The sequence below is a fragment of the Nomascus leucogenys genome, unplaced genomic scaffold (genome assembly GCF_006542625.1).
Source record: "Nomascus leucogenys isolate Asia unplaced genomic scaffold, Asia_NLE_v1 000680F_127822_qpd_obj, whole genome shotgun sequence".
NCBI lineage: Eukaryota > Metazoa > Chordata > Mammalia > Primates > Hylobatidae > Nomascus > Nomascus leucogenys.
Window position 1 is genome coordinate 67,350 of NW_022096122.1, and position 59,521 is coordinate 126,870.

A 59,521-nucleotide genomic window follows, 5' to 3' on the forward strand; every position below is an offset into this window, starting at 1 on the left:
ATAGATAGATAGATAGATAGATAGATAGATAGATAGATAGATAGATAGATAGATAGATAGATAGATAGATGATAGATAGATAGATAGATAGATAGATAGATAGATAGATAAAGATAAGATAGATAATAGATAGATAGATAATAAATAGATAGATAGATAGATAGATAGATAAAAAAAAAAAAAAAAATAAAAATAGATAGATAAAAAAAAAGATAGATAGATAATAGATAGATAGATGATAGATAGATTAGATAGAAATAGATAGATAGATAGATGAAATAGATAGATAGATAGATAGATAGATATGATAGATAGATAGATAGATGATAGATAGATAGATATAGATAGATAGATAGATAGATGATAGATAGATAGATAATAGATAGATAGATAGATAGATAAAAAAAAAAAAATAATAGATAGATAGATGATAGATAGAAGATAGATAGATAGATAAGATAGATAGATAGATAAAAAAAAAAAAAAAAAATAGATAGATACATAGATAGATGGTACATACATACATACATACATACAGATGGATAGATACATAGCTGATAGACAGATACGTACATATATGGATGGATAGATAGATGATAGATACCTACATAGATGGATAGATAGATGATAGACAGATACATACATACATACATAGATGGATACATAGATGATAGATACATACATACATGGATAGATACATGATAGATAGACACATACATAGATAGATGGGTAGATAGATGATAGACAGACACATACATACATAGATCAATGGATAGATAGATGATAGATAGACACATACATAGATGGATGGATAGATAGATGATAGATACATACATACATACATAGATGGACAGATGATAGACAGACAGATACATACATACATACATAGATGGATAGATAGATGATAAACAGATACATACATACATAGATGGATAGATACATAGATTGATAGATGATAGATACATACATACATAGATGGATAGATAGACACATACATACATAGATACATGGATGGATAGAGAGATACATAGATATTATGGCTAAATAGATGAAAGGGTGATAGATACATAGACAAGACAGACGGATACATGATAGATGAATAGCTGGATAAATGATGGATAACATAGATACATAGATAGATGATAGATAGACAAACCCTCTCATGCTAACTCAGGGTTCCTCCACCTCAGCGCAGCTGACATTTGGGGCTGGAGGACTGTCTGTGGTGAGGCCGTCCTGGGCACTGTAGGGTGTTGAGCAGAGACCCTGGGCTCCACCCACCAGACGGGAGCAGCACCCCTGCACTGCAGGCACACCCCCAGACGTGAGAGCCAAAAATATCTTCAGACATTGCCAGCTGTTTCCTGGAAGGTAGGATCTCTCCTCAGTTGGTGACAAGTGAATTACAGAAAACCCAAACACATGCACACATTTGAGAATCTTTGAACCTCCAACCATGCGATGCTGGCTCAATGCAAAACAGAACATTAAGGAAGGAAGCCCGGCCTGGTGGGACGGGGTGGATGAGTTTGCTGGGGTTGCCATAGCAAAGTCCTGTACGCTGTACAGCTTAGACAACAGACGTTGATTCTTCCACGTTCCTGGAGGCTGGAGGTCTGAGGTCAAGGTGTGGGCAGGGCTGGCTCCTCCTGAGGCCTCTCTCCTGGGCTTGGAGACGCCGTCTTCTCCCTGTGTCCTCACAGGGTCGTCCCTCCATGTGTGTCTGTGTCTTCAGCTCCTCTTCTCCTCTTCCTATGAGATGTCTTAGTCCATTGCAGGCTGCTATCACAGAATACTATAGACTGGGTTGCTTATTAACAACAGGCATTGGCCGGGCACGGTGGCTCACGCCTGTAATCCCAGCACTTTGGGAGGCCGAGGTGGGCAGATCACAACGTCAGGAGATCGAGACCATCCTGGCTAACATGCTGAAACCCTGTCTCTACTAAAAAATACAAAAAAAAATTAGCCGGGTGTGGTGGTGGGTGCCTGTAGTCCCAGCTACTCAGGAGGCTGAGGCAGGAGAATGGCGTGAACCCGGGAGGCGGAGCTTGCAGTGAGCCCAGGTCACACCTCTGCACTCCAGCCTGGGTGACAGAGCAAGACTCCGTCTCAAAAACAAAGAAAACAAAACAAAACAAACAAACAGGCATCGGCCGGGCACAGTGGCTCATGCCTGTAATTCCAGCACTTTGGGAGGCTGAAGTGGGCGGATCACCTGAGGTCGGGAGTTCAAGACCAGCCTGGGCAACATGGAGAAACCCCATCTCTACTAAAAAAGACAAAAAATTAGCTGGGCGTGGTGGCAGTCCCAGATACTTGGGAGGCTGAGGCAGGAGAGTCACTTGAACCTGAGAGGTGGAGGTTGCAGTGAGCCGAGATCGTGCCACTGCACTCCAGTCTGGGCAACAGAGCAAGAGTCAGTCTCAAAAAAGAAAAAAAAAAAAGGCCAAGAAAAATCTGAAAGTCACTGAAGGGCACATTGAGGAGGCTGCAGTAGTCAGGGCTTCAGAGCAGTTAAAGCTCTGCCTGCTGGGGTTGCAATGATGTGGCCGTAATGGAGAACTTACAGGGATAAATACAGGCGTGTTAAAGGCTGCTGGACCCCAACTCTGGTTAGCACTCCTTCTGGAATGCTGGTATGGGGGACCGGGTTGATTCGTGCCTCCCCATAGATATGTCCACCTGGTGAATGGCACCTTATTTGGAAATAGGGTCCTTACATGTGCAATTAGTTCATGATTTCAAGATATCATCCTGGATTAAGGTGGACCCTAAGTCCAATGACAGGTGTCCTTGTAAGAGACAGAAGAGGAGACACAGACACGGAGGAGAAGGCCACGTGAAGACGGATGCAGAGACTGGAGTGATGCGGCCACAAGCCCAGGGATGCCTGGAGCCCCCAGGAGCTGGGAGAGGCAGGAAGCTTCCTCCCCTAGAGCCTTCGGAGGGAGCGTGGCCCTGCGTATTCCTTGATTTCAGATGTCTGGCCTCCAGAGCTGTAATACAATTAATTTTTGCTGTTTTAAGCCCCAGGGTTTTGAGTGACAGTTACCAGCAACCCCCACTTTAGGTCACTAAACCCTCCAGCTTTGCCTGTACCCGTGTAGGAAGTGGCAGGCTTCACTTCATTTTCTATAGAGAATTACTGTAATTTCCTTTGTTATTTTTCTTTATAATTTAATATCTCACCCGCAGCTGGGCCCGGTGGCTCACACCTGTAATCCCAGCACTTTGGGAGGCTGAGTCGGGTGGATCACCTGAGGTCAGAAGTTCGAGACCAGCCTGGCCAACACAGTGAAACCCCATCTCTACTAAAAATACAAAAATTAGCCGGGTGTGATGGCAGGTGCCTGTAATCCTAGCTACTCAGGAGGCTGAGGCAGGAGAATCGCTTGAACCTGGGAGGCGGAGGTTGCAGTGAGCTGAGATTACACAATTGCACTCCAGCCTGGGTGACACGGTGAGACTCAGTCTCAAAAAACAAAGAAAGAAAGAAACAAACAAACAACAAAAAAACAAAAAAACCCTTCACCTGCATGGAGTTTAAGTTCTATGCAGTACACTTTGTAAACTTGTGATTCCTTCTGTTGCTTCAAAACGAAGGAAGTTACTTCTCCAAAATTCTGAAATGTGAATCTATGTGCTGCTTTTTAAACAATTTTTTTCAAAAACTCACAATATTGAATATCAGACATCACATGGTTTAGATGTTTTTTTTTCCTCTCTTTTCTTTGACTCTTCTGTAACTTCTCTGAATACAGTTTTTCGTTTTCTGCATAACGTGTTGGACACCCTCGGATGTCATTGCACGGTTAACAAAATTAACTGTAGGATTCCATTTTCTGTATCTACACATCACTGGCATATGCTCTGAGTATATTATTATTTTTGACATTTTATTTTAAAATCTTTTGAGTCACAAAGGCTGAGGAAACAGTGCCGGAGTCTCCACGCCCCGGTGGGATTGTACGAAGCAGGTGCAGCTGGGCTCTGGGGTTTAAGAAAAATCCTCGCGCAGCTCACGCGCGCCCCCTGCAGCCTGCGGCACGCCAGGGACCCGCTGCCCTGGAGGTGGGGTCCATTTACGGAGGGAAGGCACATCTGGTCCCATCCCTGCGCCCCCCGCACTGCGCCCACAGGGGGTCCCCACGCCGCGCCCATCACCACGCCCGTGCGGATCCCCAATGTCCACGCCCCTCTCACCAGGCCCGCGGGGACCCCCATCTCCTTGCCCTTCCCACCTGGCCCGCGAGAACCCCCATATCCATACCCCTCCCGGCATTCTCACGGGGACCCTCATCTCCACGCCCCTCCCACCATCCCCGCGGGGATCCCCATCTCCACGCGCCTCCCACCAGGCCCGTGGACACCCCCATCTCCACGCGCCTCCCAGCATCCCCCCGGGGAATCCCATCTCCACGCCCCTCCCACCAGGCCCGTGGACACCCCCATCTCCACGCCCCTCCCACCAGGCCCGTGGACACCCCCATCTCCACGCCCCTCCCACCAGGCCCGTGGGCACCCCATCTCCACGCCCCTCCCACCAGGCCCGTGGGCACCCCCATCTCCACGCCACTCCCACCAGGCCCGTGGACACCCCCATCTCCACGCCCCTCCCACCAGGCCCGTGGACACCCCCATCTCCACGCCCCTCCCACCAGGCCCGTGGACACCCCCATCTCCACGCCCCTCCCACCAGGCCCGTGGACACCCCCATCTCCACGCCACTCCCACCAGGCCCGTGGACACCCCCATCTCCACGCCACTCGCACCGGGTCCGCGGGGAACCCCCCATCTCTACGTTCCCCGACACGGCGCCCACAAGACCCCCACCTCTGAGCCTGGTCCCCCATGTGCGGGTAAGAACTCCCCATCCCCACGGCTGCCCACAACCGCAGCCGCAGGAACCCCAGCATTTCCACTCCCCGTGCCGCGCCTGCAAGGAACCCCAAGTATCCACGCCAGCCTTTCCTCCCTGGGACCCCCCCAGCTGCCTGCGCTTTCGGCGGGATTGTCCGTCTCGGCGCCGCAGGCGGGGCGGGGAGGGGCGGGGCGAGCTCCCGGGGCGAGGACGGGGCCCGGGAGGCGGAGCTGGGGGCGGTGCTTCACCGAGCGGCCGGGGCGGGGCCCGAGGGGAGGTGGGCGGGGGTGTGGCCTGGGCGTGGCCTCGCGGGGAGGCCAATGAAGGCGTGGACTGGGCGTGGCCTCGCGGAGACCTCAATGGAGGCGTGACATGGGCGTGGCCTTGGGGGGAGAGGTCAATGGAGGCGTGGCCTGGACGTGGCCTCGCGGGGAGGCCAATGAAGGCGTGGACTCGGCGTGGCCTCGCGGAGGCGGGCGGGGGCGTGGCCTCGGGGAGCGGGACTCTGGACGCAGCTTTTTGCAGCCGCGCTGCGCGCACCGCGGGCTCCGGGCTCAGATTTGCGGACGCCCGGCTCGTGGCGTGGACGCCATGGTGCTGTGCCCGGTGATTGGGAAGCTGCTGCACAAGCGCGTGGTGCTGGCCAGCGCCTCCCCACGCCGTCAGGAGATCCTCAGCAACGCGGTGCGGCCTGGGCCTGGGCGGCGCAGGGGACCGGGGACGGAGGGGCTGAACCGAGGAGGGCCCAGCGACTCAGGAACCCTAGGGATAGGGATGGGAGAGTGACCTGAGACCCTTAGGGATGGGGGAGGGTAGAGTGTCCCGGGACCTCCAGGGATAGGGTTGGGGCGAGTGACCCGGAACCTCTAGGGATGGGGGAGGGGAGCGTAACCCGGAACCCCCTAGGGATGGGGGTGGGGAGTGACCTGGGACCCCTTAAGGATGGGGGAGGGGAGCGTAACCCGGGACCCCAAAGAATGGGGAGGATAGAGTGACCCAGGACCGCTAGGGGTGGGGACAGCAGAGTGACCCCAGAGCCCCACGGATGGGGATGAGGAGAGTAACCCGGGACCCCCAGGCATGGGGATGGGGATGGGGAGACTAACCCGGGACCTCCAGGCGTGGGGATGGGGAGACAAATCCGGGACCCCCAGGTATGGGGATGGGGAGAGTGAGCCGAGACCTCCAGGCATGGGGATGGGGAGACTAACCCGGGACCCCTAGGAATGGGGAGGGCAGAGTGACCCAGAACCCCTAGGCATGAGGTTGGGGAGAGTGATCCAGAACCCCCTAGGAATGGGGAGGGCAGAGTAACCCAGGACCCCCTTAGGAATGGGGGAGGGGAGAGTGGCCCGGGACCCCTAGGGATGGGGGTGGGGAGAGTAACCCGGAATCCCCTAGGGACGGGGGAGGGGAGAGTGGCCTGGGATGCCTAGGGATGGGGGAGAGTAGAGTGACCCGGGACCCCTAGGCATGGGGGAGGGGAGAGTGACCCAGAACCCCCTAGGAATGGGGAGGGCAGAGTAACCCAGGACCCCCCTAGGAATGGGGGAGGGGAGAGTAGACTGGGACCCCTAGGGATGGGGATGGGGAGAGTAACCCAGAACCCCCGAGGGATGGGGGAGGGTAGAGTGGCCCGGGACCCCTAGGGATGGGGGAGAGTAGAGTGACCCGCGACCCCTAGGGATGGGGCAGGGTAGAGTAACCCGGGATCCCTAGGGATGGGGGAGGGTAGAATGACCCAGAACCCCCTAGGCATGGGGGAGGGGAGAGTGACCCAGGACCCCCTAGGAATGGGGAGGGCAGAGTGACCCACGACCCCCTAGGGATGGGGGAGGGTAGAGTAACCCAGGATCCCTAGGCATGGGGTTGGGGAGAGTGACCCGGAATCCCTTAGGAATGGGGGAGGGGAGAGTGGCCTGGTACCCCTAGGGATGGGGGTGGGGAGAATAACCCGGGACCCCCTAGGGATGGGGGAGGGGAGAGTAACCCAGAAGCCCTGAGGGATGGGGGAGGGGAGAGTGACCCAGGACCCCTAGGGATGGGGGAGGGGAGTGACCTGGGACCCCTAGGGATTGAGGAGGTGAGTGACTCAGGACTTTTAGGGATGGAGTGGGCCCTGTGACTGAAGGTTGGACTTTGTAGCTGGGGTATGGGAAGTGTTTCCTGGTGCCCCCGTGAGGATCTTATTGCGGGTGGCAGGACGCCTAGGCAGTGGGTGTCTGCCTCTCTCTGGAGCCCTAATCACATGGAGGAGAGGGTCTAGTGATGAAGGGATAGTTACTCATGATGGGGGGTAGTTACTGGTGACAGGGGGATAGTTATAGGTGATGTGGGATAGTTACTGGTGATGGGAGATAGTTACTGTTGACGGAAGGATAGTTACTGGTGATGGGAGATAGTTACTGTTGATGGAAGGATAGTTACTGGTGATGGGGGATAGTTACTGGTGATGGGGGGTAGTTAACTGGTGATGAGGGATAGTTATTGGTGGTGGGGGGTAGTTACTGGTGATGGGAGGATAGTTACTGGTGATGGGGGTTAGTTACTGGTGATGGTGGGATAGTTACTGGGTTTGATAATGGGGCATAGTTACTGGTGATGTGAGGTAGTTACTGGTGATGTGGGGTAGTTACTGCTGATGAGGGATAGTTACTGGTGATGGGAGATAGTTACTGGTGATGGTGGGATAGTTACTGGGTTTGATGATGGGGCATAGTTACTGGTGATGGGGAGTAGTTACTGGTGATGAGGGATAGTTACTGGTGATGGGAGATAGTTACTGGTGATGGGAGATAGTTACTGGTGATGGGAGATAGTTACTGGTGATGAGGGATAGTTACTGGTGGTGGGGGGTAGTTACTCGTGATGATGGGGCATAGTTACTGGTGATGGGGGTAGTTACTGGTGATGTGAGGTAGTTACTGGTGATGGGAGATAGTTACTGGTGATGGGAGATAGTTACTGGTGATGAGGGATAGTTACTGGTGATGGGAGATAGTTACTGGTGATGAGGGATAGTTAGTGGTGGTAGGGAGTAGTTACTGGTGGTGGGGGGTAGTTACTCGTGATGATGGGGCATAGTTACTGGTGATGGGGGGTAGTTACTGGTGATGTGAGGTAGTTACTGGTGATGGCAGAAAAGTTACTGGTGATGGTAGGGTAGTTACTGGTGGCCTATGGATAGTGCAGTGGGGCAGGAGTCTACTCTTGGGGACTAAGGACTGGAAGTCAGGTGGCCTGGGAGGGGGGACACCACGTGCCTGGTCCTAGTGAGGGGATGAGAGTGGTCGGGGTGCCTTACAGAAGGCAAGGGTCTCCATGACTGGGGGTGACGGGGCATAGGGCAGGGGTCTGTGTGATCTGGGGTTGAGATCTGCAGGGCAGGTCCGGGCTTGGTGACTACTGCCCTGAAGACCAGGATGGGCATCAGGGCCAGGATCTGGGGTCACCTTCAAGAGGTGAGAAGGGCTGAGGAGGGTATAAGAGTTGAAGAAAGATGAAAGAAGAAAAGCAGCTTCACAGTCAAAGACGGGTTTATTTTGGAGAACAAGCCTGAGCAGGGCTTCTGGCTGAGTTAGGTCAGGAGCAGAACGTTCTCTCTTACAGACTAAGGGCATTTAAGGGTTTAGGAAGGGGAATCTTATCGCAGGCTCGGTATGTTTCTGTGTGAGGCAAAGTTGACTGAAGGGTTGGAATGTCTCTGGTCTGAGGGGAGGTTATCTTGGGCTTGGGATGTTTCTGGTCAGAGGCGGTTTATTTCAGGGTTTGACTGTTTTTGATCATGCTGACATTAGCCATTAGGCTGATGTTTTGGGGCTGGTTGTAGGCAGTTTTTAATCAAGGGAACTTAAAATGGCGGTGCTTGTCCAAGATGGTGGTGTGTGTCCAAGATGGTGGTGTGTGTCAAAGATGGCCATGCATGTCCAAGATGGCAGTGCTGTCCAAGATGTGTGTGTCCAAGATGGCGTGCTTATCCAAGATGCTGTGTGTTATCCAAGATGGTGGTGTGTGTCCAAGATGGTGTGTCTCCAAGATGGTGGTGCTTATCCAAGATAGTGGTGTGTGTCCAAGATGGCGGTGTGTGTCCAAGATGGTGGTGCTTATCCAAGATGGTGGTGTGTGTCCAAGATGGTGTGTGTCCAAGATGGTGGTGCTTATCCAAGATGGCAGTGTGTGTCCAAGATGGTGTGTGTCCAAGACGGTGGTGCTTATCGAAGATGGCGGTGTGTGTCCAAGATGGCGGTGCTTGTCCAAGATGGTGGTGTGTGTCCAGATGGTGCTGTGTGTCAAAGATGGCCATGCATGTCCAGGATGGCAGTGCTTCTCCAAGATGTGTGTGTCCAAGACGGTGGTGTGTGTCCAAGATGGTGTGTCTCCAAGATGGTGGTGCTTATCCAAGATGGCGGTGTGTGTCCAAGATGGCGGTGTGTGTCCAAGATGGTGGTGCTTATCCAAGATGGCAGTGTGTGTCCAAGATGGTGTGTCTCCAAGATGGTGGTGCTTACCCAAGATGGCGGTGTGTGTCCAAGATGGTGTGTCTCCAAGACGGTGGTGCTTATCCAAGGTGGCGGTGTGTGTCCAAGATGGCGGTGTGTGTCCAAGACGGTGGTGCTTATCCAAGATGGTGGTGTGTGTCCAAGATGGTGGTGTGTGTCCAAGATGGTGTGTCTCCAAGATGGTGGTGCTTACCCAAGATGGCGGTGTGTGTCCAAGATGGTGTGTGTCCAAGATGGTGGTGCTTATCCAAGATGGCGGTGTGTGTCCAAGATGGTGTGTGTCCAAGACGGTGGTGCTTACCCAAGATGGCGATGTGTGTCCAAGATGGGTATGGTCCAGATGGCGTGGTGTCCAAGATGATGGTGTGTGTCCAAGATGGTGTGTGTCCAAGATGGTGTGTCCAAGATGGTGGTGCTTATCCAAGATGGCGTGTGTGTCCAAGATGGGGTGTGGTGTCCAAGATGGGTGTGTGTCCAAGATGGTGGTGCTTTCCAAGATGGCGGTGTGTGTCCAAGATGGTGTGTTCCAAGATGGTGGTGCTTCCAAGATGGCGGTGTGTCCAAGATGGTGTGTGGTGTTCCAAGATGGCGGTGTGTGTCCAAGATGGTGTGTCTCCAAGATGGTGGTGCTTATCCAAGATGGCGGTGTGTGTCCAAGATGGGGTGTCCAAATGGTGGTGTGTCCAAGATGGTGTGTCTCCAAGATGGTGGTGCTTACCCAAGATGCGGTGTGTGTCCAAGATGGTGTGTGTCCAAGACGGTGGTGCTTACCAAGATGGCGGTGTGTGTCCAAGATGGCGTATGGGTCCAAGATGGCAGTGTGTGTCCAAGATGATGGTGTGTGTCCAAGATGGTGGTGTGTGTCCAAGATGGTGTGTCTCCAAGATGGTGGTGCTTATCCAAGATGGCGATGTGTGTCCAAGATGGTGTGTGTCCAAGATGGTGGTGCTTACCCAAGATGGCGGTGTGTGTCCAAGATGGTGTGTCTCCAAGATGGTGGTGCTTATCCAAGATGGCGGTGTGTGTCCAAGATGGTGTGTCTCCAAGATGGTGGTGCTTATCCAAGATGGCGGTGTGTGTCCAAGATGGCGGTGTGTGTCCAACATGGTGGTGTGTGTCCAAGATGGTGTGTCTCCAAGATGGTGTGCTTACCCAAGATGGCGGTGTGTGTCCAAGATGGTGTGTGTCCAAGACGGTGGTGCTTACCCAAGATGGCGGTGTGTGTCCAAGATGGCGTTATGGGTCCAAGATGGCAGTGTGTGTCCAAGATGATGGTGTGTGTCCAAGATGGTGGTGCTTATCGAAGATGGCAGTGTGTATCCAAGATGGTGTGTGTCCAAGATGGTGCTGCTTATCCAAGATGGTGGTGTGTGTCCAAGATGGTGTGTGTCCAAGATGGTGGTGCTTATCGAAGATGGCGGTGTGTATCCAAGATGGCGGTGTGTGTCCATGATCGCGGTGCTTGTCCGAGATGGTGGTGCTTGTCCAAGATGGCGGTGTGTGCTCGATGGCCAAGATGGCGGTGTGTGCTCGATGGCCAAGATGGTGGTGTGTGTCCATGATGGTAGTGTGTGTCCATGATGGTGGTGTGTGTCCATGATGGCGGTGTGTGTCCTCGATGCCAAGATGGTGGTGTGTGTCCACGATGGCAGTGTTTGTCCACAATGGCGGTGTCTGTCCATGATGGCAGTGTGTGTCCACGATGGCGGTGTCTGTCCAGATGGTGGTGCATGTCCACAATGGTGGTGTGTCCAGATGGCAGTGTTGTCCAAGATGGCGGTGTGTGTCCAAGATGGCGGTGTCTGTCCAAGATGGCGGTGTCTGTCCAAGATGGGTGTGTGTCCACGATGGCGGTGTGTGTCCACGATGCGGTGTGTCCATGATGGCGGTGTGTGTCCACGATGGCGGTGTGTCCAAGATGGAGTGTCTGTCCAAGATGGCGGTGTGTCCAAGGCATGTGTGTCCACGATGGCCAGATGGCAGTATGTGTCCAAGATGGGCATGTGTCCCGATGGCGGTGTGTGTCCAAGATGGGGTGTCTGTCCAAGATGGCGGTGTGTGTCCAAGATGGGGTGTCTGTCCAAGATGGAGGTGTGTGTCCACGATGGTGGTGTGTGTCCCAGATGGCGGTGTGTGTCCCAGATGGCGATGCTTCTGCTCTGTCAGAGGGGAGATGCGGAGTTCCCTGGGCCCTGGCAGGGTGTGGCAGCCAGGGGCAACCCCACTGGGGGCATTTACCACCATCATTCCTGACCCCACAGTCTCTGCGGGGGTCACTACCTCTAGGCCAGGCCTCCCCAGGGACGGTGTCATCTCTTCCTAGGTACCAGGGATTGATTTAGAGCCGTCATTGCTTCCCTTCCCACAGCCATCATTGCTGGCATTTTTCCGGAATTTCCTGTGGGCAGGATGGTTTTAGTACTCTGCCCCAACCTTCAGGTCTCTGGGAACCCTCTGACACTGTTGGCTCGTGGGTTCAGGGCCCAAGTCAATACTTCTCTGCTGGCCTATTTGTTCCTGGCTTCTTCCTTTGCCAGTCTCTTCTGTTGAGAGCCAAGAAGGCCACTGGTCAGTCCCCAAAGGCCCCTGGTGAGTCCCCAGCTCCCAGCCACACTTAGGGAAAGCTCTGCAGATGGATGAGCTCACCCAGGAGAGGGTCAGGGAGTATAGCAAACGTCTCCTGCAAACCTTGCACGTCCCACTCACTTTTCTTAGGGTCTTTTGTCGACCCTCCTGACCCCTTTCTCCTGTTGCAGGGTCTCAGGTTTGAGGTGTTCCCCTCCAAGTTTAAAGAGAAGCTGGACAAAGCCTCCTTCGTCACTCCATATGCGTACGCCATGGAGACCGCCAAGCAGAAGGCCCTGGAGGTGGCCACCCGGATGCACCAGGCAAGGGGCCCCTGCCCTTCGGCCCTCATGAAAATTCCTTTGCTACGATGAGGGGATTTGCAGGTGGTAAATATACATGATACAAATAAACGTCATTCAGAAGATGCAATTGGTGCCACAGTTTAGCTATTACTATGTTATAATATAATGCAGTATTGCAAGGAACCTAATAGTATCATTTACGATATAGAATTAATGTAGCTTATATGTTACTATGTGTTATGATATTCTCTCACAATTGATAGCATAGTATCATTTATGATATAGAATTAATGTAGTTTATCTGTTACTATGCGTTATGGTATTCTCTTGCAATTGATAGCATAGTATCATTTATGATATAGAATTAATGTAGTTTATCTGTTACTAAGCGTTATAATATTCTCTTGCAATTGGTAGCATAGTATCATTTATGATATAGAATTAATGTAGCTTATCTATTACTATGTATTATAATCTCTTGTGACCAGGCGCGGTGGCTCATACCTATAATCCTAGCACTTTGGGAGGCCGAGGCGGGTGGATCACCTGAGGTCAGGAATTCAAGACCAGCCTGACCAACATGGTGAAACCCCGTCTCTACTAAAAATACAAAAATTAGCTGGGCGTGGTGGTGCATGCCTGTAATCCCAGCTACTCGGGAGGCTGAGGCAGGACAATGGCGTGAACCCGGGAGATGGAAGTTGCAGTGAGCCGAGAGCATACCACTGCACTCCAACCTGGGCGACAGAGCAAGACTTTGTCTCCAAAAAATAAAAAATTAAAACAAAAATTGTCTTGCAATTAATATAATAGTCTCGTTGATGATACAGAATTAATGTAGCTTATCTATTACTGTGTATTATGATATTCTCTTGCAATTAATATTATAGTATCATTTATGGTATACAATTAATGTACTGTATTACTATGTGTTGCAATATTCTACAATTAATATAATAGTATTATTTATGATATAGAATTATGTAGCTTATTACTGTGCCACTAATATCAGATTGCAATTAATTAATATAACATCTTTTTTTTTTTTTTTTTTTTGAGACGGAGTCTCGCTCTGTCACCCAGGCTGGGTTTATCTGTTGGCTATATACTACAGTGCAATATACAATTATAATTAATATACTAGTATCATTTAGGATTTAAGATTCATGTAGCTTATCTGTTACTATGTTTGAATATTGCAATTAATACAGTAATATCGGTTCTGACATAGAATTAACATCTATTACTATGTGTTACTGTGTGACAGTATGGAATATACTGTGACAATTAATATAATTGTATCATACCGTAGAATTATGTCATTTATCTGTTACTATATGCTCCTGTGTAATACACTATTATTTTAGTAGAGATGGGGCTTTACCATGTTGGCCAGGCTGGTCTGCAACTCCTGACCTCAGGTGATCCACCTGCCTCAGCCTCCCAAAGTGTTGGGATTACAGGCGTGAGCCACCGCGCCCCGCTGTAATACACTGTTATAATTAATACACTACTGTCATTTAGGATATAGAATTAATGTAGCTTATCAATTACTATATGTTATATAATATATGACTAACATAACATCAGTCACAATATATAAAATTAACATAGCTATTACTGTGTGTTGTAACGTGCTGTTACAATGAATATAATACCATCATTTAGGATACAGAGTTAACGTAGCTTCCCTGTTGCTGTGTGTTACCATGCAATACACCATTGCCATTAATATAAGAAATACATTAGAGGGCCAGGCGCAGTGGCTCACGCCTGTCATCCTAGCACTTTGGGAGGCCGAGGTGGGCGGATCACGAGGTCAGGAGTTCAAGACCATCCTGGCTCACACGGTGAAACCCCGTCTCTACTAAAAACACAAAAAATTAGCCGGGCGTGGTGGCAGGTGCCTGTAGTCCCAGCTACTCCAGAGGCTGAGGCAGGAGAATGGCGTGAACCCGGGAGGCGGAGCTTGCAGTGAGCCGAGGTCACGCCACTGCCCTCCAGCCTGGGTGACAGAGTGAGACTCCGTCTCAAAAAAAAAAAAAAAGAAAGAAATACATTAGCAGTAAGGCTGTTGTGAGTAGTGCTGTGAAGAGAAGAGTATTGATTGTGGGTTTTGGCAGTGCAGAGTTTAGGGAGACCAGTGCTGGGGGGGGTCTAAGGTCAAAGCTGCACGCAGATATCCTGTGACTGCCTGTTGCTCTGAGGCTGCATTTTCAACCTGGATTTCCTTTATCGTCCTAAGTACCTTTTTCTTTTTCTTTCTTTCCTTTTTTTTTGGAGACTGAATCTCACTCTGTCACCCAGGGTGGAGTGCAATGGTGCAACCTTGGCTCACTGCAACTCCGCTTCCCGGGTTCAAGAGATTCTGCTGCCTCAGCCTCCTGAGTAGCTGAGATTACAGGTGCCCGACTAATATTTTGTATTTTTAGTAGAGACGGGGTTTCACCATCTTGGCCAGGCTGGTCTCGAACTCCTGATCTCAGGTGATCCACCCGCCTCCGCCTCCCAGAGTGCTGGGATGACAGCTGTGAGCCACTGCACCTAAGTACCTTTTTCTGAAATTACATTGAACGGATCAAAAACCTTTTGGCCTTAATTCTGGGTAACTCAGGGAGGTTTGGGGCCCCTGAATCAAACCGTACGTGCCCCTCTGGAAGAGCAAAAGCTTACAGAACAGGCATTGTGTTTCCTGTACTGCCCGTGAGATGCTCCGTGAGTGCCTGACCCCTGATCACGCAGCCCCTGTGGGCCCTGGCCTCACCCACGTTCCAGCCCCTGCCGGGCGACCACCTGGGGGACCCACTGGTGTCCTTGCTCATGACCTTGAGCACCCCCAGCTTTACCTTCCAAAGTGGGCCTGGCTTTGCCCCTGCGATGCTGTTTCACGCCCGTACCAGCGGGAAAACTTCTCTGTGCGACCCACGGCATATCACCGCTAAACCAGAATCTGGCTTTCTTGCAGAAGGACCTGCGGACCCCCGACGTGGTCATTGGAGCGGACACAATCGTGGTGAGTGCAGCCAGTGTCGCTCCTTTCTAACGTCCGATTAGGTTTTCATCTGCCTGTTCTGGATGTTCCGGATTGCTCTGAAGACAGCAGTGGACTCGCTTCCGGAAACTCCCATCACAACCTACCAGCAGACGAGGGGCCTAAAGGCACGGGAAGGGGCCAGGGGCCGTGGCTCATCCCTGTCATCTCAGCATTTTGGGAGGCTGAGGCGGGCAGATCACCTTAGGTCATGAGTTCGAGATCAGCCTGACCAACATGGTAAAACCCCATCTCTACTGAAAATACAAAAATTAGCTAGACGTGGTGGCTAATTGATAGTATCATAAATGATACTATGCTATCAATTGCAAGAGAATATTATAACACATAGTAACAGATAAGCTACATTAATTCTGTCTAATATCGGATTGCAATTAATATAACATCATTTATAATATAGAATTATGTAGTTTATCTGTTGCTATATGCTACAATGCAATATTCAATTACAATTAATATACTACTATCATTTAAGATTTAAGATTCATGTAGCTTATCTGTTATTATGTTTGAATATGATATTGCAATTAATATAGTAATATCAGTGCATATCATAAATGATACAGAATACAGACTGCACCTGTACTCCCAGGTACTCAGGAGGCTGAGGCAGGGGAATCGCTTGAACCCAGGAGGCGGAGGTTGCAGTGAGCCGAGATGGTGCCACTGCACTCCAGCCTGGGCGACAGAGCGAGACTCCGCCTCAAAATAAAAAGACACAGGAAGGTACACAGTTCTGGAGGCTAGAAGCCACAAATCAGGGTGTCTGTAGGGTTTGTTCCTTCCAGAGGTACTGAGGAGAAGTTGGTCTTGGTCTGTCTCCAGCTCCTGGAGGCTGTTGGCAACCCAATGTATCCTTTGGCTCATGGCCCTGTGGTTCCTATCTGTGCCTCCATCTCCATGTGGCCTTCTCCCCTCTGGGTGTCTGTGTCCAAATTTTCCCTCTTCTTCTTTTTTTTCTTTTTCTTTTTTTTGAGACAGAGTCTCACTGTGTTGCCCAGGCTGGAGGACAGTGGTATGATCTTGGCTCACCGTGACCTCTGCCTCCCTGGTTCAAGCGATTCTCCTGCCTCCTGAGTAGCTGGGATGACAGGCACCCGCCACCACGCCCGGCTAATTTTTGTATTTTTAGTAGAGACGGGGTTTCACCATGTTGGCCAGGCTGGTCTCAAACTCCTGACCTCAAGTGATCCACCCGCCTCAGCCTCCCAAAGTGCTGGGATTATAGGCGTGAGCCACAGCGCCCGGCTGAAATTTTCCCCTTCTTATAACAACACCACTCATAAACTGCCCACCCTAATTCTGTCCAACCGCATCTTAATTACATTGGCAAAGATCCATTTCTCTTTTCTTTTTGAGACAGAGTCTCACTCTGTCGCCGCAGCTGGAGTACAGCGGCATGATCTCAGCTCTTGGCAACCTCCACCTCCCGAGTTTAAATGATTCTCCTGCCTCAGCCTCCCGAGTAGCAGGGACTACAGGTGTGCGCCACCACGCGTGGCTAATTTTTTTGTATTTTTAGTAGAGACGGGGTTTCACCATGTTGGACAGGATGGTCTCGAACTGTTGACCTCGTGATCCGCCCACCTCGGCCTCCCAAAGTGCTGGGATTACAGGCATGAGCCACCACGCCCAGCCCATGTCTGTTGTTTATAAGCCACCCAGTCTATGGTGTTCTGTGATAGCAGCCTGAAATGGACTAAGACATCCCATAAGAAGAGGAGATGAGGACACAGGCACACACAGAGGGACAATCACGTGAGGACAGAGAAAAGATGGCGTCTACAAGCCCGAGAGAGAGGCCTCAGGAGGAACCAGCCCTGCCCACACCTTGATCTCGCCCTTCCAATCTCCACGACCGTAGGAGAATAAATTTCTGTAGTTTAAGCCACCCGGGTTATAGGACTTCGCTATGGTGGCCCGGTCAGACTAATACATCTACTTTTAAGTACATACCCAAAAGGATTTAAAACAGGTGTTCCACCAAAAACTTCTACATGAACGTTCACAGCAGCACTATTCACAACAGCTAAAGGGGAGAAACAGCTTAAGTGTCCGTCAGTGGATAAATGGGTAATTACATAGTCCATCCACACACAGTGGAATACTACGCAGCCATGAACAGGAACGAGGCTGGCTGGGCACGGTGGCTCACGCCTGTAATCCCAGCACTTTGGGAGGCTGAGGTGGGCGAATCACCTGAGGTCAGGAGTTTGAGAGCACCCTGGCCCAACGAGGCGAAACCCCGTCTGTACTAAAAATACAAAAATTAGCTGGGCGTGGTGGTGGGCACCTGTCATCCCAGCACTTTGGGAGGCCGAGGCAGGTGGATCACGAGGTCCAGAGATCAAGACTATCGTAGCTACCATGGTGAAACCCCGTCTCTACTAAAAATACAAAAAATTAGCCGGGCGTGGTGGCGGGCGCCTATAGTCCCAGCTACTGGGGAGGCTGACGCAGGAGAATGGCGTGAACCCAGGAGCAGAGCTTGCAGTGAGCCGAGATTGCGCCACTGCACTCCAGCCTGGGCGACAGAGCGAGACTCTGTCTCAAAAAATAAATAAATAAATAAATAATAATGAAAATTAGCCGGGCATGGTGGTGGCGCATGCCTGTAATCCCAGCTACTAGGGAGGCTGAGGCAGGAGAATCACTTGAACCCTGGAGGCGGAGGTTGCAGTGAGCCGAGACTGCGCCACTGCACTCCATCCTGGGCGACAGAGTGAGACTCCATCTCAAAAAAAAAAAAAAAAAAGAAAAGGAACAAGTCTGCGAAACAGGCTGCAACATGGATGAACGTTGAGGACGTCACACTCAGTGACAGAATCCAGCCACGGAGGACCACACATTGCCGGATTCCATTACTACGCCATGTCTGCCACAGGCAAACGCACAGTGAAAGAAAGAGGATGGGTGGTTACCAGGATCTGGGGAGGGCCCTTGGGGAGGGACAGCTGCATGGGGACAGGGTCTCCTTCTGGAGTGAACAGAACATTCTGGAACCAGAACATTCTGGAACCAGGCAGGTAGGGGTGGTACAACATGATAACTCCGGTTAGTTGTTTGAAACGGCGACTCTCAGGACGTGTCAACTTCATTTCCATAAAACAAGTGACTTCTGTGAATGGGACTGTGGGGCTTGCACAGGCCTGACTTAGGCAGGGGAACCAACTCCCTCCGTTCCCTTCCTCTCGCAGACGGTCGGGGGGCTGATTCTGGAGAAGCCGGTGGACAAGCAGGACGCCCACAGGATGCTGTCCCTGTAAGCACCGTGTTGGCCTCAGAGCCGTCTGGGGTTCTGGGCCACAGAGTAGCTGTGATATCCGGCCGGGTGTCCTGGGGAGCAGGGTGGATCTGTCTCAGCTCTGCCGTCCGAGCTTTTTGGTCTGTGCTCGTCTGTCTGAGCTGTGCTGTCTCGGGTGCGCTGTGTGAGCTCATCTGTCTGATCTGTGCTGTGTGAGCTCTGCTGTGTGAGTTGTGCTGTCTGAGCTGTGCTCCGTGAGCTGTGCTGTCTGAGCCGTGCTGTGTGAGCTGTGTTGTCTGAGCTCTGCTCTCTGAGCTATGTAGGGAGGCAGGCACTATCCCTCCATGCTCATCCTTCTCTAGGATTCTGCAGCACTGATCCCAGAGTGTCTCATGCCCACTGCAGACTGTTGGGGTCACGAGAAGTTGGCAGTGCCCTGTCCTTCCCACTGGGCGTCCTGCATCTGATCCCATAGGCTGGCACCTCATTGCCATCCCAGGACATGGAAGAGACGCACCCCCCGCCTGCCATAGGCCCAGCTGAGAGCTGCCTGGCCTGGGGCCTCCCGTCAGGACCACTGCTGGTGGGATTTGTGACCCCTTCCCCGGCCTCTCCGTAAAGGTTTCCCTGGAGACCCCACAGCGGGACGATCGGGGAGAAGAGGTTGGGGACGGAGCCAGGACCAAGGATGCCTTGCTGCCTCCCTGGTTTTGAGAAACTCGTTTTGTAGCTCCCACGGGTCACAGCACGGTCACGTGGTCACCGCTTGTGTCTTGCAGGTTGAGCGGGAGAGAACACAGCGTGTTCACAGGCGTCGCGATTGTCCAGTGCTCCAGCAAAGGTAACCGCAGCCCGGGGATCGGGTTCCCCCAGAGGCCGCAACAAGAACCTGGGACATTCTCGGGACCCTGGGCTTGAGGGGGGAGGAGGACAGTCGCCCACCCCCATCCCCAGAGGGGTTTGTGCCTATGTCCTGCTTGAGAAAGTTGTCGGCGGATTTGGAAGAGTGTGTAGGACGAAGGAAGATGTGTGGTTTGTCTTTTTCTTCTTTTTTTTTTTTTTTGAGATGGAGTCTCGCTGTCTTACCCAGGCTGGAGTGCAGTGGCACAATCTCAGCTCAGTGCAACCTCTGCCTCCCAAGTTCGAGTGAGATCCTTCTGCCTCAGTAGCTGGGATTACAGGCACCCGCCACCATGGCCGGCTAATTTTTGTATTTTTAGTAGAGACGGGGTTTCTCCATGTTGGTCAGGCTGGTCTCGAACTCCTGACCTCAGGTGATCCACCTGCCTCAGTGTCCCAAAGTGTTGGGATTACAGGTGTGAGCCACCACGCCCAGGCTATTTTGCCGTTTTCTTTTTTCTTTTTTTTTTTTTTTTGAGACGGAGTCTCACTCTGTCACCCAGGCTGGAGTGCAGAGGTGCAATCTGAGCTCACTGCAACCCCCGCCTCCTGGGTTCAAGCAGTTCTCCTGCCTCAGCCTTCTGAGTAGCTGGGATTATAGGTGCCTGCCACCGTGCCTGGTTAACTTCTGTATTTTTAATAGAGACAGGTTTCACCACATTGGTCAGGCTGGTCTCGAACTCTTGACCTCAGGTGATCCATCGGCCTCAGCCTCCCAAAGTGCTGGGATTACAGGCGTGAACTACTGTGCCCGGCCTTTCTTTTTCTTTTTTTTTTTTTTTTTTTTTTTTTTGAGACAGGGTCTCCCTCTGTCACCCATGGCTGGAGTGCAGTGGTGTGATCATAGCTCACTGCAGCCTCAACCTCCTGGGCTCCAGCAATCCTCCTGCCTCAGCCTCTAGAGTCACAGAGACTACAGGCACACGCCACCACACCTGGCTCATAGGTGGGGTCTTGCTATGTTGCCCAGACTGGTCTGGAACTCCTGGGCTGAAGAAATCCTTCCATCTCAGCCTCCCAAAGTGCTGGGACTGCAGGTGTGCACCATGGCGCCCGGCCCAGGCAGTTCTCTCACCATATTGCTGGGACTGCAGGTGTGCACCAACCCATTCCCAGCTTGTTGGCGGACACCAGGAGGCCTCGTAGAATTCAGTCAGTTCTGACACTAGCCGTCGCAGTTAGCGCAGACCCCACAGGTGAAGGGCGGGGTTCCATGGGACCTCCCCGCGAAGACGCCAGCCCCATATCCCTGGGCACACCTGTACTTTTCTGACCTACCTGCTGCTCACTGGGGGGTTCCTCCAAGCACCTGCTCAGGTTGGGTCATTTGCTCGAGGGGCTCACAGAACTCAGGGCAGCACTTTCCTTCCCAGGTTGCGCGTTTGTGACGAAGGAGCAGGTCAGGGAGTGTCAGACAGAAGCCAGGCACAGTGCGGGGTGCCGGGTGCAGGAAGTATGCAGCCTCCATGCCCACCGTGGCACAGCTCCCCCCACACCCTTACGTGTTCACCCACCAGAAGCTCCCTGAACCCTGTCCTTCTGGGTTTCTCTTTTGAGACGGAGTCTCGCTGTGTCGCCCAGGCTAGAGCACACTGGTGCCATCTCGGCTCACTGCAAGCTCCGCCTCCCAGGTTCACGCCATTCTCCTGCCTCAGCCTCCCGAGTAGCTGGGACTGCAGGCACCTGTCACCACACCTGGCTGATTTTTTCTATTTTTTTTTTTTTAGCAGAGACAGGGTTTCACCGTGTCAGCCACGATGCTCTCGATCTCCTGACCTCATGATCCGCCCACCTCGGCCTCCCAAAGTGCTGGGATAACAGGCGTGAGCCACCGCGCCCGGCCCCTTCTCGGTCTCTTAAAAGGCCAAGATTAATCACATCAGCCGCTACTGGGGAGCAAACTCCATCTGCCAAACCTCCCACCCGCAAATCCCTGGCAGGTTCCCATGAGAACCAGAGCCTGCCCTTTCCCAAAGTCCCCTCATTAACATAAGCTCCCCTGTGGATGAAGGGGTTTGTCACCACACAGCAAAACGCCTGCTTTCGCTCCTGTCACTCAACAGATTTCCCGGGATTCGGGGGCGCTGTGTCCGGACCCTGAGGCAGAGACCAAACATCTGTTTATTTTTTATTTATTTATTTATTTAGAGACAGAGTCTCGCTCTGTCACCCAGGCTGCAGTACAGTGGCGCCATCTCTGCTCACTGCAACCTCCACCTTCCGGGTTCAAGCGATTCTCCTGCCTCAGCCTCCCAAGTAGCTGGGATGACAGGCACGCGCCACCACACCCAGCTGATTTTTGTATTTTCAGTAGAGATGGGGTTTGGCCAGGCTGGTCTTGAACCCCTGGCCTCTGGTGATCCACACCCGCCTCGGCCTCCCAAAGTGCTGTTTGTTTGTTTTTTTTTTTTTTAGAGGTGGAGTCTCGCTCTGTTGCCCAGGCTGGAGTGCAGTGGGGCGATCTCGGCTCACTGCAAGCTCTGCCTCCTGGGTTCACCTCCACCTCACCTGGAGGTTCACCATTCTCCTACCTCAGCCTCCTGAGTAGCTGGGACTACAGGCACCCGCCACCACGCCCGGCTAATTTTTTTGTATTTTTAGTAGAGACGGGGTTTCACCACGTTAGCCAGACTGGTCTCAAACTCCTGACCTCGTGATCCGCCCACCTCGGCCTCCCAAAGTGCTGGGATTACAGGCATGAGCCACCGCGCCTGGCCCCTTTCTCTCTTTTCTTGTCTGAAATGAACCTTATTCCCCCATGAACCATCCATATCTGAACTGTGTGCTACGCTCGAGTACACACCTCCACAGCACAGCCATGCAGCTGTCAGGGCACGGAGGTGACAAGCTGGCGTCCACACTCATCCCCAGGGCTCTGTCCTTGCAGACCATCAGCTGGACACCAGGGTCTCGGAATTCTACGAGGAAACGAAGGTGAAGTTCTCGGAGCTGTCTGAGGAGCTTCTCTGGGAATACATCCACAGTGGGGAGCCCATGTGAGTCTCGGGGGCGGTGGGGGGACGGGGGACACGTATGGAAGCCTGGCCACCCTCACACATGGGGTGTCCCACCCAGCCTTTGGGAAAGAAGGAGGCCCTGCTGCTGAGGCCGTGTGGCAGACGGAGAGTCGCCCGCCTCAGAAGCACAAACCCTTCACCCCCACACTGATCCATGGAGGCTCAAAGAGCCAAACTCGCAGGACAGAGAGGGGCAGGGTGGGAGCCAACGCTGGGCTGCGGTGGGGACTGGGGAGGTGCTGGGCAGGGGTACAGAAGTTCACGCGGTGGGAGGAGGAGACCCCAGTGGTCTGTGCCCAGGACGCTGGCTGCAATTAGCACGAATAAACTGTGTGATGCAAAGTCACCCTAAGAGGTGATCCCGTCATCCCTTCCAAAGATCGGTGAGTGTGGGAGCTATGCCTGCACCCATCAGCTTCACTTCATCATCCACCATTTGCATTTATATGTATTATATTTATCTACATCATATATAATGTCTACATAATTATACATTATATCATGTAACATGATATAATTATATTTATAATTATATATAATTTATGTATTCCACATTATATATTCTATTAATTATATATAATTATACATTATACAAATTATACATTATATATTTTATATACTGTAATAGATTATACTGTAATATATATAACCATATTACATCCAGATTATAATATAGATTATATATTAATAATTTTGATTGATATTTAATGATTAATTTTTAATGATTAATTTTAATATTAAGTAATGATTAATATTAATGTAATATGATTATATACCATTATAATACTGTTATAATAGATTATATGATAGGTTATATAACTGTTAGATTATATAATAGGTAGTTATAATAGATATATATAATCAATTATATAATAATTATATATAATTATAAAATAATCGATTATGTATTATAATAAAATAATTATATGTTATATAATTATATATTATATGATTTATATATTGTATAATTATATAATTATATATTATATAATTATTATATATTATATGATTATATTTTATTTATATAATATAGAATTATATATGAATATGATATGGATAATATATAATATGTATTAAGTATGATTAATATGTAACTGCATATTAATACATATTACATAATTAGTATAAAGTGTGTGATTATATGTAAATTATATATTAATTAAATATATGTAACTATACATATTAATTATATATAACATAATACATTATGTTATATAAGTATATAATTATATAAAATATATTTTCATATTATAAACATATATAAAATATATAAATATATGTATATAAATACATTTGTATAAAATGTTTATTTCATATATTTATATAAATAGTTTTGTTATTTTTTTCTGAGACAGGGTCTCACTCTGTCACCCGGGCTGGAGTGCAGCGGCACAGTCATAGCTCACTGCAGCATCAACCTCTCGAGTCAAAATGATCCTCTCACCTCAGCCCCTCTAGTGGCTGGGTGTACAGACGCATACCACCACACCTGGCTAATTGTTTTTGTTTGTTTGTTTGTTTGTTTTTGAGACAGAGTCTCGCTCTGTCGCCCAGGCTGGAGTGCAGTGGCGCGATCTCGGCTCACTGCAAGCTCCGCCCCTCGGGGTTCACGCCATTCTCCTGCCTCAGCCTCCCGAGTAGCTGGGACTACAGGTACCCACCGCCACGCCTGGTGAATTTTTTATTTTTAGTAGAGAAGGGGTTTTGCCATGTTGGCCAGGCTGGTCTCGAACTCCTGACCTCAGGTGATCTGCCTGTCTCAGCCTCCCGAAGCGCTGGGAGCCACCACGCCCAGCCCAACACCTGAACTTTCATACATACTTTAAATGTTTATATACATTTAAAGAAAGACAGGCCGGGCACAGTAGCTCAAGCCAAGACGGGAGGATCACTTGAGCCCAGGAGTTCGAGACCAGCCTGGGCAACATGGCGAAACCCCATCTTTACAAAAAATGATAAAACTAGCTGAGAGTGTTGACACACATCTACGTGTGTCCCTGCTACGTGGGAGGCTGAGGTTAGAGCATTTGAGCCCAGAATTTTGAGGGAGCAGTGAAGCAAGAATGTACCACTGCACTTCAGCCTGAACAACAGAGTGAGACCCTGTCTTGAAAAAAAATAAATAGATAAGAAAAAGAGGGCCAGACACGGTGGTTCATGCCTGTAATCCCAGCACTTTGGGAGGCCGAGGCAGGCGGATCACCTGAGGTCCGGAGTTCGAGACCATCGTGGCCAACATGGTGAAACCCCCATCTCCACTAAAAATAGAAAAATTAGCCAGGTGTGGTGGCAGGTGCCTGTAATGCCAGCTACGCAGCAGGCCGAGACAAGAGAATCGCTTGAACCCAGCAGGCGGAGGTTGCAGTGAGCCGAGATTGTGTCACTGCACTCCAGACTGGGCAACAGAGCAAGACTCTGTCTTTTTTAAAAAAAAAAAAAAAAAAAAAGATGAGAGAAGAAGCTCAAGGCTCTTTACAGCCTGTTGACTGTGGTTTAGAAGAACAGTGTGTCTTACTGGAAAATTGCCAGCACACCAGATCTGAAGTATTCTCCTGGGTTCAAGTGATTCTCCTGTCTCAGCCTCCTGGGTAGCTGGGATCACAGGCACCGGCCACAATGCCCGGCTAATTTTTGTATTTTTAGTAGAGACGGGGTTTCACCGTGTTAGCCAGGATGGTCTCGATCTCCTGACCTCGTGATCCGCCCACCTCAGCCTCCCAAAGTGCTGGGATTACAGGTGTGAGCCACCGTGCCCGGCGTTGCCGTGAAATTTTTTTTTTTGAGACACCACAGGCGCCTGCCACCACGCCTGGCTAATTTTTTGTATTTTTTTTTGGTAGAGACGGGGTTTCACCGTGTTAGCCAGGATGGTCTCGATCTCCCAACCTTGTGATCCGCCCGCCTCGGCCTCCCAGCCGTGAAATTTTCAGACCCAGAAACTTTTCTCCCCATTGTCACCTCTTCCCTTCCCCTGCCCACCCAGGGACAAAGCTGGCGGCTACGGGATCCAGGCCTTGGGCGGCATGCTGGTGGAATCTGTACACGGGGACTTCCTGAACGTGGTGGGATTCCCGCTGAACCACTTCTGCAAGCAGCTGGTGGAGCTCTACTACCCGCCCCGCCCGGAGGACCCGTACGGGTCCATCCCGACCGTGGACACCTTTGAAGATCTCAGTGACGTGGAGAGGGGCGGCTCAGAGCCTGCTCAGAGGGACACGGGCAGCCGCGATGAGAAGGCCGAGGCGGGAGCGATGGGACAGGCCACGGCAGAGGCTGAGTGTCACAGGACTCGGGAGACCCTGCCTCCATTCCCGACACGCCTCCTGGAGCTGATTGACGGCTTTAAACTATCGAAGGTACCTGTGTCTGTCTCCTCAGGCCGCATTTCACAAATGACCCTACACACTGAGCTTAAATCAAAGGGAATTTACTTCTCACAGTCCTGGAGGCTGGCAGTCTGAGGTCAGGTTGTATCAGGGCCACGCTTTCTCCGAAAGTTCTAGGAAAGGGTCCTTCCTGCCTCTCCCAGCTCCTGGGGGCTCCAGGCATTGCTGGGCTTGTGGCCGCGTCACTCCAGTGTCTGCCTCCATCTCCATGTGGCCTCATCCTCTGTGTCTGTGTCTCCTCCTCTGTCTCTTACAAGGACACCTGTCATTGGACTTGGAGTCCACCCTTCTTCATGACGATCTCCTCTTGAGATTCTTAATTACATCTGCCAAGACCCCTTTTTAAAACAAGGGCCCATCCACAGATTCTGGGGATCAGGGTATGGACAGATCTTTCAGGACCACAGTTCAGTCCATTACAGTTGTATCTAGTTCTTTCTGGAGGCCCCGGGGGAGGATCCTTCCTGCCTCTCCCAGCTCCTGGGGGCTCCAGGCATCCCTGGGCTTGTGGCCACATTACTCCAGTCTCTGCCTCTGTCTCCACGTGGCTTCCTCCTGTGTCTGTGTCTCTTCTTCCGTCTCTTAGAAGGAAAGCTGTCATTGGATTTTGAGGTCTCCCTAATTCACTGACTCCAACTCATCTGAAGTCCCATAGCTTACGTCTGCAAAGACCCTTTTTTCTTTTTCTTTTTGTTTTTGAGACGGAGTCTGGCTCTGTCATCCAGGCTGGAGTGCAATGGCATGATCTCGGCTCACTGCAACCTCCACCTCCCGGATTCAAGCGATTCTCCTGCCTCAGCCTCCTGCATAACTGGTCCTCCTGAAAGATCTGTCTGTAGCCTGATGCCCAGAATCTGTGAATGGGCCCTTGTTTTAAAAAGGGGTCTTGGCAGATGTAATTAAGAATCTCAAGAGGAGATCCTGAGGAGCCTCCTGATTACAGGCACCCACCACCAAGCCCAGCTAATTTTTGTATATTTAGTAGAGATGGGGTTTCGCTGTGTTGGCCGGGCTGGTCTCGAACTCCTGACCTCAGCTGATCCACCCCCCCTCAGCCTCCTAAAGTGCTGGGATTACAGGTGTGAGCCACCACGCCCGGCCTGAGGCCCCATCTTTGAGCTCTTCTGTTCAGGGGCTCCTCCCGGTGGCATCCTAGAAGGGATGCAGCCCTCCCAACACCAGGGGTCCCTCACAGGGTGTCCTCTGGGAAGCAGAGATGGGGCTGTCAGGTGCAGGAGGGGTGCAGGTTTGGAGACAGGGAGACCAGGCTGATGACACTGCCTGTCATTCATCATCAGGAGAGAGAACACGCAGTGAATAAGGAATCAAGGTGGTTACGGCACATTCCATCTGTGTCTCTAATTTACCAAGTGGTGATTATTAAACCACCACCAGGTGGCTGATAAACAACAGACACTGATTCTCCCACAGTCCTGGAGGCTGGAAGTCCGAGATCCAGGTGTGGGCAGGGCTGGTTCCTCCTGAGGCCTCTCTCCTGGGCTTGGAGATGCCGTCTTCTCCCTGTGTCCTCACAGGCTCGTCCCTCTGTGTGTGTCTGTGTCCTCATCTCCTTTTCTTATAGGGACCCTAGTCCTATTGGATTAGGGTCCACGCAAATGACTTCATTTTACCTGCATCACTTCTTTAAAACCCTGCCTACAAATACAGTCACATCCTGAGGGACTGGGGGGATTAGGAGTTCAACATATGGGTTTTGAACTCAGCCCATATCTGCAGCATGTTGATTTTTCTCCCATGGGCTGGTTTTTCTGCATGATATTCGTTGATGTGCTTTTACCTTGTGTATGCCTTGTTTTTAGTTGGGGATTTGATCCTATAAATCCCCACTGTTCTCTGTGAAACAAGGCTCAGTGGCCAAGTTGTATACTTTCGACAATGTTGGCCTCCATCTTTTGGGTCTGTGGGAGTAAAAAGTACTTGACAAGTGACTTAATGAGTCTCTCTGCACTTGTTTTTAACAGGCCTTATTCACCGCTTGCAAGCTGAAGGTGTTTGATTTGTTAAAAGATGAAGCACCCCAGAAGGCTGCAGATATTGCCAGCAAAGTGGACGCCTCTGCGAGTGGAACGGAGAGGCTTCTGGACGTCTGTGCTGCCATGGGCGTCCTGGAGAAGACAGAGCAAGGTGACAGGGCCCAGCAGGTTTTGCTCTGAGAATCTTTGCAGGTGGAAGTCACTGAGGGAAGGTGACCTGGATCCTGGGCAGAGCGAGGAAGGAGGGCCAGACCTTCTGTCCCTCTGCCCTCAGGAATGCTGCTTTTCCCAAAAGGGTGAGAAGCAGAGGGTGAACAACAGAGAGGGAACAGTGGCGGCTGTGAGCACATAGGAGAAGGGCGACCTCCTTGTGGGCTCTAGTCTCAAAGGGGCTGTATCAGTCCATGTTCTCCTGAGAAACAGAACCCAACAGGGTGCACACAGACATTGATTTACTTGCTTATTTATTTTTATAGACAGATAAGGTGGATGGATGGGTAGACAGATACACAGATAGATGATAAATGCATAGGTACCTTGATATAGATTGACGATACAGAGATGACAGATACATAGATACACAGATGATGGGTAGAGTTGATAGATATATAAATGGATGGATAGATGGATGGATGGTAGGTGGATAGATGGATGGGAGGAAGGATGGATGGATGGATCGATCAATGGATAGATGCATGGATGGGAAGGTGGATGGATGGGTGGGTGGGTGGGTGGATGGAGAAGTGGATTGATAAATGAAAGGGTGGGTAGATGGATGGATGGGTCGATGAATCGGTGGATGAGTAAGTGGATGGATGGGTGGATGGATGAGTGGGTGAGTGGATAGATAGATGGATGGATGTGTGGATGGAAGGGAGGATGACTGGATGGGTAGGTGGGTGAATGGATGTGTGGATGGATGGATGAGTGCGCATGTGGATGGATGGGTGGATGGATGGATGGATAAATGAAAGGTGGGTAGATGGATGGATGGATCAATGAATCGGTGGATGGGTGCACAGATGGGTGGGCAAGTGGATGGGTGGGTGGATGGATGGACGGACGGACAGATGGATGTGTGGATGGATGGGTGAGTGGATGGATGTGTGGACAGATGGATGAGTGGGCATGTGGATGGGTGGGCGTGTGAATGGATGGATGAGTGGATGGATGGGCACATGGCTGGGTGGATGATTGGGAGTGTGGGTGAATAGATGGGTGGATGGATGGATGGATGGATGGATGATTGGATGGGTGGGGGAATGAATGGATAAATGGATGTGGATGGATGGATGCATGCATGGGTGGATGGATCAGTGGATCCATCAGTGGATGGATGGATGGGTAGGTGGGTGGATGGATGAGTGGATGGATGGGTGCATGGCTGGGTGGATGATTGGGAGGGTGGGTGAATAGATGGATGGGTGGGTGGCCAGATGGGTGGCAGGATGGATGATAGATGTATCAGTGGATCACTGGATGGGTAGTTGGGTGGGGGAATGGATGGATGAGTGGGTAGATGGGTGGATGGGTGGGGGAATGCATAGATGAGTGATGGATGGGTGGATGATTAGATGGGTGGGTGGGTGGATAACTAGATGGGTGGGTGAATGGGTAGATGGATGGATGGATGACAATGTGTTTTCTGAATTGAACAGAACTCTTCAGCGTGGTGCTAGAACAGATAGCACATGGCCAAGTCCTTGAGTAGCTTGGGAAGGGCAGGAAGACAGACGACACCTGCGCAGAGGTGGTTGTGCTTCTGTGATTAGGAGACAAAGCATGCACTGGTTGAGGCCCCAAAGGCTGTGCCCTTACCACAGAGACATGACTATATCCTTAGGGGTTGGAACATAGAAGGCAGAATATCTTCCCCAGCTAGAGCAGTTCAGTACCATTCTCCTGTATTGAAAATAATGATGAATAGGCCAGGTGTGGTGGCTCGCATCTGTAATCCCAGCACTTTGGGAGGCCGAGGTGGGCGGATCACGAGGTCAGGAGATCAAGGCCATCCTGGCTAACACGGTGAAACCCCGTCTCTACTTAAAAATACAAAAAATTAGCCGGGCATGGTGGCGGGCGCCTGTAGTCCCAGCTATTCGGGAGGCTGAGGCAGGAGAATGGCATGAACCCAGGAGGCGGAGCTTGCAGTGAGCTGAGATCATGCCACTGCACTCCAGCCTGGGAGACACAGCAAGACTCCATCTCAAAAAAAATAAAAAAAAACTTAAAAAAAGAAAATGATGAATATGGAGAAAGGCTTTTCATCTCTGGCACCATGAAAGCTTGTTCTAACTCTTTTTAACAATGCTTTGTGCAGCTGAGTCCTAGGAGCAGTTCCACATCTGCACAGGCTGCTCCTGCTTCACCATAGGTCTCACCATTTATTCATGATGAAAATAAATGTCATCTATCTGACTATAGCAAACTGTACACTCAGGGTCAGCTCGGTGGGAAAATAATATTTCATCATTAACATGAACACAGGGCTGTTTCTTACACAGGAGGATCGGAGTGGTGCGAGGCCATCTGTTCCCATATATGGGTCTCCACTGACAAGTCCTCCACCTTCCAGCCTCCTTCTGTGGGAGGGGGCATCCTGGAAGGGAGCTTGGGGGCTGGGTCTATGGACAGCTGACCTGGACATGACGTGGGTGGAGGATGAAGTTCCCTGTATCATTTGGGGCTCTCCAGCGTAACAGAACCCCTAGGATATAACTTAGGAAATTTATCTTAAGGACTTCCATGATTGTGCAGGCTGGCAAGTCCAAAATCCACAGGGCAGGCCAGCAGGCTGGAAGCTCAGGCAAGAGCTGCTGCTTCCATCTTCAAGTGGAATTTCTCCTCCAGGAAAGCTCAGTTTGCTTCTGGGGTTTTCAGTGAGCTGGATGAGGCCAGTGCACATTTTGGGGGGTTAATCTCCTTAAAGTCAAACTGATGGTAGATGCAAATGCCAGCTACAGTGCACCTCCACAGCCACACCTAGATGGGTGTTTGCCTGCATAACTGGGAACTTGAGGATGGCCACAACCATGAAGGATCAGCCTCAGTGGGTAACAGTTACAGCAGTCGACAGCTGGGGCGTGGTGGCTGCTGTTTTCCCACCCAGCGGACCTTGAGTGTACGGTTTGCTATAGTCAGATGGATGATGTTTAACATCTCAGTGATGCATCCCCTACGGTCAGGTTTCCTTGAGTGTACGGTTTGCTATAGTCAGATGGATGATGTTTATTTTAACATCTCAATGATACATCCCCTACGGTCAGGTTTCCTTGGATTTTCTCATTAGGAGGTCACAGGACTGTCCCTGTTTCTTCAGGTTACAGTAACACAGAGACAGCAAACCTCTACCTGGCATCAGATGGTGAATACTCCCTGCACGGCTTCATCATGCAAAATAATGACCTCACCTGGAACCTCTTTACATACCTGGAGTTTGCCATCCGAGAGGGAAGAAACCAGTACCACAGGGCGTTGGGGAAGAAGGCAGAAGATCCGTTCCAGGTAGTATAACACCGCCGCGGACACCTTTCTATCTAGCATGCATTTTGCTAAGGCACTTTGACACACAGATCAGTAGGCACCTTGATCAGTCTGGCTCCGGTCTGACAGATCCCAAAGGCTCGGCTCGTTCTGCCTGGAGACCTTAGTGCTGTGGCTGTTGTGTCACTCTGCCCTGAAACAGGTGCAAGGTAGACATCCTCCACTGTTATCCAGCAGCTGATGAAAATAGAATTTCCTCCTAGAAACAGGTTTGAAGGCCATGCTTAGGGGCTCACAGCTGTCATTCCCAGCACTTTGGGAGGCCAAGTTGGGAGGATGAGTTGAGACCAGCCTGGGCAACATAGTGAGACCCCATCTCTACAAAAAATTAACAATTAGGCTGGGCACAGTGACATGAACCTATAATCCCAGCTAGCTTGGGAGGCCAAGGCGGGCTGATCACCTGAGGTCAGGAGCGTGAGACCAGCCTGGCCAACACGCTGAAACCCCGTCTCTACTAAAAATACAAAAAAAATTAGCTGGGCATGGTGGTGCATGCCTGTAGTCCCAGCTACTCAAGAGGCTGAGGCAGGAGAATCACTTGAACCCAGGAGGTGGTGGTTGCAGTGAGCTGAGATCACGCCACTGCCCCCCAGCCTGGGCAACACAGCGAGACTCCGTCTCAAAAAAAAAAAAAAAAATTAACCATGAGCCAGGTATGATTAGCAAGGCTGCAGTGTGAGTCCTGACGGTGCTGCTGCACTCCAGCCCGGGTGACAGAGCAAGACTCTGTCTGAAAAATAGAAATAGGAAGGAGTTGGACAGGCTGCCTTAAATGAATGCCCTGTTTCTTCTTTGCTTCAATGGAATTGACGCTTATCTGAGACTGCTGTTTGCAAAGCACTCCCTGCATCCTCTCGCCCCTCCTTCCCCTTTCCCTGGCAAGAACCTTTCTGAGGTGGACGTGGGAGATGTGGTGGGGTCCGTGGGGCCTGTGCAGATGGGTGGGTCTCGGTCTGCAGGGCTGTGCCAGCCAGGCGTGGGGAGTCTGCTGTGGGCTCAGCTGGCCACGCCCTCATTCCTCCTTGGCAGGGAGCACTGAGTGTGTGTGATGCAGAGATGAGCCCCAGGGAGCCGGGGGCTTTGTTCATATGTCGGAGAGAGACAGACAGACAGAGGGAGACACAGAGAGAGACAGGCAGACAGAAAGGTAGAGGGAGACAGAGACAGAGAGACAGACATGGAGGCAGACAGAGACAGGGAGACAGAAAGACAGAGATAGACGGAGATGGGAGACAAAGACAGGGAGACAGAGATAGAGGGAGACAAAGAGAGATAGAGACAGAGATGGGAGAGAGAGAGAGATAGTAAGATAGGGAGAGAGACAGAGACAGGGAGATAGAGACAGAGACAGGGAGACTTGGGAGACAGAGACAGAGGGAGACAAAGAGACAGAGACATGGAGATGAGAGACATGGAGATGGGAGACAGAGAGACAATGAGGTAGGGAGACAGAGACAGGGAGGCTTGGAGAGACAGAGGCAGATAGAGACAGAAACAGGAGACAGAGACACACAGAGGGAGACAAAGACAGAAAGAGGAAGACAGAGACACACAGAGACAGACAGAGACCAAGGGAGAAAGAGGCAGAGAGAGAGAAGCCAGTGGTGGAGAGAGAAGCCGAGAGGCATGGACAGGGGCCCTGAGCCAGAGTGAGCAGCCGGCCTGGGCATCACAGAGGACAGATCCCTGAGCCCCATCACTGCCACCCATGCAGGGGAGGGCCGGGGAGCCCTGCGGGATTTAGGGAGCCAGGATGGAGACGGGCTGTCCTGCTGGAAGCGGGGCTCAGAAGCATTCCTCAGCAGTGCTTGCTTGCCCTGGGGGGACAGGGGATGTCCAGGCAAACCCTGGACACAGCCCTGAGCCAGGACGGGCCTGGGCTCCTCTGGGACCCGGGGTAGGTGCCACCAGGGGGGAATTGGAGAAGCTCGGAGGAGCTTCTCCGCTGCACGCCGGAATTCTCAGAGGAGACCCCTCTGCACACTGCACTATTGCGGTGAAGGCTGAGCCGGGGAACCTGCAGAGACATTGCGGCTTCTCTCCCGGTTTCCTCCACTGAGGTGTTTGTGGACCACCGGAGCCTCCAGGGTGAAAAGCTTTATTGGGAAAAGCCTATTGTGAAACTCAGACGCTTGGAGTTCAGGCTGTGGTGTGGACCAAGGGATTCCAAGGAGATCGTCCACCACTTTGGGGTCCTTTGTCCCCAGCCAGCCCAGCCCCCACACAGACCGGGGTACCCAACACAGCTGTGGCATGAAGCCCCCTCTGCAGCCCAGGCGTGGCTGAGCCCCCATGCTCTGGAGCCCTGCACTTCTCCCCCCGACCCCCAGGGAGAGGCTGGGCAAGCCCTCGGCCCGTGTTCTCTGGTGCCCCTAAGCACCCACTGTGTTCCAGGATGTGCACTACCAGAGCCCGGAGACGCGACTGCGGTTCATGCAGGCCATGCATGGCATGGCGAAGCTGACTGCACGCCAGGTGGCCACAGCCTTTGATCTGTCCTGCTTCTCCTCCGCCTGCGACGTGGGAGGTGGGTAGCCCCCACTGCCGGGGTTCTCCTTACTTTCATTTATTAAGCCACAGGCATCTTCCCTGCTCAGGACACCTGCAAACTGCCTTTTTCCATTGACAAACCTGATAGCGAGCTGCACTGGGCCAGGCTGAGTCCCAGATCGTGGGTGGATATTCCCAAGTTCCAGGAGGCCCCCGGGGATGCCTTAATGCCCCCCTAGAGACTGTGGGGACCTCTGTTGGCTGCAGAGCTGAGGCAGAGCACCTTGGAACCCCTGGATTCCCCTCAGCAAGTCTGATTATATCCTGACGCACCCTCCACCCCACCCCAGCCCTGGACAGTGGGTGGAGCAGTACACACATTCCCAAGGGCTGCTGGGGTATCAGGGGCCTGGGACGATTTTCATATCATCAGCTTACATTTCCCCAACCTCTGAATGCCTCTCCTCCTTGTGGTCCAGAGTGGCTGCTGTAGCACCAGCCATCGTGTCTGCATCCCCACAGCAGGAAGGAGAAAGGAGTACAGCCCCCACCCCTGGGCTGAAAGGATTTCCCTGTAGGTCTGTGCCCCCCACACGTGGCCCAGAGTGGCTGCTGTAGCACCGGCCATCATGTGTACATCCCTACAGCAGGAAGGAGAAGGGAGGAGTACAACCCTCCACCCCTGGCCTGGAAGGATTTCCCTGCAGGTCTGTGCCCCCCACACGTGGCCCAGAGTGGCTGCTGTAGCACCGGCCATCATGTGTACATCCCTACAGCAGGAAGGAGAAGGGAGGAGTACAGCCCTCCACCCCTGGCCTGGAAGGATTTCCCTGCAGGTCTGTGCCCCCCACACGTGGCCCAGAATGGCTGCTGTAGCACTGGCCATCGTGTGTACATCCCTACAGCAGGAAGAAGAGAGGAGTACAGCCCTCCACCCCTGGGCTGGAAGGATTTCCCTGCAGGTCTGTGCCCCCACACTCACCTGCTTATACAGTCTTGTCTGGGACACCAGCAAACTCCCCACTGCTGGTTTTCCCTTCCAGCGTGGGTCTCAATGCCATGCCCTTGAACATTACTTCTGCCCCTGTTGAGCTTTGGAGAGTCATCAGGGCTCCATAGGCGCCAGGACGACCAGGCCGCAGAGCATGCATTTGCTTCCCCGCAGGCTGCACAGGTGCACTGGCCCAAGAGCTGGCCCGTGAGTACCCTCATCTGCAGGTGACTGTGTTTGACCTCCCGGACATCACTGAGCTGGCCGCCCACTTCCAACCCGCCGGACCGCAGGCAGCACAGATCCACTTCGCAGCAGGTGAGCCTGCCTCCTGTTCGCCCTGCTAACCTTTTCCAGGCTCCATCATCTCTTTCTAGACCGGGTGCATGGCTGTGTGTGTACCTGTGTTTCTGCTGGGTGTTTCCATGGTAGGTATCTGTGTGCAAATGTGACTGTCTACTGCGCTTGTATGTGTGTGTGCATGTGTGTGGTATGCCCTGGAGCGTGTCTGTGCGTGAGAAGGTCTGTGTGTCTGCATCCGCATGTTTGTGCATGTCTCTGGTGTGTGGTTGCATATGTTTCTGTGAGGGTATCTGTGCATGTCTGTGTGCATCTCTGTGTTTGTGTCTGCATCTGTGTGCCTGCTGTGTGCCAGTGTGTGTGTGTGTGTGTGCATATATGACTGTTGTGCTTCTGTGTCTGTCTGTGCGTGTGTGCATGTCTGTCTGCATCCGTGTGCATGGTGTGTCTGTATGGTGTGCATATGGGACTGCTGTGCTTCTGTGTGTATGTCTGTGTGTAGTATGTCCTTGTGTGTCTGTACCCGCATGTCTGCACGTCTCTGTGGTGTGTGGTTGTGTGTTTCTGTGAGGGTGTGTCTGTGTGGGTATATGTGTGCATGCTGTGTGCCAGTGGTTGTGTGTATGCGTATGTGACTGCTGTGGTTGTGTGTCTGTGTGCATGGTGTGTGTGCATATGTGACTGTCTGCTGTGCTTGTGTGTTTGAGTCTGTGTGTGCACGTCTGTGTGGTATGTCCTTGCATGCATGTCTGTACGTCACAATGTCTCTGTGTGTCTGAGTCCGTGTGTGTGTACGCACATCTCTGTGGTGTGTATGTCTCTGAGGGTATGTGTGTCTGCGCGTCTGTGTGGATATGTGTGCGTGTCTGCGTGTGCATGTGTCTGTGTGTGGTATGTCCTTGTGTGCGTGTCTGTGCATGAGAATGTGTGTGTCTGCATCTGCGCAACTCTGTGGCGTGTGCTTGCATATGTGTCTGTGAGGGTATGTGTGTTTCTGTGCGTCTGTGTGGGTATACGTGTGTATGTCTGTGTGTCTGCGTCTCTGTGTGCATGTGTGTCTGTCACTGTATCTCTGTGTCCATGTGTCTGTGTGTGCCCATCTGTGCATGTCTGCATCTGTGTGCGTGTGTGTGCCTGTCGCTGTGTCTCTATGTCTATGTCTGTCTGAATCTATGTGTGTCTGTCTGCCAGTCTTGTTGGTGTATCTGTGTCCATGTGTGTGCCTGTCAGTGTATCTGTGTGTCTGTGCGTGTCTGTGTGTGCATGTCTTTGTGGTGTGTGCTTGCATGTGTGTGCCTTTGTGTCTGCATGTGTGTGTGTGCATCGGGATGGGTATATGTGTGTGTCTGTGTCTGCATCTGTGGGTATGCCTGTGCATGTCTCTCTGTGGGTCCACACAGACACGAGGGCATCTCCAAACAGGTGGATGAGGCTGGGCGTGGTAGCTCACACCTGTAATCCCAGCACTTTGGGAGGCTGAGGTGGGTGAATCACCTGAGGTCAGGAGTTTGAGACCAGCCTGGCCAACATGGTGAAACCCCATCTCTACTAAAAATACAAAAATAAGCAGGGCGTGGTGGTGGGCGCCTGTAATCCCAGCTACTCAGGAGGCTGAGGCAGGAGAATCACTTGAACCTGGGAGGTGGAGGTTGCAGTGAGCTGAGATCACACCATTGCACTCCAGCCTGGGCAACAACAGCGAAACTCCATCTCAAAAAGAAAAAAAAAAAAAAGACAATGATAATAATGATAAATAAAAATAAATAAACAGGTAGACGACTGTGTGAAGTTATCATCAGTGCAAGTAGCCGAGATGGGAGGGGAGTGGAGATGGGGAACAGCCGAGATCAGCATTCGTGGGCATCCACGGCGCCGAGGCCACGGAAGGAACTGACCCAAGAGCTGTAACAGGGCGGCCTTAGGTTAGACTTGAAGGAGAACTTCCAGGTGGCAGCTGCTGCGGCCAGGACGGATTGACAGGAGACGCCTGGGCCAGGCGCGGTGGCTCACGCCTGGAATCCCAGCAGTCTGGGAGGCTGAGGTGGGTGGATCACCTGAGGTCAGGAGTTTGAGACTAGCCTGAGCAACACGGTGAAACCCCGTCTCTACTAAAATTACAGAAATTAGCTGAGCATGGTGGCGGGCGCCTATAATCCCACCTATTCGGGAGGCTGAGGCAGGAGAATTGCTTGAACCCGGGAGGCGAAGCTTGCCGTGAGCCAAGATCGCGCCATTGCATTCCAGCCTGGGCAACACAGCAAAACTCCATCTCAAAAAAATAAAAATAAAAAAAGAGACGCCTGACGTGCCGTAACTCAGCACCACTCAACAGCGGGCCAGGCCTGTGGGCGCAGGTGCTGGGGACCTCCATACCCCTCCCCCAGAGGTTCCTGGATGCTTTTCTAGTTTTTAAAAAAACAAAACACAACCACCCTACAGCTCCTCCTGTAGGACATCATGATAGCTGTGCTTCTGATTTGCCAGATCTGCAGAAACACAATGCTAAAGCTTATTTATTTATTTTTGAACGGTGTCTCACTCTGTCACCCAGGCTGGAGTGCAGTGGCATGATCTTAGCTCACTGCAACCTCCACTTCCTGGGTTCGTGATCCTCCCACCTCAGCCTCCCGAGTAGCTGGGGTGACAGGTACCCGCCACCACGCCCAGCTAATTTTTGTACTTTTGGTAGAGACGGGGTTTCACCATGTTGGCCAGGCTAGTCTCGAACTCCTGACCTCAGGTGATCCACTCGCCTCGGCCTCCCAAAGTGCTGGGATTACACCCCGCCCAGCCGGAAATCCTAAAGTTTCAAATCATAAGCCCTGAAATAGCACCTCCTCCTTGCAGCTGGGGGAAAACAGCTCAGACTTCCCACCGCACACTCTCCCGCCCCTTCTTTCCCCCTCATGCAACTCACAGTTTGCTTGCTTTCTTTGCTCTGGTTCGTATTTGCTGAACAGAGCAGGGTTAGCAATCAATAAATACAAAGGCTTCTGTGACCATCCACAGGTGCACACCAGCACACGGTAGGTACGGGGTTTCCTGTGGTGGCCGGAACAAACTACCCCATGTGGGGGCCTCACAACTTCCAAAACAACAGGAATTTATCCTCTCCCAGTCCTGGAGACCAGAAGTCTGAGATCAAGGCATCTCAGGGCTGCGCTCCCTCCGGAGGCCCTAGGGGAGGATCCTTCCTGCCTCTCCCAGCTCCTGGAGGCTCCAGGCGTCCCTGGGCTTGTGGCCACATCACTCCAGTCTCTGCCTCCATCTCCACGTGGTCTTCTCCTCTGTGACTGTGTCTCCTCTTCTGTCTCTTACAAAGACACCTGTCATTGCATTTACAGCCCATCCTAATCCAGGGTGATCTCATCTCAAGATCCTCAACTTAACTACACCTGCAAAGACCTTATTTCTAAATGAGATTCTATTCACAAGTCTACGGGTTAGGACATGAACGGATCTTTTGGAGGTCACCATCCCATCCATTGCAGTTATGTTTGGTTCCTGCTGGAGGCTCTAGGGGAGGGTCCTTCCTGCCTCTCCCAGCTCCCGGGGGCTCCAGGCGTCCCTGGGCTTGTGGCTGCATCACCCCAGTCTCTGCCTGTCTCCACATGGCCTTCTGCTCTGAGTCTGTCTCCTCTTCTATCTCTTAAAAGGACACCTGTCGGCCAGGCATGGTGGCTCACACTTGTAATCCCAGCACTTTGGGAGGCAGAGGCGGGTGGATCACGAGGTCAGGAGATCAAGACCACAGTGAAACCCCGTCTCTACCAAAAATATAAACAATTAGCCAGGCGTGGTGGCGGGCGCCTGTAGTCCCAGCTACTTGGAGAGGCTGAGGCAGGAGATGGCGTGAACCCGGGAGGCGGAGCTTGCAGTGAGCCGAGATCGCGCCACTGCACTCCAGCCTGGGCGACAGAGCAAGACTCTGTCTCAAAAAAAAAAAAGGACATCTGTCATTGCATTTAGGACCCACCCTACTCCAGAATGATCTATAGAGACCCTATTTCCAGGTAAGGTCCCATTTCCAGCGACTAAGGGTCAGCACCTGAATGTATCTTTTAAGGGGACACCATTCACTGCACTACAGCAGACCATCTTTTTATTTCAGCAATTACAGAGGGGCGTGCAGCTACGTGCAGCCCCCCCACCCCCCACAGGCAACCCTCCTGGGCACCTGAATCGGGATCACCAAAGAAGGCCCTGCCGTTGCCCACTGACCGGCAGTGTGGCCCTGATGCTCCCTGGCAGACGCCCATTTGCGCCGACTCTGCCTGCCTTGCCCAGGTGGTGCCCCTGAATTTCCTGCTTTTTTTCCTCCCCTGCCTTCCTTTTTTTTTGGTCAGCCAGGCTAGAGTGCAATGGCACAATCTCAGCTCACTGCAACCTCTGCCTCCCAGGTTCAAGCAATTCTGCCTCAGCCTCCCAGAGTAGCTGGGATTACAGGCACCCGCCACCCCTGTCCAGCTAATTTGTATTTTTAGTAGAGATGGGGTTTCGCCATGTTGCCCAGGCTGCTCTCGAACTCCTGAGCTCAATCTGCCCACCTCAGGCTCCCAAAGTGCTGAGATTACAGGGGTGAGCCACTGTCCCCAGCCTTTTCTCGGCCGGAGTCAAACCGCATGGGCGTGACATCACTAACCAGCTCCTCATGGATCTCTGTTCGAGTCCCCATGGGGATATACTTCAGGAAGACCGATTCCCGCCCACACCCCTCTCCCCCGATTTAGGATGTGGGTGGCGCTCCCAGGATCTGTCCGGGGGAGGACTGCTTCTTCCATACCTGACGGATGTGTCGCCTTTTGTCTTTAAACCAGGTGACTTTTTCAGGGACCCCCTCCCGAGCGCTGAGCTGTACGTCCTGTGCCGGATCCTGCATGACTGGCCAGACGCCAAAGTCCACAAGTTACTCAGCAGGGTCGCCGCGAGCTGCAAGCCAGGTGAGAGCCTGTCGTCAGGTTCACTGTTTCTGTTAAGACGTAGTATTTTGGGTTCAAGTTTTACAAGGAGGCCGGGCAGGGTGGCTCACGCCTGTCATCCCAGCACTTTGGGAGGCCGAGGCGGGTGGATCACCTGAGGTCAGGAGTTTCAGACCAGCCTGGCCAATGTGGTGAAACCCCGTCGCTACTAAAAATACAAAAATTAGCCAAGCATGGTGGCTCATGCCTATAATCCCAGCACTCTGGGAGGCTGAGGCAGGCGGATCACTTGAGGTCAGGAGTTCGAGACCAGCCTGGCCAATTTGGTGAAACCATCTCTACTAAAAATACAAAAATTAGCCAGGTGTGGTAGTGCGCACCTGTAATCCCAGGTACTTGGGAGGCTGAGGCAGGAGAATCGCTGGAACCTGGAGACGGAGGTTGCAGTGAGCCGAGACTGCGCCACTGCACTCCAGCCTGGGTAACAGAGCAAGACTCCATCTCAAAAAAAAAAAAAAAAAAAAAAAATCCTAAAGAGAAAATACATTTACTATTCATGAAGCTGAAGTGGCTCATCGTAAAGGCCTTCATTCTTGTCTTCACATTGCGGAGGCTGCACAGGAGGCGGAAGCCGTGGGCTGGTCTTGCTGTCTCAGGGGTGGCCGAGGCAGAGGGAAATCCACGAATGAGTGGACTCTGCAGTTTAGAGCCGTGTTGCTGAAGGGTCAGCTGGATCTAATCTGTGTGTTTCTACACAGACACGCATGCACACACACACACGGCACGCACTGGCTCGGCTCACAGCCTTCACATCAGGTTTCTCCCCGTCCACCCAGGCTGCTTACCGGTTCGCGCCAGGGCTGCGTGTCGGATTTCCACAGTTGAATGAGCTGGCCCTGACGGAATCTGGTGGGTGCTCAGCCTCCCTCAAGAGCGTTGGCCGGGCGCGGTGGCTCACGCTTGTAATCTCAGCACTTTGGGAGGCCGAGGCGGGCGGATCATGAGGTCAGGAGATCGAGACCACGGTGAAACCCTGTCTCTACTAAAAATACAAAAAATTAGCCGGGCTTGGTGGCGGGCGCCTGTAGTCCCAGCTACTTGGAGAGGCTGAGGCAGGAGAATGGCGTGGACCTGGGAGGTGGAGCTTGCAGTGAGCCGAGATTGCGCCACTGCACTCCAGCCTGGGCGACAGAGCAAGACTCTGTCTCAAAAAAAAAAAACAAAAAAAAAAAACAAAAAACAGTTCAGCATTGTTGCTGCCGTGAGAATTCCTGGAATATTTGCAGAGAACGCTTAATTATCTTAACAGAGCCAGGGCCTGGGAAGCCTGGCACCTGTGCTTTGAAACAGGACTCCCCATAAGCTCAGATGGTCAAGAGACTTCCATCCTTTTTCTCTCCCTCTCTCTCTCCTTTCTCTCTTTCTCTGTGTATCTATCTCTTTTTTTTTTTTTTGAGACGGAGTCTCGCTCTGTCGCCCAGGCTGGAGGGCAGTGGCACAATCTCGGCTCTCCGTAACGTGTGCCCCCAGGGTTCAAGCCATTCTCCTGCCTCAGCCTCCCGAGTAGCTGGGACTACAGGCACCTGCCATCACACCTGGCTAATTTTGTATTTTTAATAAGAGACGGGGTTTCACCATGTTGGTCAGGCTGGTCTCGAACTCCCACCCTCAGGTGATCCACCCACCTGGGACTCCCAAAGTGCTGGGATTACAGGCTTGAGCCTGCTGGGATTACAGGCTTGAGCCACCTCGCCCGGCTCTCTTTGTATTTTTTGAGACGAGGTCTCACTCTGCTGCCCAGGCTGGTGTGCAGTGGCGCAGTCACAGCTCACTGCAGCCTTGACCTCCTAGGCTCAAGCTATCCTCCCACCTCAGCCTCCCAAGTAGCTGGAAGTACAGGCATGCATCACCATGCCCAGCTAATTTTTTAAGAAGTTTTTTCTGATACCGGGCACAGTGGCTTACACCTGTAGTCCCAGCACTTTGGGAGGCCGAAGCGGGCAGATCTTGAGGTCAGGAGTTCAAGACCAGCCTGAGCCACGTGGTGAAACCCCGCCTCTACTAAAAACATAAAAATTAGCCGGGCGTAGTGCACACCTGTAATTCTAGCTACTCAGGAGGCTGAGGCAGGACATCACTTGAACCCGGGAGGCGAAGGTTGCAGTGAGCCGAGATCACACCACTGCACTCCAGCCTGGGCGACAGAGCAAGACTCTGTCTCAAAAAAAAAAAAAAAAAAAAAAAAAGTTTTTTGTGGAGATAGGAGTCTCCCTCTGTCGCCCAGGCTGGAGTGCAATGGTGTCATCATAGTTCACTGTAGCCTTGATCTCCTGCACTCAAGCGATCCTCCTGCCTCAGCCTCCCAAAATGCTGGAGTTAAGGACGTCAGCCACTGCGCCCGGCCTCTCTCTGTCTCTCTCTTCTCCCTCTTCCTGTCTCCTTCTCTGTCTTTTTATGTATCTCATCTATCATCAATCTGTTTCTCCTCTCTCCTCCTTCCTCCCTTCCTTATCTATCTTCTCTCTGTCTCTTCCTCTCCCCACCCTGTCTCTGTCTCTCTTTATACATCTATCATCCTTTTTTGAAAAAAATAAAATAGAGACAGGGTCTCGCTATGTTGCTCAGACTGGTTTCAAACTCCTGGGCTCAAACCATCCTCCCACCTCAGCCTCCCAAAGTGCTGGGACTACAGGTGTGAGCCACTGCGTCTGGCCTTCTAACAATGATCTGTCACCTATCTGTCATCTGTCTATCATTTATTATCTATCTATCCATCCATCATTTATCCTATCTGTCCATCCATCCATTCATCTACCTACCCATCATCTACCATCTATTCACCCATCCATCCATCTCATCCATGCATCCATCTATCCATCCATTCATCTACCTACCTACCCATCATCTACCATCTGTTCACCCATCCACCCATCTCATCCATGCATCCATCTATCCATCCATTTATCTATCTATGTACCCATCATATACCATCTGTTCACCCATCCACCCATCTCTTCCATGCATCCATCTATTCATCTACCTACCTACCCATCATCTACCATCTATTCACCCATCCACCCATCTCATCCATGCATCCATCTATCCATCCATTCATCTATCTACGTACCCATCATATACCATCTGTTCACCCATCCACCCATCTCTTCCATGCATCCATCTATTCATCTACCTACCTACCCATCATCTACCATCTATTCACCCATCCATCCATCCATCTCATCCATGCATCCATCTATCCATCCATTCACTATCTACCTACCTACTATCTATTCACCCATCCATCCACCTCATCCATGCATCCATCTATCCATCCATTCATCTACCCACCTACCCATCATCTACTATCTATTCACCCATCCATCCACCTCATCCATGCATCCATCTATCCATCCATTCATCTACCCACCTACCCATCATCTACTATCTATTCACCCATCCATCCATCACATCCATGCATCCATCTATCCATCCATTCATCTACCTACCTACCCATCACCTACTATCTATTCACCCATCCATCCATCACATCCATGCATCCATCTATCCATCCATTCATCTATCTATCTACCCATCATCTACCATCTATTCACCCATCCATCCGTCTCATCCATGCATCCATCTATCTATTCATCTATCTATCTATTCACCCATCCATCTCATCCATGCATCCATCTATCCATCCATCTACCTACCTACCCATCTATTCACCCATTCGTCCATGCCTCCATCTATCCACCTACCTACCCATCATCTACCATCTATTCACCCATCACATCCATACATCCATCGATCCATCTATTCATCTATCTACCTACCCATCATCTACCATCTATTCACCCATCCATCTCATCCATGCATCCATCTATCCATCTACCTACCTACCCATCTATTCACCCATTCATCCATGCCTCCATCTATCCATCCATCCCTCCACCTACCTAACCCATCATCTACCATCTATTCACCCATCCATCACATCCATACATCCATCAATCCATCTATTCATCTATCTACCTACCCATCATCTACCATCTATTCATCCATCCATCTCATCCATGCATCCATCTATCCATCTACCTACCTACCCATCTATTCACCCATTCATCCATGCCTCCATCTATCCATCCATCCCTCCACCTACCTAACCCATCATCTACCATCTATTCACCCATCCATCACATCCATACATCCATCAATCCATCTATTCATCTATCTACCTACCCATCATCTACCATCTATTCACCCATCCATCTCATCCATGCATCCATCTATCCATCTACCTACCTACCCATCTATTCACCCATTCATCCATGCCTCCATCTATCCATCCATCTATCCACCTACCTACCCATCATCTACCATCTATTCACCCATCCATCACATCCATACATCCATCAATCCATCTATTCATCTATCTACCTACCCATCATCTACCATCTAATTCACCCATCCATCCATCCATCTCATCCATGCATCTATCCATCCATTCATCTACCTACCTACCCATCATCTACCATCTATTCACCCATCCATCTATCCCATCCATACATCCATCTATCCATCCATTCATCTACCTACCTACCCATCATCTACTATCTATTCACCCATCCATCCATCACATCCATGCATCCATCTATCCATCCATTCATGTATCTATCTACCCGTCATCTACCATCTATTCACCCATCCATCCGTCTCATCCATGCATCCATCTATCTATCCATTCATCTATCTATCTATTCACCCATCCATCTCATCCATGCATCCCATCTATCCATCCATTCATCTATCTACCCATCATCTACCATCTATTCACCCATCCGTCTCATCCATCGATCCATCTATTCATCTACCTACCCATCATCTACCATCTATTCACCCATCCATCCATCCCATCCATGCATCTATCCATCCATTCATCTAACCTACCCATCATCTACCATCTATTCACCCATCCATCCATCTCATCCATGCATCCATCTACCCACGTACCCATCATCTATCATCTATTCTCCCAACCATCCATCTCATCCATGCATCCATCTATTCATCTTCATACCTACCCATTATCTACCATCTATTCACCCATCCATCTCATCCATCCATCCACTCATCTACCTACCTACCCATCATCTACTATCTATTCACCCGTCCATCCATCTCATACATGCATCCATCTATCCATCCATCCGTCCACCTACCCATCACTTACCATCTATTCATCCATCCATCTTTCTTATCCATGTATCCACCTATGCATACATCTTTCTACCTACGTACCTACCCATCGTCTACCATCTGTTCATGCATGCATCCAGGAGAACCGGAAGGCCCAGGTGATGCATCCATCTATCCATCCATCTTTCGATCAAATCTCCTTCTCCCTGTCTGTCCGCCCTGCATCAAGTCTGTGTCTCTCTCCCCTCCCCTACCTGTGTGGGTAAGGGTTCTCGGCAGCCTCTGCTCACCGTTCTGAGCTCCTGTTGCCTGCTGTGTCCCCTGTGTCCCGCTGAAGGATCCCTGCGTGGCTGGCCAGGACTCCAGCTCTCTGCTCTCTCCCCTCAGGGGCCGGCCTGCTGCTGGTGGAGACGCTCCTGGATGAGGAGGAGAGGGAGGTGCAGGGCGCCCTGATACAGTCGCTGAACATGCTGGTGCAGAATGAAGGCAGGGTGCGGAGCCCGGGCGAGTACCAGTGCTTGCTGGAGCTGCACGGCTTCCGCCAGGTGCAAGTGGTGCACTTGGGGGGTGTCCTGGATGCCGTCTTGGCCACCAAAATGGCCCCCTGAAGCCCAGACAGCATGTTCATTATAGGGACGTCCTCCCCCAGGCTGCAGGTGGACTGCCTGGTCCCCAAGTACCATAGGACAGTCACATAGGAGTGTGTAGTCGTGACTGAATAAAGAAAGCAAAAGCCTGTCTCTGCCTCCTCCGTAGGGGTTCTGATGAGGGAGGAGGCTGCATTTGGGGAGGAGGGGAAGGAGGCGGCATTTGGGGAGGAGGGGAAGGAGGCGGCATTTGGGGAGGAGGGGAAGGAGGCGGCATTTGGGGAGGGGAGGCAGAGGTTGGATTTGTGGAGGGGGACAGAGGCTGCATTTGGGGATGGGGGAAGGAGGCTGCATTTGCGGAGGAGGAGGGAAAGGAGGCTGCATTTGGGGAAGAGAAGACAGAGGCTGCGTTTGGGGAGGAGGGGAAGGAGGCAGCATTTGGGGAGGAGGGGAAGGAGGCAGCATTTGGGGAGGAGGGGAAGGAGGCGGCATTTGGGGAGGGGGGAAGGAGGCGGCATTTGGGGAGGGGAGGCAGAGGTTGGATTTGTGGAGGGGGACAGAGGCTGCATTTGGGGATGGGGGAAGGAGGCTGCATTTGCAGAGGAGGGAAAGGAGGCTGCATTTGGGGAGGAGGGGATGGAGGCTGCATTGGGGAGGAGAGGAATGGAGGCTGCATTTGGGGAGAAGGAAGGAGGCTACATTCAGGGAGAAGGAAGGAGGCTGCATTTGGGGAAGGAAGAAACAGGCTGCATTTGGGGAGGGGGGGAAGGAGGCTGCATCTGGGGAGGAGGGGAAGGAGCCTGCATTCGGGGAGGACAGGAGGCTGCATTCGGGAGGACAGGAGGCTGCATTCGGGGAGGAGAGGAGGCTGCATTCGGGGAGGAGAGGAGGCTGCATTCGGGGAGGAGAGGAGGCTGCATTCCGGGAGGAGAGGAGGCTGCATTCCGGGAGGAGAGGAGGCTGCATTCGGGGAGGAGAGGAGGCTGCATTCGGGGAGGAGAGGACGGAGGCTGCATTGGGGAGGAGAAGGAGGCTGCATTTGGGGAATGGGGACAGAGCCTGCATTTTGGGAGGGGGAAGGAGGCTGCATTTGGGGAGGAGGGAAAGGAGGCTGTATTGGGGAGGAGGGGAAAGAGGCTGCATTTGGGAGTGGGGACAGAGGCTGCATTTTGGGAGGGGGGAAGGAGGCTGCATTCAGGGAGGAGGGAACGGAGGCTGAACTGGGGGAGGAGGAGATGGAGGCTGCATTCGGGGAGGAGAGGACGGAGGGACAGCCAGAGATGACTGTTCAGCCCAGCGGATGTCCTGGGAGCCAGCAGCCTTCCAGAGTAGCCAGTGGGGACTCCTGGGGAGGGCGGTGGGGACGGGGCTTTCTCCTGCCTCCCAGCAGGCTGACGGCTGCTATGACAGTGCCATACCAGGCAGGGTCTCAGTCCTTCTCCGCAATCCAGCCTGCATCTTCCCACCTTCCACACGACTTCCAGTGTTTCCTCCATGGGACGCCATCGCCGCCGCTCACCCCGGACGCCCACAGGCCATGGAGTGGTAGTTCTCCAGGCAGCTTCCGCCCCTCCTGCCCTTGGTGCAGAGACTGTCATGAGCGGGACCTCCCCAGCCCCTGCTGCGGGGCTGAAATGTGTCTGTAAAACCCCCCAAGCCCAGGCAGGCCAGACTCACACCGCCCCGTGAGGCCCTCCTGCACACACGCTCACTGCGGTTGTAGGGAGCTGAGCGTATCCACATTTCCCCTGTGCTCCGCTCCCAGTTCCTACTGCCGGGCTGTTCCCCGACCCTCAGACCTCAGTTTGCCCCTCTGGTGCCCACACAGCTCCCTTTCCTCCCTGGCCCCCGACAGGGAATGGCTGGGCCAACCTGGGGCCGGGCTGGGGTGGAGCCGTTTAACTCACAGCCTCGACCTCAAGGAGGCACCGAGGTTCAGGCGGCGTCTGCAAAGCGGGGAGAACGGGAGCAGGCCCAGGTGCTGTTTTCACGGTGCGTGCACCCAGCTTACCCGTTCTGGGCTGGGCCTCAGTCTGCGTTATATTTCAGCTGTTTTCCTTTTTAGGAGACGGAGTCTGGAGTTTTGCTCTTGTTGCCCAGACTGGAGTGCAATAGTGCAATCACGGCTCACTGCAACCACTGCCTCCTGGGCGACCTATTTCAAGGTGCCTGCTGCACAGGTGGGAGAGGTTTTCTGCAATGGTCACACGTGATCTCAATAGCACCCAAGTCACAAGCTGCTCCACCCTTACAGTTACCTGGTATCACAGAAGAATGTGTAGGTTGCTTTGTGCTTTAAGAAAACAGCTGAAATAGGCCGGGTGCAGTGGCTCACGCCTGCCATCCCAGCACTCTGGGAGGCCGAGGCAGGTGGATCACCTGAGGTCAGGAATTCGAGACCAGCCTGGCCAACATGGTGAAACCCCGTCTCTACAGAAAATACAAAAATCAGCCGGGCGTGGTGGCAGGTGCCTATAATCCCAGCTACTTGGGAGAGGCTGAGGCAGGTGAATTGCTTTCACCTGGGAAGTGGAAGTTGTGGTGAGCCAAGATCGCGCCATTGTACTCCAGCCTGGGCAATAAGAGCAAAACTCCGTCTCAAAAAAAAAAAAGAAAAAGAAAACAGAAAACAGCTGAAATAGGCCGGGTGCAGTGGCTCACGCCTGTCATCCCAGCACTTTCGGAGGCCAAGGCAGGTGGATCACCTGAGGTCAGGGATTCAAGACCAGCCTGGCCAACATGGTGAAATCCTGTCTCTACACAAAATACAAACATTAGCTGGGCGTAGTGGCAGGAGCCTATAATCCCAGCTACTAGGGGGAGGCTGAGACAGGAGAATCACTTGAACCCAGTAGGTGGAGGCTGCAGTGAGCCGAGATTGTGCCACTGCACTCCAGCCTGGAAGACAGAGCGAGACTCTGTCTAAATAAATAAATAAATAAATAAAACTGACCTCTCTGTATTTTATGTAATATAAATTATGTGTTCTATAAATTCTGTAAATTATGTGTTCTATCCATGTACAGGCACATGTGTAGAGGTGTGTGTGTTCACGTGTGTATACATACATACACATACACACCCATCTGCACACACACACACACACAGTCATATGTGTCACTGAATGACAAGGACCTGTTTCGAGAAATGCATCCTTAGGCGATTCTCTATGTGCCCATCACGGGGTGCTGCTACTCACCTGGGCTGCGTGGCAGGGCCCCCGGCTCCCGGGCTACAAACTTGGACAGCAGGTGAGTATGCCGAGTGCTGCAGGCTGCTGTAATACAATGGTAGGGATTTGTGTGTCTACAAATAAAAGCACAGGAAAACTACGGTATTACCATCTCCTGGGACCTCCGCTGTCTAGGAAGGCCGTTGTTGACTGAAGGGTTGTCACCTGGCACGGGTGACTGTGTATAATTCTGGACAGACTCCGTTTTTTTTTTTTTTTGTCTGCTTTTTTTGCTTTTTTGAGACAGAATCTCGCTGTTGCCCAGGCTGGAGTGCAATGGCGCGATCTCGGCTCACTGCAACCTCCGCCTCCCGGGTTCAAGCAATTCTCCTGTCTCAGCCTCCCGAGTAGCTGGGGTTACAGGCTCCTGCCACTACGCTCACCTAATTTTCGTATTTTTAGTAGAGACAGGGTTTCACCACGTTGGCCAGGCTGGTCTCGAACTCCTGACCTCAGGTAATCCACCCACCTCAGCCTCCCAAAGTGCTGGGATTACAGGCATGAGTCACCACACCCGGCTAATTTTTGTATTTTTAGTAGAGACGGGGTTTCACCATGTTGGCCAGGCTGGTCTCGAACTCCTGACCTCAGGTGATCTGCCCGCTTTGGCCTCCTAAAGTGCTAGCATTGCAGGCGTGAGCCACTGTGCCCGGCCTGACTCTTTTTTTTTTTTTTTTTTTTACAATCACACGTGGTGTCTCCACAGGAAGCCTAGATGGAGCAGGAAGAAAATTCGGCTTTGATGATGAAAGGGGGAGTCCAGTGCGGTGGCGCGTGCCTGTGGCCCTCACTGCTTGGCAACCAAGAAGGATGAGGCTTCCAGGCCCCTCCATCACACGCCTCGATGTGGGGCCAGGCAGGACCTGACAACCACCAGGAGATGCCACGGAGCCCAGCCCTGGACAGCAGCCAGGCCTCCATCGGTCCTACCTCCCTCCTCCCTCCTCCCTCCCTTCCACGTCAGCCTGGCCTGGAGCTGTCCCTCCTTCCTTCCTTCCTTCCTTCCCATGGCAGCCTGGTCCAGAGCTGGGACAGCATCCCGGTCACCTTGGGCTGCCCCCAGCCAAACTCCTCTGTCCTGTCCTGGGAAAGCAGGCAAAGTCCCTGCCTACAGGGTTCCCCTGCGTACCTGCAGGACGCCGTCTGTCTTAAGGCACAAAGGCTGGGGCCTCCGCAGGGCTCACAGGTGGCTTCTAGAGAAGATGCCCGCCACAGCTGCTCTCTGCTCCATCTCAGGTAACCACTGGCCATCTTGGAAGCAACCTGCTTTGATGGTTGTGAAGCCTGAAGAGCTCCTTCGTCTCCAGCCTCTGCCACTCGGGGCAGGGAATGGGGACAGGATGGAGACAGAGGTGGGCCCAGCCCTCCAGGAGTTCTACGGGCGAGGGACAGATTCCCACCACTTGGGTACCCAGGGAAGGCCCCACTCCAGATTGAAACGTTCATGAGTCCGAGAAGCTTCTGGCAGTCAGCCCAGGAAGAGGCCGGCATGGGGGGGGCCTCTCGGTGGAGAGAACCACAGGCGCCTGCCCTAGGGGGAGCCCAGGCTCCCCTTCGTCTTGGCTGCTGGGAGTGGGCTGGGGGGCCACATGGTTGCAGCAGGGACCTCCAACGTGGCACCTCCATGCATTCTGGTCCCCTTGCCATTTGCCCTTAAACCAAGGGCCCGCAGAGAGAGTCCCCCAGGTGGAAGGAAGCCGGATGAAGGGTCCCTGGGGCTTGTTCGTCTCCCTCTCCCTTCTGTGTCTGCTAGAACTTTTTTTTTTTTTGAGACAGAGTCTCGCTCTGTCGCCCAGGCTGGAGTGCAGTGGTGTGATCTCGGCTCACTGCAACCTCCGCCTCCCAGGTTCAAGTGATTCTCCTGCCTTAGCCTCCGCAGTAGCTAAAATTACAGGTGCCCGCCACCATGCACAGCTAATTTTTTTGTATTTTCAGTAGAGACGAGGTTTCACCATGTTGGTCAGGCTGGTCTCGAACTCCTGACCTCAGGTGACCCCCCACCCCCACCCCCGGCCTCCCAAAGTGCTGGGATGACAGGCGTGAGCCACTGCACTAAGCCCGTCTTTTTATTCATTGGAATAACTGTGCAAAAACAGCACCTCTGGACTCTGAGAGTCTGTGTGTGGCATGCACAGAACGTCCTGAGGATTGTGATGATTTAAAAACCAGTGAGGTGACAAGGCTGGAATTCCGTGCAGGGCAGCCTGACCGGCCGGGTTTGCCTACTCCCTCCTCCACTCAGCGAGCACTACACGATGAGCGCCTGGTGCATACCAGGAGTGTCCGTCTGGCTCTAAAACAGCCTCTGGATTTATCTGGGGGCCGGGGCAGGGGAAGCGGGACGACAACGGACCCTAAGGATGATGCTGAGTACACAGTTCCTCCCAGCCCGCCCAGCTTGAAGGCCCACTTCCAGGGAAGCTTTGCAGAGAGCCCTTTTCCAGGGTAAAGGTCTTAGGGGACTCTTCTCGGGGGAGAGGTCTTGGGGAGCCTTCAAGAGGGAAATCTTGGGGAGCCCTCTTCCAGGGGGCAGGTCCTGGGGGGGCACCTTCAGGGGGGAAGTCTTTGCGGCGGCCCTCTTCATGGGGGAAGTCTTGGGGGGCCTCCTTCAGAGGAGGAGCCCTTTTTGGGGGGTGGCCCTGGGAGTCCCTTTTCAGGGAGGAGGTCCTGGGGAACCCTCTTCAGGGGGAAGGTCTCTTGGGGGCCCTCTTCTGGGGAAAGGGGTCTGTCAAGCCCCCTCATCCTGCAGCCCCATCAGCCCTCCCTGGACCACACTTCTTACAGGCGGAGCCTCGGCAATGACTAATTACAAAAGATGTGCTGCTGCCCCCACCCAACACAGAACCTGGCACCCCACCCCACCCTGCACAAAGCCAACCTCACCCCTGCTCTGATTCCTTCCTGGCCGTCCGATGAGGCCTGAAGTCTTTCCATTAAAACACCTCTGCTTCTGGGCGGGGCACGGTGGCTCACATCTGTCATCCCAGCACTTTGGGAGGCCGGGGTGGGCAGATCACTTGAGGTCAGGAGTTCGGGACCAGCCTGCTTGGGCCTGGCACCCAGGATGTGCTCAGCAAATGCTTCTGGAATGGACGGATGAAACCCCGTCTCTACTAAAAATATAAAAATTAGGCATGGTGGCACACACTTGCAATCCCAGCTACTTGGGAGGCTGAGGCAGAAGAAACGCTTGAACCTGGGAGGCGGAGATTGCAGTGAGCCGAGATTGCACCACTGCACTCCAGCCTGGGCGACAGAGCAAGACTCCATCTCAACAGGCACAGAAACAAAAAAACCCACCTCTACTTCTATATTAATCCACCTACTTTTCTGACCCCCAAGGGGCTTTCTGGACACAGATTCCAGGAGAGCAGCTGCTGGTCAGGCAGCAGTGATCGCTCAAGCCACGCAGGTAATTTTATCAGATGCTAGCAGAGAAGGGGTTCTCCTGGCTGGGTGCCTGGCAGGCAGATCGGGGCTCAATCCTTTCTTCTCAGTCCTTGGAGAGGCAGGGTGGTGAGAGACACAGCTCTACCCCCACTACCCAGCAGCTGTTGTCTCTCCCACTTCCAACTCCCAGGTGTGAGGTCCACCTGACCCTCCTTTCCCAGGGAGGCTGTGTCCCCGGGTTCCAGGGCAGGTGGCCCCAAAGGCCTCCCAGGTCATGCCCTAGTTAGGCATGGCGACTTTGTTCCCTCCCAGATACGAGGGGCAAAGGAGTTAGTGTCCAAGGCTTAAGTCCCACATGCAGCACTCTGTATGGAAAAACAGCCCCAATTAGCAATTCATTCATCCATCTATCCTTCCATCCATCCATCCATCCATCCATCATCTATCCATCCATCCATTCATTCCAGAATCATTTACCAAGCAAATACATCCATCTATCCATCCATCCACCCACCCATTATCCATCCAATTATCCATCCATTCCAGAAGCATTTGCCAACCGAGCGCATCCATCCACCCATCCATTCATTATCCATTCATCCATCCACCCATCCATTCCAGAATCATTTACCAAGCAAATACATCCATCTATCCATCCATCTACCCACCCATTCATTATCCATCCATCCATCCATTATCCATCCATCCATCCCAGAAGCATTTGCCGACAGAGTGCATCCATCCATCCACCCACCCACCCATTCATTATCCATCCATCCATCCATCCATCCATCCATCCATTCCAGAATCATTTGCCAAGCAAACATATCCATCTATCCATCCATCCACCCACCCGTTCATTATCCATCCACCCATCCATTATCCATCTGTCCCAGAAGCATTTGCTGATCGAGTGCATCCATCCATCCACCCATTCATTATCCATCCATCATCCATCCATCCACCCATCCATTCATTCCAGAATCATTTGCCAAGCAACACATCCATCTATCCATCCATCCACCCACCCGTTCATTATCCATCCACCCATCCATTATCCATCCGTCCCAGAAGCATTTGCTGATCGAGTGCATCCATCCATCCACCCATTCATTATCCATCCATCCATCATCCATCCATCCACCCATCCATTCCAGAATCATTTGCCAAGCAAACACATCTATCCATCCATCCACCTACCCATTCATCATCCATCCATCCATTACCCATCCATCCATCATCCATTTTCCATCCATTATCCATCCATCATCCATCCATCCATCCATCATGCATCCATCATCCATCTATATCCATCCATCCATCCATTATCCATCCATCCATCATCCATCCATCCATTACCCATCCATCATCCATTTTCCATCCATCCATCCATCATGCATCCATCATCCATCTATATCCATCCATCCATCGATTATCCATCCATCCATTCATCCATTATCCATCCATCATCCATCCATCCATTCATCTATTATCCATCCATCCATCCATCCATTATCCGTCCATCATCCATCCATCCATCCATCATGCATCCATCATCCATCTACATCCATCCATCCATCCATTATCGATTATCCATCCATCATCCATCCATCCATTCATCCATTATCCATCCATCCATCATCTGTTCATTATCCATCTATCCATCATCCATCCATCCATCCATTATTCATCCATTTATTGTCCATCCATCCATTATCCATCCATCCATCCATCATCCATCCATGCATTCATTATCCATTCATCCATCCATCCATTATCCATCCATCCATCCCAGAAGCATTTGCCAAGCACATCCTGGGTGCCAGGCCCAAGCAGGTAGGCATCCTCCTGGCTCTGAGAGGACCTTGAACAGAGCCCACAGACAGCACCACCCTGCTGGCGGGTCACCAAGCCACCAAGCCAGTGCAGGCTGAGGGCTGAGCACACAGAGCGCCGTCTCAGTGTCTGGACATGGTTAGCCGTCCCCACCCGCATGGAATGAACCTTCTTCTCTCTCCTAAGGCTTTGCAGACTTGGAAAGGGAACGCCACGCTCCAGGGCCCAGGCCTGGAGCCCCGGCCAGAGCAGATGCGAACCAGCCTCATCTGGAAATAGCAGCTCCGGCCCTGCCTCGCTGAAGCACTGAAAACCAGCACCAGGGCCCCGTCCCACCCGGCCTCGCTGAGGCTGGGAAAGGAACACAGGCCCGTGAGGTGCAGCTCCCCCAGCAAACTCCCCACCCCTGCCCAGCACCCACAGCACTCCCGGCCTCTGCCCTCTACTCCAGGGCCCCTGCAGCGAGCCTGGCTTGGCTCTGGGTCCTCAGGGGATACCGTCCACCCCCGGTGCCCTGGCAGAGACTGAGGAATGTACCTGGTCTCCACGGCCCTCCCCACAGCAATGTCCCAAGGTTAGACCTACCCACACCTCAGTGACTTCTCAGACAGCCATCCCGCCGCCCAGCAGCCACTCCAGCCTGCAGAGCTGGCCCCAACCTCCAGCCCCAGGCTTAGCTGCCCTCCCCAGAGGTCAGGAAAAGCATCAGGCAGGGCTCACAGCCGCGCCCAGGAGTCACCCAGGGTGACCGCGCTCTCGGGGGCGAGTCGCTCCTGCCCACCCACAGCCAGGAACTGTCACCTTCTCGGTACGCAGGGAGAGAAAGGAAAAACAAGAGCGGGAAAGACACAGGGAGAGAAAAGGAAGGGAAGAGGGAAAGAAAAAAGAAAGACACAGGGAAAGAAGAGGAAGGAAAAGAAAGGAGGAAAGGGAGGAAGGAGGGAGAGCGGGAGGAGAGGGAAAGAAAGGGAGAGAAGGGGAAAGGCAGGAAATGAAAGGAAGCAGTGGAGAGGGAAAGAAGCACAAAGGAAGGCGGGGAAGGAGGGACGGGAGAAAGGAAAGGAGCAAAGGAGACAGGAAAGAAGAAAAAGGGGAAGGAGGCAAAGGGGGAAAGGGAGAAAAAGAAAGGAAGGGAGAGGGAATGATCGAGAAAAACAGGAGGGAGGGAGGAGAGAAGAAAAAGGAAAAAGAGGGAGGGAGGGAGGAGAGAATAAAGAGGCAGGAAGGTAGGATAGAAAAAAACGGAGGAGAGAAGAAAAAAGAAAAGGAGGCGGGGCGCAGTGGCGCACGACTGTAATCCAGCACTTTGGGAGGCCGAGGTGGGCAGATCACCTGATATCAGGAGTTCAAGACCAGCCTGGCCAACATGGAGAAACCCCGTCTGTCCTAAAAATACAAAAAAAAAAAAAAAGTAGCCAGGTATGGTGGCGGGTGCCTGTCATCCCAGCTACTTGGGAGGTTGAGGCAGAAGAATCTCTAGAACCTGGGAGGCAGAGGATGCAGTGAGCTGAGATCATGCCACTGCACTCCAGCCTGGGTGACAGAGCAAGGCTGCATCTCAGAAAAAAGGAAAACGGGGAGAAAGGGAGAAACAGAGAGGAAGGAAACAGCGAGACAGGAAAGAATAAAAGAAAGGAAGAAGAAAAAGAGAGGGAGAGGGAGTTCCAGACCGTCCTGACCAACATGGTGAAACCCCGTCTCTACTGAAAATGTAAAATTAACTGGGCATGGTGGCGCATGCCTGTAATTCCAGCTACTCGGGAGGCTGAGGCAGGAGAATCGCTTGAACCAGGGAGGCAGAGGTTGCACTCCAGCCTGGGCAACAAGAGTGAAACTCTGTCTCAAAAAAAAAAAAACGGAAAAGAGAGAGGGGAGAAAGGGACGAGAGGGAGGGAGACAGGAAATAAAGAGGAAAAAGAAAAGGGAGGGAAGGAGGGAAAGGCAGAAAAGGGAGGAAGGGAAGGAAAGAGGAAAAGGGAAAGAGAGACGGAAAGAGGGAGAAAAACAGAAGAGGGAGGGAGCAAAGAAAAAAGAGAGGAAGGGCGGAGGGAGAAAGGCAGAAAAAGGGAGGGAGGAGAAAAAAGAAAAAGAGGGAAGAAAGGTAGCAAGAAAGGAAGGAGAGAGGGAGACAGAAGTGAAAGAAAAAGGAAGGGATGGAAAGGAAGGGAGAGACGGAAAGAGGGAGAAAAAGGAGGGAAGCGAGAAAGAAGCAAAAAACAAACGCGAGCAGGGAAGGAGGGAGACAGGGAGAAAAGGGCGGGCGGGAGACAGCCTGGAAGGGAGAGGAGGAGGGAGGAGGAAGCAGAAAAGGCGGGAGGCAGGGAGGAAGGGCGGACAGGGAGGTCGGGAAGGGGCACCCGGGCCGCAGCCCCCGCCGGGCAGACACGGGGAAATCGGGGAGCCCGGTCGGGTGGGCGCAGCCCAGGGAACCCCCAACCCCAGCGCGGAGGGCACCGCGCGGGGTCACAGGACGGAGGCCCAGAGACCCCCCACCTAGGCCGGGCGCGGAGGGCGGCGCGGAGTCACGGATCGGCAGCAGGACTGAGCCGCGCCCACGTGGAAGCCGCCGCAGGCTTCGTGCGGGGACCCCCGGGTGCACGCGGGCAGGGGCCGGGGTCTCCCGACGCGGGACCCCGCATAGTGTGAAGGGGTGGGAGCCGCCTGGAGGTCAAGGGTCGGGGGTCGGGGCACACATGTCGCGCATCCCGGCGGGGTCGCCGCGGCCTCGGAGCGAACGGGGGATCAGGGTGGGCTTCTGACTCCGCAGCCGCCCGCCCGCTCGGGTACCGGCAGCGGCGTGACCTTCACAAGGTCAAGGCTGCCGCGGAACCCCCAGCGGCCCCTACGGCGCATGGGCGGGGCCTGGTTCCCGGCATACCTAGGGGTGCGGGGCGGGGCGTCTCCGGGGAGCTCAGCCAATGGGCGCGGTGCGCTGGAGTGCGGGGCGGGGCGCAGCGGGGTTCCCGGCAGCCCTCGGAGGCGAGGCACGCAGGTAGGGGCGGGGCATGGCCGGGCGGCGCAGCCAATGGGCGCGGCGCGAGGAGGCGCGGGGGCGGAGAGTGGGCGTGGCGTCGGCGTCTAAGCGGCTGCGCGGTAGCCCTTCCGTCCTTTCGGTCCCGGCGGCGGCAGGGCTGAGCCAGCGACGCCCTCCATTCACTCTCCGCGCCCGCTCTCCGGCTGTGCGCCCGTTCCGCTGCCCGCCCCGCCACCATGACGGAACAGGCCATCTCCTTCGCCAAGGACTTCTTGGCCGGAGGCATCGCCGCCGCCATCTCCAAGACGGCCGTGGCTCCGATCGAGCGGGTCAAGCTGCTGCTGCAGGTGGGGACGCGGGCTCGGCCGCTCCGGGGACAAAGGGACGGGGACCGAGTGGCTGGGCCGGGCGGGGACGCGGGCAGCAGAGCCTTGCGGGCGGGCGCCGGAAGTGGAAGGCCGCGATCGCTTTGTCCACGCTCCGCCGGCTTCCGGGGGCTGCGTCACGTGACGGCTGCCGCAGGGCGTGGCGACGTCCACGCGTGCGCACTGGGCCTGGCGGGCGGGGGAATGCGGCACGGATTGGAAGGCGCATGCGCGATGAGCAGGGCTCATGGACGGACCCTGCGGCGGGCGGGCCTTGGCCTTGAGTTCAATCCTGCGGGTCCCCGGGCTGGGACCAACCCTTCCGGCGGATGCCTTGGCCGGTGTCTGCTCTTGCCCCCTCCACCGCGAAGGGTAATTCTAAGGCCAATAGGGCAACGAGCCTGCCCGCAGGTGTCCTGGAATAACCAGGATATGGCTGTTGGTGGTTCTTAGCCCCCCTTCTTAGCTCATTTGTGCAATTCTGATCCAGAGCAATGCATTTTTTGTCTTTTGAGAGAGGCTTATGGAAAGTAGCATGATGCCTAGGAACATTGCTGCCAGGACGTCCTTGCTAACGTACTCCCAGTGACAGCTCGGTGATGGGAATGAATAGGCTTGGCTGCAAGGACAGGTCACGCCCGCGATCTCAGCGCTTTCGAGAGGCCCGGGGAGGATCGCTTGAGCTCAGGAGTTTGAGACCAGCCAGGATAACATAGCAAGACCCCATCTCTAAGAAAATTTTTTAAACTTAGCAGGGCGGGGTGTCCCAGCACTTGGAGAGGCCCAGGGAGGATTGTTTGAGACCAACCAGATTAACATAGCAAGACCCCACATCTTAAAAAAACCTTTTTTTTTTTTTTTTTTTTTGAGACGGAGTCTCTCTCTGTCGCCCAGGCTGGAGTGCAGTGGTGCGATCTTGGCTCACTGCAGCCTCCGCCTCCTGGGTTCACGCCATTCTGCCTCAGCCTCCCTAGCAGGCGCCCGCCACCACACCCCGCTAATGTTCTGTATTTTTAGTAGAGACAGGGTTTCACTCTGTTAGGATGCTCTTGATCTCCTGACCTCGTGATCCGCCCACCTCGGCCTCCCAAAGTGCTGAGATTACAGGCATGAGCCACCGTGCCCGGCTTAAAAAATTTTTTTAAACTTAGGGCGGGATGTCCCAGCGCTTTGACAGGCCCAGGGCGGATCACCTGAGCTCAGGAGTTTGAGAGCAGCTTGGTCATCGTAGCAAGACTCCATCTCTAAAAGTAATTTTTAAACTTAGCGGAGCTCGATGGTTCTGCACCTGTAGACCCGGGTACTCCGGAGACTGAGGCGGGAGGATGGCTCAATCCAGGAGTTGGAGGCTGCAGTGAGGTGAGATCGCACCACTACACTCAAACCCGGGTAACAGTATGAGACCTTGTCTTTTTAAAAAAAGAAAGAGCCGGGTGCGGTGGCCCACGAGATCAGGAGATCAAGACCATCATGACTAACATGGTGGAACGCTCGTCTCTACTAAATATGCAAAAAAAATTAGCCGGGCGTGGTCGTGGGCGCCTGTAGTCCCAGCTACTTGGGAGGCTGAGGCAGGAGAATCGCTTGATCACCCCATTGCACTCCAGCTTGGGCAACAAGAGTGACTTGTGTCCAAAAAAAAAAAAAAAAAAAAAAAACGGATGCACTGTGTAGCTGGGATTTCACTGGGTGGTTGGCCCTGGGTCTGGTCTGAACACCTGCGTCCCCCAGGTCCAGCACGCCAGCAAGCAGATCGCCGCCGACAAGCAGTACAAGGGTATCGTGGACTGCATCGTCCGTATCCCCAAGGAGCAGGGCGTGCTGTCCTTCTGGAGGGGCAACCTGGCCAACGTCATCCGCTACTTC

The 59,521-nt window shown here is 52.7% G+C and overlaps 2 protein-coding genes and 2 long non-coding RNA genes across 8 annotated transcripts; 3 read left to right on the forward strand and 1 right to left on the reverse strand.

Moving 5' to 3' along the window:
• Nucleotides 1-5,328: 5,328 nt before the first annotated feature.
• On the forward strand, nt 5,329-46,009 carry ASMTL (acetylserotonin O-methyltransferase like). 5 transcript variants are annotated; one of them, XM_030808643.1, is made up of 14 exons: nt 5,329-5,548; nt 12,120-12,251; nt 15,199-15,246; nt 18,483-18,547; nt 19,309-19,370; nt 22,317-22,425; nt 25,430-25,802; nt 27,815-27,977; nt 31,146-31,330; nt 33,767-33,899; nt 34,441-34,698; nt 35,028-35,171; nt 39,971-40,093; nt 45,659-46,009. In XM_030808643.1, the coding sequence occupies exons 1-14, from the start codon at nt 5,456-5,458 to the stop codon at nt 45,877-45,879; spliced, it is 2,109 nt and encodes a 702-aa protein (XP_030664503.1). In that variant the 5' UTR covers nt 5,329-5,455; the 3' UTR covers nt 45,880-46,009. The 5 variants fall into 5 exon arrangements, with proteins under 5 accessions (XP_030664503.1, XP_030664504.1, XP_030664506.1 ...); XM_030808644.1 differs by having other exon boundaries at nt 34,639-34,698; XM_030808646.1 differs by lacking the exon at nt 34,441-34,698.
• LOC101178587 lies at nt 38,682-48,223 on the reverse strand. Its single transcript, XR_004029090.1, has 6 exons — nt 48,117-48,223; nt 47,277-48,030; nt 45,562-45,687; nt 40,624-40,719; nt 39,937-40,082; nt 38,682-38,814 (listed from the first exon to the last, which is right to left on the reverse strand). It is a non-coding gene; the product is annotated as an uncharacterized LOC101178587 (long non-coding RNA).
• A 565-nt stretch (nt 48,224-48,788) lies between these two features.
• LOC115833825 lies at nt 48,789-49,195 on the forward strand. Its single transcript, XR_004029091.1, has 2 exons — nt 48,789-48,898; nt 49,115-49,195. It is a non-coding gene; the product is annotated as an uncharacterized LOC115833825 (long non-coding RNA).
• Nucleotides 49,196-56,627: 7,432 nt separating this feature from the next.
• LOC100586936 (ADP/ATP translocase 3) lies at nt 56,628-59,518 on the forward strand (the record flags this gene model as incomplete). The annotated part of the gene is made up of 2 exons (XM_030808648.1): nt 56,628-57,637; nt 59,387-59,518. Coding segments are annotated over exons 1-2 (243 nt in total), but the record flags the coding sequence as incomplete, so codon positions are not given.
• Nucleotides 59,519-59,521: the final 3 nt, after the last annotated feature.

What these genes read in the sequence shown, in the direction of transcription:
- ASMTL (XM_030808643.1), top strand. Translation starts at nt 5,456, where the DNA reads ATGGTGCTGTGCCCGGTGATTGGGAAGCTGCTGCACAAGCGCGTGGTG. An exon ending in CTGGAAGGATTTCCCTGCAG is followed by an intron (nt 34,699 to 35,027) that starts GTCTGTGCCCCC and finishes GCTTCCCCGCAG; the next exon opens with GCTGCACAGGTGCACTGGCC. An exon ending in CGCCGCGAGCTGCAAGCCAG is followed by an intron (nt 40,094 to 45,658) that starts GTGAGAGCCTGT and finishes CTCTCCCCTCAG; the next exon opens with GGGCCGGCCTGCTGCTGGTG.